The sequence below is a fragment of the Staurois parvus genome, unplaced genomic scaffold, assembly GCF_062004578.1.
Source record: "Staurois parvus isolate SC_StPar_1 unplaced genomic scaffold, SC_StPar_1.0 ptg001051l, whole genome shotgun sequence".
In the NCBI taxonomy this organism is placed as follows: domain Eukaryota; kingdom Metazoa; phylum Chordata; class Amphibia; order Anura; family Ranidae; genus Staurois; species Staurois parvus.
The window spans coordinates 5,970,143-6,031,090 of record NW_028318847.1 but is presented as its reverse complement, the minus strand read 5'-3'; the positions used below and the strand labels follow the sequence as shown (position 1 = coordinate 6,031,090).

Below are 60,948 nucleotides of genomic sequence, written 5' to 3'. Positions count from 1 at the left end.
GCTGTCTCCATATGGGGATGCACCTCGTGTGGGTAGTCCCATCACACTCAATTGTGATGCAGTGGCTGCACAGACACAGCAACTGCTCCCAATGTTACACTTATGTAGGTGCACAGCCCTGAATACACTCAGGGTTTAGTTAGATACCAACTAAAAATACAGAGGGCGCACCAACCTAATGCATTATCCCAGGAGTACTTTACTTACAAATAATGCAGACATTCAAGCATGTAGAGCCACCACTTTGTGGCACAACAGGTAGTTGGACCCAGAAAAACCAACGCCAGATGGACGCTGTCCAGGATCCAAACACGGCTTACACTTTTTGAGGGTAACCCCTCTTCATCAGAGCCCTCACTCTGATGAAGAGGGGTTACCCTCGAAACATGTAAGTCATGTTTAGAGGGCTCTGATAAAGAGGGGTTACCCTCAAAATACGTAAACCATGTTTGGACCCTGGACGGCGTCCATCTGGCGTTGGTTCTTTCTGGGTCCCACTACCTATTGCACCAAGAGGTGGTGGCTCTACATGCTTGAATGTCTTCGTTGTTTGTATGTTTTTCTCATTTATGAATATAGTACTCCTGGGATAATACACTACGCTGGTGTACCCTCTGTCTTTTTAGTTAGTATCGGACTTCCCCAGTCGTTAATAGGAGCAAGGCCTGGCATTCCATAGGATGTCGTTATCAAGAGAAAAACTGTAGCTGCTGACTTTTAAAATAGACACTTACCTGTCCCTTGGTCCAGTGGTGTCCTCACCACCGCTGGTTTCACTGGCCGTCTTCTTTCCCTGGCACCAGCATCTTCAGTGTGGGCACCCAGCTGTGACAGCTTGCGGCTTCCCAGCTGGGTGCCTACTGCACATGCTCAAGAAGTGCTGCGCTTTGTGAATGGCCCCGTAGTCTTCTGGGACCAGTCACTTGTCCCAGAAGACTATGAGACCATGGGGAGGACAACTTCCACTTCCGATCGCCTTAGGCGATCACAGCGGAAGTGGGGGCGTGTACCTGTCAAATCCTCCCCCACACTCCTCAAAGGTGCCCATCCTTTTGGGTGGAGCTCAGCTTTAAGTATCAGACTAAGATCCCACTACATCACTGTTAAGTATCTAGGAAGAGCTAAATGAGCAGTTCCCTGCAAGAAGGCCTTCACCAGGGAGCAAAAGGAGCTAATGGATGTTGGAAATTTGTCCCTTGAAGGTACTTAAGGCAAGATGGTGATCCAGACATGACTGGAGAAATTCCAGGATACTTTCCATGGAGTATGGTCTAAGATGAACCTTTTCTGCTCGCATCATGCAAAATAATCCTTTCAGGTGGGAAGTCTACTACCTACTATTGAGAAGTGTCAGCATAACTTTAGCCAATAAGAATGAATGTCACCTAAACAGGCACTGCACATTTGGCAGTGATTTGGGATTGTGTACATATTCATGGCGATGCCCTTGGCTATTCCAAATCACCAAGTGTGAATGGGGCCAAAGTGATTAGGTCTATTTAGGTTTGGTGGGACCCATGTGATGGACAACCCAAAACACTGGACTGGAGGGGTAGCGACTGGAGGGGTGGACTCAAGGATAGTGAAGGGGCAGAATTTGGGAGGCTCAGTGTCCTCCTGAGCACAGTGCTGTGTACAGGTGAGCGGTATGTACAGTGCAGAGTACAGGAAAGCGGTGTGTATGGTGCTGTATATATGTGAGCGGTATGTAAGGTGCTATATACAGGAGAGCGGTGTGTACAGTGCAGTGTACAGGTGAGCAGTGTATACAGTACTGTGTACAGGAGAGCGGTGTGCACAGTGCTGTGTACAGGAGAGCGGTGTGCACAGTGCTGTGTACAGGAGAGCGGTGTGTACAGTGCTGTGTACAGGTGACTGGTGTGTACAGTGCTGTGTACAGGTGACTGGTGTGTACAGTGCTGTGTACAGGTGACTGGTGTGTACAGTGCTGTGTACAGGTGAGCGGTGTGTACAGGTGAGCAGTGTACAGGTGAGCGGTGTGTACAGTGCAGTGTACAGGTGAGCGGGGTGTACAGTGCAGTATATATGTGAGCGGTATGTAAGGTGCTATATACAGGAGAGTGGTGTGTACAGTGCTGTGTACAGGTGAGCGGTGTGTACAGTGCTGTGTACAGGTGAGCGGTGTGTACAGGTGAGCAGTGTACAGGTGAGCGGGGTGTACAGTGCAGTGTACAGGTGAGCGGGGTGTACAGTGCAGTGTACAGGTGAGCGGTGGGTACAGTGCTGTGTACAGGTGAGCGGTGGGTACAGTGCTGTGTACAGGTGAGCGGTGGGTACAGTGCTGTGTACAGGTGACTGGTGTGTACAGTACAGTGTACAGGTGAGCGGGGTGTACAGTGCAGTGTACAGGTGAGCGGGGTGTACAGTGCTGTGTACAGTGCAGTGTACAGGTGAGCGAGGTGTACAGTGCAGTGTACAGGTGAGTGATGTGTACAGGTGAGCAGTGTGTACAGGTGACTGGTGTGTACAGTGCAGTGTACAGGTGACTGGTGTGTACAGTGCATTGTACAGGTGAGCGGGGTGTACAGTGCAGTGTACAGGTGAGTGGTGAGTACAGCGCTGTGTACAGTGCAGTGTACAGGTGAGCGGTGTGTACAGTGCTGTGTACAGGTGAGCGGTGTGTACAGGTGACTGGTGTGTACAGTGCTGTGTACAGGTGAGCGGTGTGTACAGTGCAGTGTACAGGTGAGCGGTGTGTACAGTGCTGTGTACAGGTGACTGGTGTGTACGGTGCAGTGTACAGGTGAGTGGTGTGTACAGTGCAGTGTACAGGTGAGCGGGGTGTACAGTGCAGTGTACAGGTGAGCGGGGTGTACAGTGCAGTGTACAGGTGAGCGGAGTGTACAGTGCAGTGTACAGGTGAGCGGAGTGTACAGTGCAGTGTACAGGTGAGCAGTGTGTACAGGTGACTGGTGTGTACAGTGCTGTGTACAGTGCAGTGTACAGGTGAGCAGTGTGTACAGGTGAGTGGTGTGTACAGTGCAGTGTACAGGTGAGCAGTGTGTACAGGTGACTGGTGTGTACAGTGCTGTGTACAGTGCAGTGTACAGGTGAGCAGTGTGTACAGGTGACTGGTGTGTACAGTGCAGTGTACAGGTGAGTGGTGTGTACAGTGCAGCGTACAGGTGAGTACAGTGGGGTGTACAGGTGAGTACAGTGGGGTGTACAGTGCAGTGTACAGGTGAGTACAGTGGGGTGTACAGTGCAGTGTACAGGTGAGCGGGGTGTACAGTGCATTGTACAGGTGAGTACAGTGCAGTGTACAGGTGAGCGGGGTGTACAGTGCAGTGTACAGGTGAGCGGTGAGTACAGCGCTGTGTAGATTACAGGATGAATCGCTCTCATCACCGTCGTGTATCAGTGTGGGTGGGAGCCTCTCGCGTTCTCCCGGCCGGTACTACGTAACATATCCCTCCGCGCTGTCCGTCTCAGACACGGCGAATGAGCCGCACTCCCAAGCTAGGCGGAAGTAGCGAATGCCGAACGGCCGTCAAAGAAAACACACCGCGGGGACACGCACTAGCCAACGGTAATGCTTCCAAGCGACGTTCCGACGCCGCTTTCCGTTTCCCTGCCGTAGCTTTCTTTTCATTCCCCCGAGCAGAGAATGGGCGGCGGAAGGACACCAATGCCAGGGACTATTTGTGACGGTAGCTGTGCTGCGGCCTCGGCCCCGTCCGCCATCTTGAATGTTAATGTTTCCTTCCAAAGATATATATTTATATAAATATCCCACATCCCCCCCAGTCGTCACCGGTGCCATTTAACCCCTTGTGTGTCAGGGGCTGGAGTGAAGTTTGTCCTTCGTAGCCCGGACCCCTCCTGCACGTTGTTTCCATAACGACTTCGACAATCTGCTATTTACATTATAAATCCGTTTTCTGCCGTTTAGGGTGGCCGTCCGATCGCCGGATCTGAGGGAGGTGATCGGTCATCCCAGCTCAGCCCAGGTACTCTTTTGATTCTTACAATGTGATGATGATGATGTGGTTTCATGGACTCCTCAGTGTTTTCTATGGCCCAGATGGAGATGTACCGGGACAGGATGTCATTCTCCATCTCTAGCCGTGTGTGTGTGTGAGATCTCCGTCTATTCCTTCCCATCCCCCCATTAGGCCATATTGGCTGTGCTGGGCTCAGGCCTGATTGTCAGCCATAGGTGCTCCTCAGAGGTGGGAGCCATGTTATCTCATCTGTTTGTAAACACACGGCCACACAACGTTTAAATGCCCCTTCATCCATCCTGACGTCGGAGCCCCATGGTCATGGTGGACAACCAATATAAATGAAGAATATGTAGATGTGTGCCGGGCTTTGTACACTATGATCTCGCTTTAGAAATCCCTTCGTGCGACAGATCCCTTTAAAGCCAGCCATATGTGGCTATCAGAACCAAAAAAATGGAACCGATTCCCCCATCCACACGTGTTCGGTGATTGGGGATATCTTCCCAGCTGTGCCATTGTATCCCGACAGAGGGAAGCCTTCCCCACCCTTAGAATACACAGATCAGCACTGCTGGCTATAGTCGGCGCCACCAATCCGGAAATTTTACAGGCTGGTTGATGGCTAGATAGACATCTGTTCAACCAACCTGCCCATACATGGATCAAAATTCAGCCAAACTGGTCAAATATTGATTCATGTATCGCTGGCTTAACGCCGAGCACACGCAACTCTGCGACGCCTTGACACAGAGGGGCTGCATATTTGTCTTCGCAAGGTAAACAAAAGGCGTGCCGAGAGCGCACGCCCTGCCCGCTCCCAGCACAATTACCAGCGCCTAATAGGTCCCAATCGCTACTTGCCATTGGGAGCTTTCCGAATTTGTGACAGCCCATCAAGGCGGTCACATGACCCCAATCCCTGGCCTGCCTACCGGTATCACAGACCCCTTAAAGGGCCAGGAGGCGCCAGCGCCAAGGGGTTAATTTATTGCTTGAAATATCAGAATTTGTTCTTGGATCCGAGTCCCAGAGTATTCCTTTCACAAGAGCAACTCCTAATTCCTCCGATGTTAGAATACACAGATCAGCGCTGCAGCTGTCAATCGACTTTTATCCCACAGGGCGGTTGAAAAGAAGTCGTTTGGTAGATTGACTTTTTGTTCAATTGCTGTTGATCGCAATTGGAGAGTTCAGCAATATCACCAATCAATGGCCACCTTAAGGCCTCGTTCACACTATTCGTGCAAAAAAAAAAGATTTGACTTGCATCAGTTTACATACATGTTTCAGTGAGTTTTATACCTGTTGCAGATTCCTGCGCAGAAAAAAATCTTCACATAATACTAGAGGTGTGGTGTGAACAGGGCACATCGAGAACAATTGATTTTGTTGTGCGCAGAGCGCAAAAAACTGATGTCTCTGCACCATGGTGTGAACAAGACCTCAAGCCGAAATAAACCCTCCTATCGGTTCCAGCCAAGAAAGCTGCCATCTTAGCTGCTGTTTGATCTGCAACTGCCATGGTGCTGCACGTGATCAGTTCTAACACCAGACATTTGATGGTTTGACAGTTTGGTTTAGAGCACAAGCAAATGTGACAGTTAAAATTCTGGCATGTTACTATTTTTTGAAACAGTTACATCAATGGGTTTAGTTCCGCATTAACTGTCAGTACAGTCTATACTCACCCTCACTATGCATATTTTCGCTCCCCCCATACTCTCTTTCCCTCCTATTACACAATTTGTTTCCCTTTTAATACCTTCAGGTGGGTACCAGCCCAACACTTCCTGTTTTTTTGCCTAGGTGAGATGATGTTGTCTCCCTCCCCTTTCTGGATTTGCATAGGGTACTCACATCACCCATTCCAGGAGGCTTTGTGGCAATCCTGCGAACACTTTGCATGCACCAGGCAATTTTGAGCACATTGCACATATGCAGGAATGCAACATCTGGATGGGGGGGGTGACGGGGAAGACCAGGTGCAAGAACCTGGAAGCGACACCCAGCCCCCTGATGATGTCCATAAAGAAGATAGAGATACAGGCATGCAGTGGCAGGTTTCAATAGACAATGCTGGATTCACTGGGCATATGAGTATGTCTTTGTTTTGTTTTTTGGGGGGGGGGGGGGAGTCATACTTGTAGACCATTTTCTCCCCCTGAAGTCTGGCCAAAAAGCTCCTATAGGTAGGTGTGACGCTTGTTGAAAAACCTTTGTCCATCAGCCAGCTGCAGACGCTGATTAGCAGATTCTGACCATCAAGAGGTTCTGTGGCAGAATGGATGGAGCGATCCGTTCAGCTTTTCCCATACAGCCTACTGGCTGGACAAAAAAAAACAACAAATCTCTGACCAGCTTTGGGGTGCACTGACACTGCGCATGGTTGAATTGAACAGTGCTGATGCCCCCCCCCCATCCCACTCCATCACTGGTCTGCACTCACACCATAGCTTCTGTGCTCAGTCATCTATGGAGGATCCTTTTGCTCGGTCATCTATGGAGGATCCTTTTGCTCGGTCATCTATGGAGGATCCTTTTGCTCGGTCATCTATGGAGGATCCTGTGCACGGCACATCTATGGAGGATCCTGTGCACGGCACATCTATGGAGGATCCTGTGCTCGGCACATCTATGGAAGATCCTGTGCTCGGCACATCTATGGAGGATCCTGTGCTCGGCACATCTATGGAGGATCCTGTGCTCGGCACATCTATGGAGGATCCTGTGCTCGGCACATCTATGGAGGATCCTGTGCTCGGCACATCTATGGAGGATCCTGTGCTCGGCACATCTATGGAGGATCCTGTGCTCAGGCACGGTTTGCACTCACACTGTAGTGAACTGTCCTTGGAAGAGGTGGTCTTGGGCACAATACACGTAATGGTTTGGAGCACTCATACTACACAAATGAACCAGCCCAAGGGGGTGACCTGTGCCCGGGCATTACATTTGGTTGATATTTAAACTCAGGCTTACAACAACGCAGTTCAGTTTGGAATCATTAAAATGGCATGTGTGAACAATTCAGACAATGCCTTTATTATGCCAGCCCTATAATAATAATAAAACTGCCTGCATTCACCCTGTTGCCTGTAAACCAGTCTTACAAGAGCTTTGTGGGAGTTTCTCCCTTCCAGATCCTCCATTAAAAGGTTATTTTGTAATGTTCGTTCTGAAGCCGTAACTAAACATACATTGTAGTCCAGCAACAATGTCATCATTCGGTGGTATGAGGAACTGTTTTTCTTGATTCGTAAATTCCTACATGGAGCATGGCTGAACATCTGGGTGTGTGTTTTCAGGACATTTAAATCCTGTGTGTGTTGTTGCGTTTCATTGGCTGCTGACAGAGTGAGGGGGAGGGGTGTTCTCTCCGTGTCATGCCCTGATTATGTGTTTTGCTTCATAAAGGCGAGGGCTTTAAATTGTGACGTACACATTCTTTTGTGTGGTTTAATTGTAAGGCATAACGTGAAATGCGGTTTAGTAATTAAGTAGGAGTTTCTTCTCATGTTTCCTCTTATAATGCATGTCCTCGATATGCAGCTTTCTGTGTCATTGGTATTTTTTGAATGTATAGCGGGGGCTCTCTTTTTAATATACAATCTGTTTCTGGCATCTGATATTGATGTTGGTTTTGAATGAGCTACCCCTGTTATTTTCTTCTCTTCTGTTTAATGAGGTAGGGGTTAGTACAAGTTGTGCGGTTGGCAGGGAAGGGGTTACAATCAACTAGCTGTATGTGTGTACTGCAGAAAGCCACAAGGTGGCAACATTAAAATACATTTACATTTCCTTTTTCAATATTGGCAGCTTTTTCCTCAAATTAAAAGTTTTTATGTAGTCAGTTTTGGATAGACTAGGAGGAAAGGATAAGAATTTCTGCCAGGTTTTTATTGATGTCTGTGACCCCATTGGCTTTATTCATTGTCCGTCCTTGTGGCAGAAAGTGATGGGAAATCAAAAATGTTGCAGTTGTCATCAGAACAAGAGTCGCAGGGAGAAATTTGAATGGGGTTTTCTCTTCTGGGGACAGCTAGACAAGAAATTCCCCTAATTTTTTTTAGAGCGTTAATCTCCATTCCTGTTACCTCTTTGGGTCAAAAAGTGAAGGGACCCTCCCCCAATATGACACAGACAGCAAAAAAAAAAATATCACACAAACACTATATTGACAAAAATATTGGGATACCCCTCCAAATCATTGGATTCAGGTGTTCCAATCACCTCCAGGGCCACAGGTGTTTAAAATCAAGCACCTAGGCATGCAGACTGCTTTTCTGTGAAAGAATAGGTTGCTCTCAGGAGCTCAGTGAATTCAAGTGTGGTACCGTGATGGGTTGTCACCTGTGCAATAAGTCTATCCTTGAAATTTCCTTGCTACTAAATATTCCACGGTCAACTGTTAGTGGTATTAGAACAAAATGGAAGCAAGCTGAGTGGGGTCAGCGCCCACTGTCTGTAAATTCAATAGCTAAAGACCTCCAAATTTCGTGTGGCCTTCAGAGTAGCACAACGACAGTGTGTAGAGAGCTTCATGGAATGGGTTTCCATGGCCAAGCAGCTACATCCAAGTCTTACATCACCAAATTCAATGCAAAAGGTTGGATGCAGTAGTGTAAAGCATGCCGGCACTGGACTCTACAGCAGAGGAGAGGTGTTCTCTGGAGTGACGAATTGTGCTTCTCTATCTGGGAATCCGATGGACGTGTCTGGGTTTGGTGGCTGCCAGGAGAACGGTACTTGCCTGACTGCAATGTGCCAAGTGTAAAGTTTGGTTGAGGGGAGATTTTGGTGTGGGGTTGTTTTTCAGAGGTTCTGCTTGGCCCCTTAGTTCCAGTGAAGGGAACTCTTAAGGTGTCAACATACCAAGACATTTTGGACAATTTCATGCTCCCAACTTTGTGGGAAGAGTTTGGGGATGGCCCCTTCCTGTTCCAACATTACTGCACACCAGTGCACAAAGCGAGGTCCATAAAGACATGGATGAGCAAGTTTGGGGTGGAGGAACTTGACTGGCCTGTCCTGACCTCAACCCGATAGAACACCTTTTGGGATGAATTAGAACGGAGACTGCAAGCCAGGCCTTCTCGTCCGACATCAGTGCCTGACCTCACAAATGCGCTTCTGTAAGAATGGTCAAACATTCCCACAGACACACACCTACACCTTGAGGTCAGTCTTCCCAGCATAGTTGAAGCTGTTACAACTGCAAATGGTGGGCCAACTCAATATTGAACCCTACGGATTAAGACTGGGATGCATTAAAGTTCATTTGCGTGGAAAGGCAGGCATCCCAATACTTTTCGCAATATAGTGTGTGTACACAAGCACACTCACTGGCCACTTTATGAGGCACACCTGTTCAATTGCTTCCTAACACAAATTGCTAATCAGCCAATCACGTGTCAGTATCTCAATGCATTTAGGCATCTAGTTGTGGTGAAGACGACTTGCTGAAATTCTAGCCGAGCATCAGATTGGGGAAGAAAGGGGATTTAAGTGACTTTGAATGTGGCATGGTTGTTGGTGCCAGACAGGCTGGTCTTAATATTTAAAAAACTGCTGATCTCTAGGGTTTTTACAGAGAATGGTCTGAAAAAGAGAAAATATCCAGTGTGCAGCAGTTGTGTGGATGAAAATGCCTTGTAGATGTCAGAGGAGAATGGACAGACTGGTTTGAGATTACAGAAAGGCAACAGTAACTCAAATAACCACTTGTTAAAACCAAGATATGCAGAATACCATCTCTGAATGCACAATGCATCAAGCCATGAATCAGATGGGCCACAGCAGCAGAAGACAACATGAGGTGCCACTCCTGTCAGCTAAGAACAGGAAACGGAAGCTACAGTTTGCGCAGGCTCACCAAAATTGGACAATAGCAGATTGGAGAAACGTTGTGTCTGGTCTGATGAGTCTCGATTTCAGTTGTGACATTCAGAGAGTAGGGTCAGAATTTGGCGTAAACATGAAAGCAAGGATCCATCCTGCCTTGTATCTACGGTTCATGGATGTGCAGCCAACAAATCTGCAGCAACTGCGTAAAGCTATCATGTCAATATGAACCAAAATCTCTGAGGAATGTTTCCATATAACACCTTGTTGAATCTATGCCACAAAGAATTGACAGTTCTGAAGGCAAAAGGGGTTCCAACCCGATACTAGCAAGGTGTACCTAATAAAGTGGCTGGTGGATGTGTGTGTGTGTTCTTTTTTGTTTTAAAAGAAGCTAATCAACATTAAAGAGCATGATCCATAACCTGGTAATATACAATATATGTTTCTTGCACATCCTTCTTCTCCAAAGAGATAACATTGTACTTTAGTACATCCTCATTTAAAAAGGCAGCCTACAAAATTATTTCAAAATATCAAAAGCTTATAGATGGTGGTATCCCCAGCTAAATCTGTTGTACATATCCAAACTCTGCAACCAGTTGGATCTTGATTGTTAGTTGGACAGCTTGGGGTATCCATCACTTTTTAAAGTTCCTTATTAACTTCTTCAGGGATAGAATACCACTATAGCCCATAATTTTGTTGAATATGGATGTCATGTCTCACAGCCTGAGTACAATGGATGATTGCTATGGCCACCCCTTTAGCCAAAGAAGGATCATTAGGCCTTCCTCGCCCAAGTGAGTCACCTATGATGTTAGATTGGATAGTCCCCAGATCACCTACATCAGCTGCTTCTGCCTCCAACAAATGTCTGCCCTTTTTGCTTCAATTAAATTTATGCGGTATTAAACCCCAAAACAAAAATGTACTAAATTGCAGCTCACTGTTTCTTGGATGAGGTGGTTGCATTCGTTTTCATTTAATTTATCTGGTGATTCAGCCAGTAAGTGTTACTTTAAAAGACCGAGCTGTCCAGGCAAAGTAGCAGTTAGAGGGTTGATACAAATCATTTAACACTGACGGGTGCCTACAATGGTCAGCTATTTTTTCATTTCTATAAAACGTTTATAAATGTCTGTACAGAATTTAGAAAAATTGCTGCTCAACCCAATTCAGTCTGTGTGGTTAACATGTGTAAGATGGTCTCAGCCTTGTACCACTCCACAAGCCACGCCCTCTGACATGTTTCACCCCACATACCCCGGGATTTCATAGCGCTAAAGTGCAGAGGCAGGATGGAAAAACGTATGCATCACTGGCCATGAAGATGAGAGGATAAACGTGCAAGTGATTAGGATAAAGATGAGAATGGCTAAGAAATGGGGAAATAGAGTTTGAAACTGAAAGAGGTGGACTATATACATTCTCCTTCTTAGTGTAGAGCGGCAGTATAAGCATTAGCAGGTACCTGCAATAAATAATTTATCCCAAAAGGGAAAAATCGTTACTGTAACAGTTTATAAAGTTCTAGTTGGCGTTTAGCTTCAATTCGTTAGTCAACTCTAAATCTACTAGTCTGCAACCATGCCACCTTGACACAGATATAGCTGGGTCTGTAGTGGTTGCTAGGTGAAGGGTTGTATGAATATGTTGAAAAATTTGTATCATTGTTTCTATTTTGCATTTTGCTTTAGGATTTTATTAAATCTGGTTTTCTTTCCTGTTCATGGTGGGACACAGAATTTAGAGATAATTGAGTTGTACCGCCATCTACAGGAAGATTTAGACACTGATCAGAAACAAAAGCGGTGACCAGCTTGGTATAACCTCTCCCACTCCAGCATGCCTCTGTAAAGGGATTAATGACTTTTCTTTAAAGCAGAGCTCCAGTCTCCTGTGAAAGAAATAAGTCAGCAGCTATAAAAAATATAGCTGCTGACTTTAGAAAAAAAAAAAACCAGCCACTTACCTGTCCCTCAATCCAGCTGTGTGCTCACCCCAGCCAGGTTCACTAGGTGCCCTCTGTCCCTGGCGCAGTCATCTTAACTGTGGGCATCTGGCTGTGACAGCCTCGCAAGCAGTGCTGTGCATTGTGAATGGTCCTGTAGACAGTGTCCCAGAAGGTTAACTGTTCTTACTAGTCTTTTTTTTTCTAGAATACTAAGTTGAGTGTTGCATTACTTGAAGGAGCACTCTTTTTCTGACATTCAGAATGGGGTAACACCTTCCCGTCAGTGCTCCTTATCTGAACAGACAGATTGTTTTCACCTCGGTTGGCCCTTGCTGCCGCCTGTAGTGACCTAATCAACTGCTGGCTTTTGAAACTGCTCTGCGTCTAGCAGTCAGTTTGTAAGTGCTGAAGGTTCTTACCTTTTATTCAAGTTAAGTTATTCCCATTTGAGGTCAAACACAAATCTGAGTCTTTAAAAATGGATAGTCTCACAAATCCTTGCCTGATAAGGTTGGCCCTGAGGAGTGGCAGGCAGCTGCCATAACGCCCAGGCTTAGAGAGACCATTTTGGCTCCAATTGATGTGCCTGCCACCTAAAGAGGGAGGTACAGCCTGTGACTTCTATTAGTGCTGCTACCAGTCTAGGGTCCCGGAAAAGTCTCAAGACTACTAAACGCTTTCACGTGCACATGCTATTTTCAATATTGTTTATGCTGAGTGAAAAATTCTGATAAATGGTTTCTACCTTCCATTTTGCAATCCAATGTCCATTTTAGGAAGCCTTTGTTAAGAAGTGGACAGTTTCCACAGTGGATACAGCAGTGTTTCGTCTTGATTAAGCATTGATTATCTGTGTAGATGATGGCCCAGTATTTAAAGAGTAAATTCACTTCTGTTGAGAAAAAAAATCTACTCTCTAGGTGATCAATGTACACTGCATTGATTTTAACTAACTTTGTTTGCAGATTCCCACCTTTCTCTGCTGTGAAGAAATAGCTGCTTGTTGTGTACAGAGTGAATCTAAATGGGAGTGACTTCTCCATTATAAATTGGCTGGTGCACATGCATTGTTCTAATGAGAAAAGTTGCAGGGTTTGCATTCCTTTGGGTGTATCTCAATACATCTTACATTTCTTTTACAGAGGATGCCTAAAATCTAGCTTGTATCTTAGGGCAGACTTCTGTGAAAACCAGTGTGTCGATCACACAAGCAGGAAATTCCGTTTTCGGGGTAGTTCTGTACACTAACTGTATACAGGAGGCCTCCAGGTTGCCACATTGCATTGTATTTTCCAGCAAATTATAATGCCGAAGTTTGAACATGGCTTGTATAGCAGCTATATTTTCGGTTTTCACGAAAGTGGAGTTGTCCCTAAAGGACTCTATAGATAAATGATTAGAGACACTCTCAAACACGTTGTATTCTCTAGCAGGCCCTGTATTGCAACCTTCTGCAGCCTGTTCCAAAAGCCACTTTTCATTCAAGGTGTTTCCAATGTGGTGTCCCCTGCATGCCCACCGTTGTCCCTTTTTGGGATCTGAATTTGGTTCCCTAAGCATATGAATAAAACTGCCCTTTTGAACCTATTGGGATAGGGATATTTCACTTTCTATACTTTACTTACAAAGTTGTATTCCTTGTTTTGATCATCTCTGCGAAAGCTTTTCTGAATTTGGTGCCTTTGTCCTTCAAAGAACCTTTTTCTTGTCTTGCACAAGGACAAGCCTAGAGTTGAAGCCTGGAGTCTCCTTACTTCTGAAGGTGATTTTGGCCCTCATCTTAACCAGGGCATTGTGCTTCTATTTGTTTTTCCAGCCCCAGTACATCAGAGGGAGATTTCTTGAAAATTTTAAATATAATTTGTGCTGTATGCATTTACTTTGCAGCACTATTCTAATGCTACTGGTCTTCATAAATGTAAACCAGCTTCTCATTCCATTTCTTGGTGGCTCAAATAGATAATCATTTAAAGTTCCACTTTTCTATCAAGGTACACTTTACTAGATCTGTGAGTGCTTTCTGGACTTTTTGGCATCACAACTGCTTCCCATGTTGTTCATTAAAAGACAAGTATGGTTTTTTATTTATTTTCTCCCATTATACTCACCTAGGTGGATGCAGCATCTGTCCCGCTGGCTCTAAGTGTGAGAACTCGGTGATCATATGACCACTGATCTCTTGAGTTCTCACAGCCGCTCTGAGCAATGACTGTCAGTCACCGCTGTCTGCTCTGCATCCCCCCCCCCCTCCCAGCACTCACTGGCAACTGGCTTCGGCTATGGAGGTGGAGGGAGTGGCTCTTTCAGGCTCTGGGTGGATCCCGACTTTGAAGTCGGGATCTTTCCCCAGCTTGGACTGGCTAAGTCGGCTGAAAACAGGTCACAGGAGTGCAGAACAAACTGTGACATGAGAAGTACAGCCAAGAGGTTTGACTGTACTTCTCCTTATTAAGTTTTACCACCCCTTTTGCCCACCCTTCTGTAGGAGTGGTGTTGGATGTCCCAGTTGTCTCCGAATCCTGTGTCTCCCAATGAATGAGAAACAGAAAACTTGATTTATTTGCATACATTGTAAATTCCCTTTATTGGAAGTTAGGGCTCACCACTCAGTGTTATACCTCACTCTTGATACTGCTTTGTTACAGAATAAGGCATGCTGGGTATTGGAGGAGTTTATACCAAGCTGGTGTCTAGTGTTGCTTGTTAGTGTCTAAATGTTCCTGTAGGCAGCAGTATAGCCGAGATGTTTCTGAAACCTGTGTCCCTCAATAAACATCCAAGAAAAGGATTTTACAGTAAGTAAACCAGTTTTTTTTTCATTGGTTATATAAATAAATATAAAATGGACCTTGTTATTGTTTGCAGGTACCATCATTTGACCCATTCTCAGGTCCTATTCAGAGTGAGACTAAATGCAACTAGGCCAGGCTGAATGTTGGCATGAAGTGGTTGGGCGAATCCAAGAACATGGTAGTGAATGGCAGGAGACATGGCAACAGGCTGTCCCATGAACACCATCGGAGTCGGGCCAAGCTGCACAGATCAGGAAGAGGAAATTTAAGAGGCACTAAAAATGTTTCTGATAGAAGATCAAGCAGATGTAAGTCTGCCTTCTATATAAATGTCGCTGTCATTTTGTATTCTTTTGTTTTAGTCTAGTCTCCTAATTTCCTATAGTCTTTGATTACTTTTCTTTTTTTAAATCCAAACTTTTCTTTTTCTAAGAGGTTTTTCCATTCTACGTTTCCTGTGTTAATTAAATTCTTGTGTATTTTTGTAGGTAGTGTTATATCTACACATGTTTTTGAAACTCAGAGCCGTTATGTACCTTCATCGGGAATGACAGCTAAAGAGCTCTGTGAAAATGATGACCTTGCAACAAGTCTGGTGCTGGACCCCTACTTAGGGTTTCAGACTCACAAAATGAATACAAGGTAACAAATTCTTAAGATGTTGCTTCAGGAAAAAAAATTAAAAATAATCACAAATGGCAAGGTGATTGCTGGCTTTGTCTACTTATTATATTATACTGTGTGGCCACGTCTGGTGACAGAGTGGCCTAGTGACACCAGCAATAATGTGGCTGTTTAAAGTGCAATTTCTTTTTCACCTCTGCACTTACTGTTCCACCAAATCCTGATGTTTAGTCATCATATCAGGGTGGTATCCCAGCACCAAAGCTCAGCATGCACGGCTCAGTATACATTCACAAAACCTATTGCTAGCAGGCAAGTTATTTATTTTTTTTAATTTAATTTTATTTTTTATGTGGAGAAGTGACATACCAAGTCTCCTCTCATGTAAAATGTTGCTTGCCGCAGCCTTTAGTAAGCTTGAGTTTAGCGCCATTCTTACACGAAGTACATTAATCTGGGCGTGTTAATGCAGCAAACTAGTTTAAAGGATAAGTTCACTGTTTAAAAAAAATAATGAATGCACATCTTTATATAGGTAAAAAAATGTGCATTTATAATTCTTATTATTATTATTATTATTATTATTATTAATAATAATAATTTTTTTTTTTATCAGGAGCCTGCAAAGCATTGCACCTGTCATACTACCTCGCACAGGCAGTTACACAATGACAGGAACAACCATCAATGAATTACCTAGAGAGCGCTCTCCAGCTCTCTGGTAGTTCATCAAAAACTACAAGCTGTCAGCCGCAAAGGCTGATGGTAGTTTTAGTTTTCCCATTCACAGAACTCCTTTCTCTACTTCTTCCTCCTTCCTTTTTTTTTTTTTTTTTTTTTTCTTGTGACTGTGGGTGCTAGAAGATTCCTGGCTTACTGTCACTAGAGGCGGTGGATTGGGGGGAGAGGCTTCAGCAGTGGGAACATATTACATTACATTACAAAAAAGTGTAAAACATGTAACATGTTCCCAAAGGTGAACTTAAATTTTAATTGGGTCCAAACTCCTGACTGTGTGCTTTTTGTTCTGCTTTTACGTATATTATAATAATAATAATAATTTACGTGATACAGCTAAATTAAAATAAACCTGAGACCCCACATGGAGTCTTTTCACACTGGTTGTAAAGTTAGTAATCAGAAATCATTATATTGTTGGAAACCTTGGATGTAATATTCATGTCAAATGTAATGCATTTATTTATCTATTTCTGCATTAATACATTATAAGACCGGTGAAGAGAACCAGGTGAGTACAGAGCCAATAGATGCCCTACCTCCCACCCTAGCACAGCAGTTTTCTTTTCCTTTTTTATCTTGATTTTTGTCATAAAGAATACCACATGCGTGCATTTGATAGCTGTGCTCGCAAATCCTTAATGGGCAGTTTTACCTAAAACTGTTTATTTTGCCTTGATTGGCCTGTAAACGAGCCAGATCCATCACTATATTGTTAAAGCACCCAATACCTAGTGTAGAGTTCCCTCTGTACACCTGAGGTGGTTGTAACAGTCTTGCTTTTAAGTTGATCAGTTGTTTGAGCTCTGATGATGTTTGGTTAGGTTATTCCAGAGAATCCAACAGTGACACTGCAACAGTCTTACCTTTTTTGATTGGAATTTCTTGAAGAATGTGGAAAATGACCTGGCATAATGCCATATAACTTCTGTCTTGATCACAGGGGGAATAACAAGGGATTTTACCCCTCCCTTTGCCTTCCTTCCTTGCTTTATTATCCTGTATTATTTATTTATTTATTTTGTCTTTTTTGTGTGCTTACTTCCCAGTTATAGTTGAAGTTTCAAAAAAGTACTTGTTGAGCTGAAAAAAAAGATTTTGTGTTCTTGTTTCTTGATCCTTTAATATTATCTTTTATAATTTTATGATCTTTAGCAAAAGAAAATAAAAAAAAATCATATCTTGTCATTTTGAAAACCCACATCACTAAAGACAGTGTTTTTGCATTGGTAAATCTAGTAACATTTTGACAATTCAGTTGAAAATTGTGATATTCATGTATTGTATTCAGTAACTCTGTTGTGGGCCCATTGAACTGCTAGGTGCAGATAATAAAGAAAGCAATGTTTTTTCTTTTTAATGTAGCACTGACACCTGCTGCTTCAATTTTATGTCCATCCTACCAATACTAAAGCTAACAAAATCTAGTTTTGCCAAGAAAAACTATAGCACTTTTTCACGGCAATATTTGTGTGATGTGGCACTATCTATGGAATCCTACAGTGCACATATTTTTCTTCCCAGGTTTCGTCCAATAAAAGGGAGGCAGGAAGAGCTAAAGGAAGTGATTGAAAACTTCAAGAGAACTGAACATTTGGAGAAAACCTTCAAAAATCTAATATCTGGTGACTGGTCACGACACTATTTTCTTAATAAGAATAAAGCACAGGAGAAACATTTCAAGGAACATGTACGTCTATTTTTTTGTCTACAAGGTTCTTTATATAATGGCAAGCATCTTGCCTGGAAATCGTTTCCTGGTTTGTGGAGGGAAGCTGCCTCTGTACCTGCCTGTTATTCTATGTTCTGATAAGCAATGACTTGATAAATCTTAGGGTAGAAACTTTGTTTCTTTGAACTGAGAAAGGTTCGTGAACTGGTTTTGGTCTTTATGAATAAAGGATCCCAGTGGAATTATTCCATGTTTGTCCAGCTAGGGGGTAGGCCCCAGAATGGACTCAAGATCCGTTGAAGGGATTTTATCTTCTAAAATTTTCCATTGCACCTGTCGTAACTAGAAAAGTATAATGCTAATATAACTGGTACATAATAGGTCACAGAGTAGGGGTTGGGAAGGGGACCTGTAAGTGAAAGTTCTGAAGAGAAAACTCAGATCCCCTTTCAGGACTGAATGGCCAGAAATTGTGATTGTGTATAGCCATCCACAGGTATCCTATATTTTTATGTCAAGACCTGTCGACTACGTCAACTGCAAAATGAGTTTCCTTGTCCTTGAAAATGCATTGAAAAGAAAATCTCTTGAGGAAATTATACCAAGTTCATGTCGTTGGCGTTTGAACCAAATGTGTGACAAATTTAAAAAGGACAGGACCCACCGAGCAGAGGAATCTGGCAGTCTTGCTGGGTGAGGGGTTGCCTTGGCACTCCATGGGTTTAACATGGTTCCTTTTAGGGGTTATTTCACACATAGTGTAAAACGCCTGTCACCGCAAGGACAGAAAACAGTTGTTTTCTGCGTGTCCCATTCACACTGCATTGAACCCTGGAGCTGTTCTAAAATGCAGACATGCTGCATTTTATCACAGCGCACTGTACAAAATCACATGGCACTATTCAGCAGCGCACCGCCCTGCTCTACAGCACCATGAGTGAAGTGTGCACTTTACATAAAGTTTGTCCCAAGCCCTGAATCGTGCACCACACTGCCCTGTACTGCAGCTGGGAACGGACAGCTGCTGGACAGGTAAATCCTTACGACAGCTGTCAGTTCCTCTGTAAACCCAGCCTTAAAGTGCTGGTCTAACAATTGTGTTACGTTACATTAGGATTTATCCTTTAAGTCCACATTATGACTGACAAATTGTTTTCTCCTTATAGGTGTTTATCTATTTGAGGATGTTTGCAACCAGCAGTGGGTTTGAAATATTGCCTTGCAATCGTTATTCTTCTGAACGAAATGGAGCCAAAATAGTTGCAACTAAGGAATGGTATGTATATGTGTCTGTGCATATTTTTTTTTTTTCTTTTTCAAGTTATATGCAGTTTTGTGTAGTAAATATACTAGTTGGCAAGAAACCTGCACAATGCTCGGTAATGAAATCCTGTATATTTGATCCTGCAACAGGAAACGTAATGACAAAATAGAACTACTTGTGGGATGTATAGCTGAGCTTTCTGAAGCTGAAGAAAATATGCTTCTGCGTCATGGAGAAAATGACTTTAGTGTCATGTACTCAACAAGAAAAAACTGTGCTCAGCTATGGCTTGGGCCAGCTGCCTTCATCAATCATGGTACGTTCAAACATCATTTTGGGATACAGCAGCTAAAATGCCAGGACTTGCCTTTATCTTATCCAAGATTAATTATCGTGACACCCTCTTACCAGCCAAAACCACTTCTCCAGTCCATTTTGAGCTCCTTGCCTCCAGTTACTCCACTACTTGCCAGTTCCAATGTTCTCATTTGATTAGCTCCTCAGACTGTTTCTAAGCTCCTTTGCAGATTCTGCCCTAAGCACAATCTCCATTGTCCTCTTCGCTCTTTTACCTTCAGGACTTTTCTCACATTCCTCCACTTTGCTGGAAGTGAAATTCAGCATTTAAAAACTTTACATGTCCTGAAACTTGCCACTTCTTACAAGAATACAATGTGATCTAAAATATTCTCTTCTGTGACTGATTTATTAGATCTGAGAAGGCACAGTTTGTCACTCTTTCTATACTTTTAGATTGTAAGCTTCAACACAACTCTTGTCTATTGTACCATACATCTTTCTTTGTTTAAAATGTGTTTGTGATTTTAATCTATATTGCACACATTTTAATAGCACATTCCCTTAGGCGAGATTTGAATAAAGCTATATGGGAAGATCTTTGTACTACATGCAGTCACAGTGTAACCTAGCTACACTTACCTCCTTTCCCTTTCAGCTACATAAGGTTTAATTGTTCTGTTGAGAGAATATGATGATGTGTAATTAAAATATAACTAAAAAGTGAGTAATGGGGATAGCAAATATTTTAGGGCTTGTCTACACTTGCGGTAATGTTCAACAGCCCTCTAAAAAGTAGCCTGCCGTGGGTTGCTTTTCAGAGGGCTGTTGACAGGTGGCTGGGAGGTGGTATGTTGCCCCATGCTGTCTGCTTAAACGCTTGAAAGATGACAGCACTACTCCATAACTGTGCGCATTATACACAGTTGTAGTGCAGCCTCATTCACTTTTTAACAGGTCATGTTTGGTGGAGGTACTACCCACCAAGTGCGTCATGGGGTATAATTGTGGCTGAAGAGCAAAGCAGTGTGGCTGCAGCATGTTTACCATCCTCTCTGGCCACTATGTAAGGTTATGGTTCAATGTAGTGGCTTAAAAATACAGTAGCTTAGCTAGAGTTTATTTTATTGTCTAACATTTCAGATAGAGTGCTAAGGAAAATTTTAGAGTTCTATCTTTTTGGATACTAATTCTTAATGTTTCCTTATCCACCTACAGATTGCAGACCTAACTGCAAGGTAAGTGCTGTACAATAGTGCATACATTTTTATTAGAATTTTTTTTCTTGTTCCTATCTGAGAACGGTAATCAAATATTGGCTTTGGACTTCCAGTTTGTATCGACTGGGCGCGACACTGCATGTGTCAAAGCACTGCGTGATATTGAGCCAGGCGAAGAAATCTCTTGTTATTATGGTGATGGCTTTTTTGGCGAAAACAATGAGTTCTGTGAATGTTACACCTGTGAAAGGTAATGTATTTTTTTTTTTTCCTTAAATTAAGAGATTTATGCTATTTCTGGTCCTCTGCTTTCTTCAGTCGTTGACAATGCAACTATTCCGCATGTGCACAGATGTTACATTGACTCTGACACCCATCTCTAGCTAGAGAGTGCACTGCACATCACGTGCACCATATAGTACACAGAAAATAAAAAAACACCTAGAAGCGAGTAGAAGCAGACTATAGCAGATTTTCTAGGAATGAACTACAAGTACCATCATCCTTTGCGGCTAACAGCTTTTAGTTCTCAATGAACTAACAAGGTGCTGATGAGCGCTCTGGTAGTTCATTGATCTTCCTGTCTTTTCAGTAACTGCCTGCCCGTATTGGAGGTACGAGCAGACAGCCACACAGACAATCGTGTGTGTTTGTGTGTGTGTGTCTTACCGAACCATGCTGGAAAAAGCTGATAACCACAGTAAAAGCTGTTGCATCTGGTACTGCTCCTATCCATTATTGAAGATCTTAATTTAATGTTCTAAAGATGTTGGCTTTTATTAAATAAAAACAAAAGCAATAGGTACTGTTTATCTAGCAGAGCTTTGATTAAGCCTGTTGTCTCTCAGTATCCCTGTACTGGAGATTGATGGGGGGAAAGAGACAAGTGTTTGCCACAAGCCCACTGCAGATAAGTAGGAACTGGGCCCAAAAGAAATGAAGATTTCTCCATCGTTCATTGAGGGACACCGCTTGATGGTAAGAAATGTAGGGTTATACTGCCGACTACCAGATAAATGGATACTAACCACATAGAATACTGAAGGCTTACATCTTTTGTAGCTATAATCCCTCCCACCCCAAACCTGTTCAGTGTGCTTAGAAGAGTGGTTCTCTTACTTTCTGATATATGTTTTGCTTGAACTGATTTTCTTTTTTTTTTTTTTTTTTACCATCAACAGCTACTTGCAGGTTCAGGTTTAATTAGAGATCCTAGAAGTCTCACCGGTTAACCGAGTGCTGGTTTTCTCATTTCGTTAAAAGAGAAGTGTTTGGGGGGAAGAAAAAATATTTATACTCTCCCATATGGCTGCAGCATTGGTCTAAAGATGCAGCTGTCCCCTGCTAGCTCTAAGACTGAGAACTGAGCAATCACATGACTGTTGATCAGTCAGTCACCGCTCTCTGCTCTGCCCCTGGAGCTCTCACTGGCGAGCTTTGCTGTGACAGGGGCAGAAGTAGCTGTCTTAGGCTCTCGGCGCCGTGCAGAGACACTGAGCCAGCTGCCGGCCAGGCATCTGGGTGGATCCCGACCTTTCTCGTTGTGCTGGTCATCTGTGTTTGGGTGCGCCAGACCCACAGGTTGTTCTGCTCCTGGATGTCCCTGGGTTTTTTACTATCACACTGTGTCCCTCAATGGACTTTAAAATAATTTTACAGTGAGTACAAAAATCCTATTTTTTAGTCCATTTGTGAACAGACCGATTTAATCTTCATAAAAGCTGTTGAATAAGAACAAAAACAATATATGGTATATTTTATAATGCAGTGAATGTGACATTCGCCGTAAAGTGAATCAATCACTGTATTTTAAAATACAGGAAAGATATGTCTGCAGTGAATGTTTGGTGACTTTCATCTTCACTGCTGTCATGTTCAAAGACTGTGGTGGTAGTACCTTACTATGAGAACATAGTTGTAAGTAGACAACCTCTGCTACAAAGGCTATATGTGTGGTGATTAGAATGACACTTTAGAGTTGGTGTCTGAATTACGTTAGTAAACAAAAGGATATACAATTGAAGAATGAGAAAAGAACAAACAGGGCGCACAGGCCTAGTGCATTACCATAAATTGTTTAATAAGAAATAAAGTAGGTGTTGTACTCACAAACGACAATAAAGTCAAGGCATGTCATAAAAGAACAGCTTAGTCAACACTGCGCTGAGTAACAGTCCACAATAGGGAGTGTATACATCCAGTAGACTGACGCGTTTCGAGGACTTGCCTCTTTCTCAGTGGCTCTGAGGAAGAGGCAAGTCCTCGAAATGTGTCAGCCTATTGGATGTCTACACTCCCTATTGTGGACTGTTACTCAGCGCGGTGTTGACTAAGCTGTTCTTTTATGACATGCCTTGACTTTATTGTCGTTTGTGAGTTCAACACCTACTTTATTTCTTATTAATCATTTTTTATGGTAATGCACTAGGCCTGTGCGCCCTCTGTTTGTTCTTTTCTCTTTCAGTATATTTGGATTTTCCCGGTCTATTGAGGGCAGCAAGGTGTGCATGTTCCAGGACATTCTTAATGTGGTTGCAGCCTGCATCGAGTCCATCCCAAAGCTCAGGAGCATTTGTGTTTGCTGATACAATTGAAGAGTTGTAATAGTGTTTGTTACTCTTTTTAGGCGTGCAACTGGTGCTTTCAAATCACGCGTAGGTCTTAATGAACCGGGTCCTGTGATCAACAGCAAGTATGGATTACGGGAAACAGACAAACGTTTGAACAGACTCAAAAAGCTTGGTGACGGCAGCAAAAATTCAGATAGTCAGTCTGTCAGCTCCAACACAGATGCAGACACCTCTCAGGAAAAATCTAACTCATGTAAGAATTAGTTGCCTTTATGTAATTTTTTTTTTTTTCACCTTTTTTTTTTTTTTTTTTTCCTTTTGTCTTAATGTGTATATGTGGGGAACAAACCTTTATCGTATATTTTATATATATATATATATATATATATATATATATATATATATATATATCTATATACACACACACCCCTTTCCCATGCTTTGTCTCTTTTTTAAAAATACTTCAAGTACATATAAATACCTGTTGATCTTCCAGAAATCTGAGCTGCACTGCACCACCTCCTCCTCTTAATAACATAAGGAGAAAGTTGATCTGTAGTTCAGAGGGAACAGATGGGCAGAGCTCATAACATTGCTTGGGAGCAAAGGCAAAGTACACATTTGACTGGCTTTGGCTCTCCTATAGGAATGCAGTAGTGTTAATCTGCTTTCTTCTCCCTTTGTACGCATGCACAAAATAAAAAAAGCATTCAGTGAATAGACAGCGGAAGAGTGGCAGATAAACGACACTACTGCTTCCCTATATGGCTAGAAGTACAGCGGGACTGTACCATCTGGCATTAATGAAAGTATGAATTTTACACTAGACAGAAGGGATCTGGACATGGCATAAACATCAGCATAGGTAACGTTTTCCAACAGATATCACCATGCTGTCTGCTTGGAGTTCCACTTTTAAAGTGATTGTGTCATGAGGCAAATTTTGAAGCAGCCACTTCTGTCTTGCTGAAAATGCTAGTTTACAGGCTGTTATGCTGGCTCACTAGATTTAACATTTTGAGTCACTCACCCAGACCAGGTGTGAGTTTCAGGTAAGAGTCATATGATCTTATTTGGAAGCAGTTACTCAAAGTACTGAAACTAGTGAGTCAGGCTATTGACACGGAAAACACACTGATGGCAGCCTGCGTGTCCCACATGACAGGTTCCCTGTTAAAGGATAAGTTTCCCTTTGGTAACATATTTGCAGAGAGCGCCTGCCCACACTCCCTACCCCCAATTCCCACTGTGACAGCAGGCAAGGGGTCTTCTCCCTGCCCCTGCTGTCACAATTCAAAAGCGCACCGCTTTGCCATGTCATACATTCACAGAATTCTGTGCATGAATGATTAAACTACAACTAGCCATTGCGCCAGACATCTTGTAGTTCTCAATGAACTTTGAGGGTACTGATGAGCACACTTATAATTCATTGATCTTCCTTCTCTCCAATGACTGTGTGCCCATACAGGAGGTAATGGCAAACCTCTATACTGAGATTCTGCAGGAGCCTGGCATTGCACCTGTGATCTGCTGATATGCTCATATATATAATCGTAACATATCAGCAGAACGCTGGTGCAATGCCAGGCTCCTGCAAAATCTCAGGATAGATATATATCAATTATGGTGAACTTAACCTTTTTTTTTTTTTTTTTTTTTCATCTCTTGTGCTTTACAGGCAGAAACAGAAAATCTTCAGTTGGTGTGAAGAAGAATGGGAAAAGAAGAACGTTGACAAAACAGCCTATGTCACAAATTCCAGTTTCATCCTCTTCTACCTCATCAAAACTCTCTCATATAAATAATTCCAGGGTACCAAAGAGACTAAGAAAGCCTGTAAAGCCTTTCCATTCTAAAATTAAGATGAGAAATCACTGCAAGCGACCAGAGCAGAGAAATACTTCAAACAGGCTTGAAGTAGGGAACGTAGTACTTAAAGAACCTAAAGTAGTGTTGTATAAAAACATGTCCGTTAAAAGGGATAAAGAGAGCGGGGGACCAGCAAAGTTGAAAGAAAGCACTGGTTGTTTAACAAGACATGCAGCAAGAGAATATAAACTGAATTCTTTGAAAGGTGCTCTTGGTGAATCATCTTGTTCATATATCACTCGAAGCTCTATGAGAACAAGGAACTCTGTGGAAGCGTCTGATGCTAAGCTTCCACCAAATTCTTTGGATGTTCATAGAAGCAATGGTGGAAGTGTTGTACCAGTGCACAGAACTGACTTTGAAGAACAGTCATTAAATAACAATGAACTTGATCTTGACACCTCAAACACACAGGAGAGTAGACATCAGACAAATGGTCTGTGTAAGTCTAAACGGAAGTCTAGACAGACCAAACACTTGAAACAGGCTGCTCACATGGCTGTGTCAAATTGTGATTTTGAATTGTCTGGCGAAGATAACAATTTGCCAAACATAGTAAGTTCACATTGTGAGTTGGATGCTATAAATGCTGTTTCTGATAGTCATGCTGATTATAAAGATCTGAGGACATCTTCAGATGGTTGCCCTGTTGTCAGTTCAGAAATAAGGACAAAAGAAATAATCAGAACTGTGAAAAGTAAAAAAAGCAGGCGAATCACAAGATATGATGCACAATTAATTCTTGAAAATAGCACTGGAATTCCAAAACTAACTCTCCGTAGACGTCATGACAGTAACAGCAGCAAAGGAGAAAAGGAAAATGATGGCATGGGCTCATCCAAAATTAGCATTAAACTGAGTAAGGATCATGAAAAGGACAAGAACAGTTTGTATGTAGCAAAACTTAACAATGGTTTTAACTCAGGATCAGGTAGTAGTTCTACAAAACTAAAGATTCAGCTTAAGAGAGAAGAAGAAACAAGAATGTCCTTTCCAGAGGAACTTCATGAAAATGGTGTGTATTGTAAAGATGCATTGTCTCTGCTGGGAACCAGAATGGAAGTTAACAACTATGATCCTTATGAGGAAGAAAGTATGGAGGATTCTTCATCAGAAGAAGAGGGAGAAGATGAATATGATGATGATTTTGAGGATGACTTTATTCCTCTACCACCAGCAAAACGTTTGAGACTGATTGTTGGAAAGGATTCAATAGACATTGATATATCCTCCAGGCGGAGAGAAGATCAGTCTTTGCGTCTGAATGCGTGAAATATTAATATTTTTTTAGGTTGACCTCAACAGTCATTTTTACTCCATTACCTATAAAATAAACTTATTCCATTGAATTATTCCTTTACTTCAAAAACTGTAAATTTTAGAGACTGCACTTGTTAGTTCACTCTGAAATGTAATTGTAGAAAGTGTACAGCATACCAACTTAAATTTTTAATTTTTACTGTACTTTTTAACAGTCTTCTTATGTGCAATTTTGAGTTAAAAAAAAAAAATTGTCATTTGGGTCGTGTTGTATATGGGAGGACAATGTACATATTAAACTTTCCACACAAGACAATAAAGTATAGTAGTGTGGCTACCCAGTCATATTTGTTTAAACCCCTAGAAGCTTTGTCATTAATATTTTAACAAGAATCACAGTAGTAACATTACACTTTTTCCATATGTTGTTATCACCAGCAATGATTACACCTTTTCAAATTTATTTGCTTATTCAGAAATCTATTTTTACTGTACCTCTATACTAAAAGTTCTGTCTGTGGCATTTTTTTAGCAGCAAATTCTTCATTTGGGCTTGTTTACACTAGGTGCATTGTTGTGCGTTTTTGTTACATTTTTCACAACCGGTAGAATGCATGAACATGAGTAAATCCATTAATTTCAGTAGGGTCCTTTCACACTAACACATTGCATTAAGATGTGTTGGGCAAAAAAGACCTGCATGCTACATTTTTGGTTCCTTGAGCTGCATTTATTTCCTTTCAAGTCAATTGAATGGGATCCTCCTCACAGCATGTAAAATGCATCCAAAAACACATGCATCTGGTGTGAATGAGCCCTGAACCTCTAATTGATTCAAATAAAAATGTCAGAAAATGATATTTGCTTATCTTAGTAGCACATTTATGTACAGGGCCTAGCCATATGCAGAATAAAAGTTTGGACATGGGTGTATTTATTGCTTGTTATATAAATATAAAAAACTTATATTTAACACTTAAAATTTTAGATAAAATTTGTTCTTTTGAAGACTGATTGGTGCTTATTTTTTCATGGAAGAGGCTGTGAAAATAAGGTGACAAGGATGAAATGTATCCACTTAAATGCAGCTGTCATCTACATACACAGAAAATTCTTGTCCTCTCTTGCAGTTTGGCAAAGCTACAACTGACTGAATGTTATGAACATTCTGACAGGGAGCTAAAGGTATGTTACTTTTCCTTTGTGTAAAAGTTAACTGTATATAATGTATATATGAGTGTGGTGAGGAGTTTCATTTCTGCCATAAAAAAATGATTTACCGTAATAGTTAAAACTTAAGTATTCATGACAATAAAATAGGAAATTGTAAACCCAAGTTTATTAATGATTTTGTTTTTAATCATTTTCTTTCATATTTAACTTTTTACATTTTATATGTTTTTTTTAGACTCGAGCACACTAAATTTCACATTGTTATAACATCTTATCCAAATGAGTTGGTGATTTATGTATAGGTAGCATTCAATGCAAATGTGAATAAAAAAGGTCATACCCACGTGTCTCTGTAATAATCCAGTTCTGATTTTAAGTACATTTGAAAAAATTGTTTGAAATATTGTTATATATTTATTGAGGTCTTTGAGTATGTGGAAGTAAACTTTTATGAAAGGTGTCCTGCAGATGGTGCCATATGTATAGTAGTTTTGAAGTAATGATCACACAGACCTACCACCATCCTTGATATATGGTTATATCAACACCAGAACAATGCTGTGTGTAGAGCCACTATAAGGAAGCAAAAAATGTGCATTTGAAAGGCAAAGATTTTTGCGTTTGCACAAAAATACAACAATCATCAGTGGCACCGATCGTTGCAGGACAAAATTAGGGTACACAGAGTAAATTGATTTACAATTGTGCAGCATCAAAATAGGAGACATACAAAATTGCAGGTTGGCTACTACCAGGTTATCACAAGTAACAAGCAAGAAAAGCCTATGCGATCTTCTATCCAGCAGATGGGACTGAAAAAATAAAGGAGGGAAGGCGAAGGAAACGGGGAAAGGGTAGATTTCAGATCTTATTGACCAGTATCCAGACCACTCTGGTACCGGTTCAGGAAGAAGAGGTGGTGGGAGAGTAGGAGAACACAAAGAGCAATAAAGAAGAAGGGGGGGGGGTAGAGAAAGCGGAAAAGAGGTGGATGGTGTGGGCCCAAAATCTCACAGGTTGGCCTAGAAAAGGCACACATACAAGATTGGGGGGAGAATTCCAATTTAGTATACCAGCAGCCAATCCGATCATAATAATGTTAGATCTCTAGCTTCCACCCATGCTGCCCTAATTTAAGTACATTTTGTTGGGGCAGTTACACCTCAAATAGGTGTGTTTATAGAGTGGCAGCACCATGTTTATCATGAATTTCCAGTGCTGTACCGTAGAGGGGTCTGATAGCTCCCTCTTAGTGAGGATAGTTTTCCTGGCATAATGTGCCATATAGAAGAGAAACAATTTGTGATGAGTGGTGTCCAGCATGTCACACACCCCTAACAACAATATTAGCAGATCTGTATGGATTGTTAGCCCACTCACCTCACATATATCAGCTACTACAGCCTGCCAAAAATCTTGTATAAGAGGGCAAGACCAAACCATGTGGAGGAATGGGCCAGGTTCAGCATTTTGGACAATGAGGGGTTTATTTACTAAAGCTGGAGAGTGCAAAATCAGACTCCCTTCTGCATAGAAACCAATCAGATTCTAACCTCAGCTTGTTCAATGAAGCTTTGGCAATGAAACCTGGAAGCTGATTGGTTTCTATGTAGAAGTGAGTCTGATTTTGCACTCTCCAGCTTTAGTAAATAAACCCCTGAGTGTCTACATTACCTTAGATAGTAGAGAGTCACTTTGGAGTAATACACTCTGTAGAAATTTAATTGCACCCATCTGTTTCTTGCCAGTATCATAAGTGGAAGCTAATGTTGAATACTTTCTTCCTAATCACCATCAGTTAGAGCAGAAACATCCTGCTGCCATGTCTGGAAAAGTTGAGTGACCTTGAATGTATCAGTGTGGCCTACGCAAGGATATAAGTAAGAGAGCAGTTAAGCAATTTGTTCAGCTATAAGGATTAGCTCAACTGCATGAAAGGCTAGTGCAACAGTAAACATAAATTGGGCTTGAGATACATGCCAAAGCAGTAGGTCTGACTATTGGCTGAACATGAAGTCAAAAGTATGGATTTACAATTTTGTGGTGCATTACTGCAAGGTATATATTGACCTTCAGGGTCACTTGTACATTATACTTGTAAAAAAAAAAAAAAAAAGGGTGCCAGACTAAATTTGAAGAGTTTTCATTCAGAAGATACTAATTGTCTGGCTGCCTTTCCAGCCTTTGATGCAAAGCTTGGTATTACTGATCCAGAGTAATACTTTTGATATGTGCATGCTAGTTCTAGATCAGTTACTTAGAATGGAAGCCTGATGGTCAACTCAATAGGTTGTTGGTAATAGGAAACAAGGTTTCGGACCTGTAAGTTCTTCCTGTGAAAGTACATGTAGCAAACATGTAACATACAGTTTTTAGCAAAATATTTTACATTCATCTTTACCATGTATACATTATTGAAGAAATTAAATTTTTACCCCTTCACTTGAATCCATCCTGCCATTATACATGCAATTAGACTTTCTACATTCAGATATCAGCTCGCTCTTTAGGTAGATGTTTTACAGTCATTCTGGTATTGTGGTTAACAAACATATATTTGGTAATTGTGCATCAAGAATCACAGGATCAGTAGATTCAGGAACATTGGGTTGTACTGCTTTCCTGTAGAAGGAATTTGGCACTGGCAAACTAAAAAAGGCAATTGGTCAGCCAACTACTTTCACTCCTCATGATGCTTCAGTTTTTTCCTAGTGTCCTGGGAGGGTGGACATCTTTTTTTTTCTTTGGAGAAAGCATACGCATTTGTTCTAAACATTGTTACTTTTAGCAAGGATCAAGGGGCTGGATTGTAATGTGACCTTCTTGCACTGGGCTCTACTTTGACACTTCCTAGGCATCTAGGAGCAGATTTAGGTTTCGCTAGTTCAGTTAAGCGTTTAAGGCTTTATTGTCAAAGCTTAACTGAGCAAGCTGATGTTAGAAGCTGATTGGTCACTATGCACATCTGCCCTAGGTTTAGTAAATCTCTCCCTAATGTACTAGTTTTTTTTAGCCGCACACTGCTTCACAGATCCAACTCTGCTAAACAGTCTCTGATGTAATCCTGAAGACTCCCTAGGCGAGTAAGCCCATGGTAATGGTGAAAATTTTCTGGAACTTGATATGTTCCCTGCGTTCTGCTTCTTACACTCTAGTACATAGTTATTGTGCTGCTTAGTCACAGAAAACTTTCCAGGCCTGCAACTATGGTGAGTCTGGTGCTTGGTCCCATATGAGCATGGTGTGCTATTGCCATTTTCTCCTGTTATTCTCTGAAAGGGTTGAAGTGGTGGTTAATCTCTAGCATGAAAAATAAACAAGGCACATCCTTCTATAGTGTTTGCTAGTCTGAATCTAAAGCACCAAGTGTCATTTCTCTCTGACCTCTCCTCTCTCTGCTATCTGTGTAAGTCACTGATAAGACTCTAAGCTGACACAACAGCCTCCCAGGAGACAGCCTGCCATACCCCACCCAATGAAATATAGAGGAGCTTGATATCACCCTTACCGATCATTCAGTTATGGAACGTTTGCAGCTTACGTCTGCTTTATTGCACTATTGTGTTGATGGGTTAGTGGACATTATCAGTCTCCTTTCCAGAATAAACTCCCTAACTCTAAAATACAGGTCTATGGAACAACAAGGATATAAATCGATTGTTCAGGATACACTGTGATGGAGATTTTTTCAGAATATGAAACTATAAAATTTCTTAGAAAAGCCAGCCCTGAGGTCACATGAAAAAAAACAGCAGGGAAAAACTAAACAGGAGACCTCTCCTTTTTTATACTTCGGTCAATGGTGATAAAAGTACATTTTTACAACCTAAGCCTTCAACTAGCAATTCATTCTACCAATTTGTTTCTGCCAGGCCTCCCAATCCAGGCAAAAATCTGGGACCCAGTTCAGTCATAAATGCTGGGCTCCGAAGTCTTCCAAGTCTGCAGACAAGGCCCAATAATAAGGGTATGTCCCCACTTTCCAAAGTGGTAGGCTTTGTAGACACCTAGTCTGACAGCATTTCAGATGCATGGGTAAAAGATGTGATGTCCAGGGGTTGCAAGCCACTCTTTCTGTTGTAATATCTGCCAATCTCCCAGCAAAGGCCAACAGATTTTCATGCTGCCTTGGTAGACCTCCTGGGTCAAGGAGCCAGTGCTGTTCCTTAAGCAGAAAAGTTTCAAGGTTTGAACTGGTCACTGTTCCCAAAGGAGCTATCTGCCCTATCCTGAATTTCGAAGTACTTAATTTTATTATTTGAGTGCAAACATTTTGCATGCAATTCTACAAGTAAACTATTACCTCCATGTAGGAGACTCTCTGGCCTTTGTGAAAACAAGGGATGTGTACTTGCATGTCCCCATCTTTTCAGCACACCAATGCTTCCTGGATTTAGCTGGGGGCCCACACTACCAGTTTGTTGCTCTTCCTTTTGGTCTGTCTTCTGCACCCCGAGTGTTCATGAAGGTTCTAGTTTTGGTGTTAGCCTTATTACACGCACAGGGCATCACCACAGTGGGATGCCCAGATGAACTCTTCCTGAGAGACCAGTCAGAACAGCTATAAAACCAGGTCAGCTGAACTGTCCAGCACTACAAAGGTTTGGTTGAATGCTGAACCTTCAGAAGCCATTGCTGGAACTAGGGTAGACAGCAAGTTGAACTGAAAAAAAAAATGACCCAGTTCTCTAACCCACACATTCAAGGTGGATCGGGAATCCTTCCCTGCTATCAGAATACACTGATCAGCGCTGACTGCCATAGCCTTCCATGCCAGACTCCTTGACTGCACTGTCATCTGATCCTGATTCAGTTGGACAATGCCATAGCATTGGCATAAATTGATCATTAGGGAGGAATCAGAAGTCTGGCTGTAGAAAGAGAAGTGTGAAAGAGCCTGTCTTTGGCAGAACTTCACGTTCCAACCTTGTCCATTCTCCACATTCCAGGCATAGAATGGTCTCTCTATCCAGAAGCATGCCAGAGCAGGAGCTAAGTGCCGGATGTAGACCTCCTAGCCTCCAAATTCAACAACAAATTGGATAGGTTTGTCTCCAGGTACAGGGATTTTCTGGTGGAAGCAGTGGGTACTCTGGTGGCTTTGTGTAATCATTACAGCTTGATCTGTATCTTTCCTCCTCTAACGTTCCTTCCTTATTTGCTCTGCAGGATTGGGATGGAGGGTGATCTGGTGATTCTCACTGCATGTGGTACTCTAACCTCATCAGATTCCTGGCAGACACCCCTTGTGCCCTTCTAGATCGTCTGGATCTTCTGTTTCAAGGGCAAGTTTACCACCTTGCTTAATGGCTTTTATGTTATGGCTATTGAATCCCAGGTTCTAAGAGATAGGGGTCTGTGTATTGCTAAACACCTAAATGTTAGGAAGTTCAACCATCACACTTAGAAAGCATACTTTGAATGGTACAAGGCCAGAAAATTTCATCCCAGAAAATAAGCCATGAGACAGATCCTAACCTCCAGTCAGGTCTGGATTAGCATTTGACCTTATCATCAAGGGGAAAATACACTATATTGTCAAAAGTGTTGGGATGCCTGCCTTTACACGCACATGAACTTTAATGGCTTCCCAGTCTTAGTCCGTAGGGTTTAATATTGAGTTGGCGCACCCTTTGCAGCTATAACAGCTTCAACTCTTCTGGGAAGGCTGTCCACAAGGTTTAGGAGTGTGTCTATGGGAATGTTTGACTATTCTTCCAGAAGCACATTTGTGAGGTCAGGCACTGATGTCGGATGAGAAGGCCTGGCTCGCAGTCCCTGCCCTAATTCATCCCAAAGGTGTTCTATCGGGTTGAGTTCAGGACTCTATGCAGGCCAGTCAAGTTCCTCCACCCCAAACTCACTCATCCATGTCTTTACGGACCTTGCTTTCTGCACTGCTGCGCAGGCATGTTGGAACAGGAAGGGGCCATCCCCAAACTGTTCCAACATAGTAGGGAGCATGAAATTGTCCAAAATGTCTTGGCATGCTGATGCCTTAAGAGTTGCCTTCACTGGAACTAAGGGGCCAAGCCCAACCCCTGAAAAACAATCCCACACCATAATCTCCACCAAACTTTACACTTGGCACAATGCAGTCAGGCAAGTACCGTTCTGACAACCTCCAAATCCAGACACGTCCAGATTGCCATTCCATGAAGCTCTGTACACACTGTTGCTGTGCTAATCTGAAGGCCACACGAAGTTTGGGGGTTTTTAGATATTGACTCTGCAGACAGTTGGCGACTTCTGCGCACTGTGCGCTGCGGCATGCGCTGAGTTGCTGTTATTCCCAGTTGCTTCCACTTTTTTATAATACCACTAACAGTTGACCGTGGAATATTTAGTAGCAAGGAAATTTCATGGATGGACTTCTTGCACAGGTGGCAACCTATCACGGTACCATGCTTGAATTCACTGAGCTCCTGAAAGCGACCCATTCTTTCACAAATTTTTGTAGAAGCAGTCTGCATGCCTAGTTGATTTTATACACTTGTGGCCATGGAGGTGATAAGAACACTTGAATCCAATGATTTGGTGGGGTGTCCCAATACTTTTGGCAGTATAGTGTATGTTGCTCATGTGGTTCCACCTGTACAATTTCAACTGACTCTGTGGGATTTCATTCTGATTCTCTTGAGTCTTCATACAGCCCTTTGATCCTCTTCGAGAACCGTTTTACCTATAAATCAAATTGTAGTTTTCCTTATTGCTATCACATCTTCTAGGTGAGTATCCAAGTTGACAGCCTTACCTTGCAAAGAATCTTGTCCTTCAAATAGACTGACTGCCTTTTTTTAATTCCTGAAGTGAAAGCATATGCATTCTATTCAGCAGTAAAGCTACTTACCCTGCCTGTAATTTGGAATGCACTGCTTGGAAAGACTTTGTAAAGAAAACAACTGATTTATGTCTTCATGCATTTGTTCCAGCAAGTTAAACGGGGTGCCAGGATTTCATAAAGACCCACAGGGGTGAAACACGTTCGAGCTGGAATGCAGTTTATCGATAATGCTAAGTATTGTTTTTGAAAGTAAAAAAAAATGTGTTGTACTCATATACAGTGAGCTAATCAGGTTTTCCTTTACAACTGTTTGCTAAGAACCTAATGGTTCAATCCCAAAAACTTGCTGTGTATTTTTTTTTATTTTTTTTTCTCTATATCAAGAGCAAGTTTTATTGAAAATGAGGAATAATGGTACAGCAATACCAGAACAGATTATCAGCCATATCAGAGACGTTTTGTGTACAGAGTCAAAATTAGTCATTGATATAAACTGGGCACAACATAGCAAGACCATAAAGCCAACAGGTGACACAGCAAATGAAAGACAGACATTTTACAACTTAAGTGACATCCCCAGCTAACCAGACACATGACTAAGACGATTAGTCAGATGGGTATTAATTCGTCAACAAGGAGTCTATCCATGACTAGATCAAGTGAGCTCAGGCTTGGTGTATCCAACCACCAGCCATAAAGGTTTTCATATTGACAGGGGCTACCTCTTTGTTCTCCAATTTTGATCAATCGCTGCCTGCAACTATGGATTTCAAAATAAGGTGACTACTGAAAAAGTGTAATAAAATCATTGTTTTGGAACCTTTTTTTGCAATTCTGAGAGTTGCTTTTTAAAGGGTCAGTGCCCTGGATATATTATCATTCAGAAGCACATTATTTGCTGTTTAGGAACTTGCAATGACCAAACTGAAAATGTGGAATTTACTACTGAAGTTAGGATACACGGTGCATTTTCATTATCTAATTGATCTTCTTTAACCAAGAATTCTGTGTATTTGCTTATTTGGCAGTGCAGAAAGGAAAATGAAGATTTGGCTGTACAGGATTATAAATACTTTCGCATGTAAAACAGTTCTGACTTAAAGTGGTATTAAACCTAGAAATTGTTATAAGTGATTTAGCCAGCAAGTCTGTTTTTCAGCAGAATAAGCTGTCCTGCAGCTTTAGTGGTTATAGGGTTGAGACAAACTGTTTAACACTGATAGGTGTTTTTAATGATCAGTTTTAATTTATTTTTGTAAAAGTTTTTTATCTTAGAAGGAACAAAACTGTTGGCTATAACTGCTTATAAAGTGTTAGCTGGAGTTTTTGGCTTCAGTTGATGTATTTAAATCTGGTACTACATCACAAGCCTTGTTCACACTGGGCATACAATACTGTATGCCTGTGCAGGGCCATGTTTACCCACATGGGGACGCACAGGTGTCCTGTGCATCCCCATGCAGGCAATCCCATTGATATCTATTTAGAAACAGCAGCTACACGGATACAGCCACTGTGTTCCAACATGACATCCATGTGAGTCCCCAAACTCACACTATTTGCATTTGGAGACATGCACCCACATGGATATCCTATTAGGACACAGTGGCTCTGTCTCTGCAGTCGCTGTGTCCCAATAGATACCAATAGGACTGTTTGCAGGGGGATGCATGGAACACCTATGCATCCCCATGCAGGTAAACACGGCCCTGCACGGGCATACGATTTTGTATGCCTAGTGTGAATGAGGACTAAAATTACTATCCCCTCCAAATGTTTTTTATAGCGCAAAGAATAAAAACTGCACAGGTGATCAAATACAACCAAAAGAAAGGATGTAAATTTCATTTGGGTGCAGCGCTGCATGACTGTTCAATTGCCAGTTACAATAACGCAGCGCCGTAATGCAAAATGCTTCTTTAACTGCTTTCTGACTGCCCTATAGCAGAAATACTGCTACAGGGCGGCACTGGTGCACAAAATCGTGTGTGTGTGTATATGTGTATATATATATATATATATATATATATATGTGATTCGCGCTCCCGTGGTTTTCACGCCCATCCAGATAGTGTCTGACTGCCCATCAGTACACCAGTAATCACATTTAACCCCTTGATTGCCAGGAACACGCTCATACACAATGAACCTCCATTGCTAGTATAGTGTCTGAACGGATCAATATCTTTGATCAGATCAGCACTATACCAGCGCTCACATTAGTATAGCGTCCCCAAAAATGCAGTGTTACGGGATCAGCCGCGGCACCTAAGAGTATCTGCGTCTAGCCCCTATGCTTACCCCCCCCCTCTCCCCCAGCAAGTGCAGTGTCAGGTCACTGTCACTTGATACATTGCACACAAAACCGCAGTGTTTGCAGAATCAGGCCTGATCTCTGCTAGCACTTGCCAGTAAATTTTGATGACTCTCATATGTAGCAGAGTGCCAGTACTAGTGCACCTCTACCTTTTGGTGAACTGGCGAGCACAGCGGCCTAGTACATCCTGGTGTTTCACATACCAGCACTGCAGTATCAATTGTATGACGGGGCGAGTCCCATAAGTGCAGTATAAACTGGTGCGGTTGCGAGCACAAGTATTGTCCTGCAGCCACCAAGAATTCACACACAGGCCCTTAGAGCCCTTAGTATCCTTCCAGGTGTGCTTGCAAATCCCGATTGGCAGCCCACAAATTCTGCAGCACCCGTACTTCCCCCATTCACTGTCCAACCCGGAATTCAGGTGGAAACAGCAAATTTAACTTCTCCCTTTGATTTTTTTGAAGCTGTTTTTCATGGTCGATCTGTATGCATTAATTGTGGATCAAAGCAATTTATATGCACAGCAATTTATCGCTGCCAACCCAAATTCAAACCTTGCCAGACCATTCGCATGAAAACCCATTACGGTTTCCGAATTTAATTTTTTTTTTTTGTGGTTGTATTGGTCCACAGATCCGATTCATCATATGCCCATGTTCTCTGCTGCCATGGCCAGGTATAGATATGAGAATATAATGTGTTTTATGCATTTCAATGACAATACACTCTGTTGTCCTCAGGGTGACCCTGAATTTGACCGACTCCACAAAATTCGGCCCCTCGTAAATCACCTTAATCACAAATTTGAAGATGTCTATACTCCCTAGCAAAAAATCTGCGTTGATGAGTCCCTCATTAATTTTTCTGGCCGCCTTGCATTCAAACATTGTCTCCCCAGCAAGCGTGCCAGATATGGGGTCAAGATGTATAAGACCTGTGAGAGGGCAACAGGCTATACTTATATTGTAATAAACCTTTTTAGTGTCCATCAAATTATGTGAAACAAAATCCAAAATAAGTTCATAAATCTTTCTCCAATTTCTGTAAAAAATAATTCCAATAATTGCCATGTACCTCAAAACAAAGAAAACTCAATAATGCATTATCCTCAAAAAATTGTTAAATACATAAATTATTACCTAAGAAATTCCTCATTATTTCCGTGCACCAAAACACACAAACAGTGAAAACATTTATGATAGTGAAACACTCCATGTAGTATTTATATATTCACTTCTCCGTGAACACTCAGTGTACACATCTAAGTGGCTGAATCGCATACCCTTACCCTAATAAAATAATAAAAATAAAATAAGCAAGCCTTATATGAATATAGAAATCCAGAGAGGGATATACATCAACTGGAACCACATGGATGCCTTCAGATCCCTCAAATGCTCACTCCAATACTTCCACCTTCTTATGCTCCATAGTATTCATAGAGGGAAAAATAAAGCCATATACTGCAATATGTATGAAGGTATAAAGATCCGCGCTTTAATAATATATGCTTACATATAAACCATTAAAATTTGCATTTAAAATCCCATGACTCCACCTCAAACAGCTTCCAAGAATGCCAGACTGTGCTTACCACACTAAAGATGGCCACTCCGCTACTTCCGGTTTTTCGGGCAACGTCCAACGTTACTTCCCTTGACGCATTTCATCACTTCCTTGACTTCCTCATAAGGGGTGGCTTGTGTGAGAAATATATCATTTAATTGACAACTTTTGTGTAAAAAAACAAAAATAAATAAATCTTCCATGGATTCAATATGCCTCTCAACGGATAGCTTAGGGTGTCTACTTTCCGAAAAAGGGGCATTTGGGGGTGTTTGTACTGTCCTGGTATTTTAGCACCTCAAGAAATGTGATAAGCAGTCAGAAGTGATCAAATACCACCAAAAGAAAGCTCTATTTGCGTGAAAAAAAGGACGTAAATTTCATCTATGTACGTTATTGCATGACAACGCAATTGTCAGTTAAACTAGTGCAGCGCTGTATAGCAAAGAAATGGTGTAAATTGCAGTATCTATACCATAGTTTGTAGACGTTATAATTTTCACACAAAATATACACTTATTGGGATTTCTTTTACCAAAATCATGTAGCAGAATACATTTTGGCCTAAATGTATGACTAACTTTGAGTTTACTATATATTTTTTATAGCCGAAAGTAAAAAACATAGTTTTTCTTCAAAATTTTCAGTATTTGTTTATAGCATGAAAAATAAAAAGCGCACAGGTGATCAAATACCACCAAAAGAAAGCTCTATTTGTGTGAAAAAAAGGACGTAAATTCCATTTGGGTATAGCATTGCACGACCAATTCAGTTGAAATAGTGCAGCACCGAATAGCAAAAAGAAGCCTGGTCATTAAGGGGGGGGTAAATCTTGAGGATGGCAAGTGGTTAATACTGGTGTGATGGACATAACTGACTTACAGCTCTGCACTGACAACCATTAAGATCTCTGGAGATGGACTTGTAACCTTGAGATTGTCAATGCTTTTCCACAATTTTTTTTCTCAAATCCTCAGACAATTCTCTGCTGTTCTTTCTCTTCTCCATGGGAGACACACAACAGAAAGGTTGAGTAAATTCTTCACCATTTTAACTGGTTGCCGGTGTGATTTCTATATTGTCAACATCTGTTAATTGATACATGTGAGTTTAATTAGAAATTACAGGAGCATCACAAACTTGGAATGCAATTATTTCTTACAATTTTGAGAAGACAAAAATGTCCAGTCCATTTTTGAATGGAATGTGTCAGATTTGGCTTTTTGTTTCTCCACTTTTTTGTGTCATACCAATACAAACAAAAGAAATAAACATGAAAATGCCTAAACATTTGTAATTGCAACACTTTTCTGGTGCATTATCTGACAGAAATGCAGGGGTGTCAATATTTTTGGCCATGACTAACCAGTTATATTCTGTGCATCCAAGAAAGAATCCAGGCCTTTTTTTAAAGCAATCCACTGAGCTGGCCAGAAGCAACTCTTGAGGAAGTCTATTCCACATTCTCACAGCTCTCACTGTGAAGAAACCTTTCCGTGTTTGGAGATTACATTTCTTTTCCTCTAGACCAGTGGTTCTCAACCTTTCTAACGCCGCGACCCCTTAATACAGTTCCTCATGTTGTGGTGACCTCCAACCATAAAATTATTTTCGTTGCTACTTCAGAACTGTAATTTTGCAGTGGGAGGAATAGTGCCCCATCATTGGTATCAGTGGGAGGAATAGTGCCCCATCATTGGTATCAGTGGGGGGAATAGTGCCCCATTGTTGGTGTCAGTGGGAGGAATAGTGTCCCGCCATTGGTGTCAGTGGGAGGAATAGTGCCCCATCATTGGTGTCAGTGGGAGGAATAGTGCCCCATCATTGGTATCAGTGGGAGGAATAGTGCCCCATCATTGGTGTCAGTGGGAGGAATAGTGCCCCATCATTGGTATCAGTGGGAGGAATAGTGCCCCATCATTGGTGTCAGTGGGAGGAATAGTGCCTATCATTGGTGTCAGTGGGGGGAGGAATAGTGCCCCATCGTTGGTGTCAGTGGGGGGAGGAATAGTGCCCCATCGTTGGTGTCAGTGGGGGGAGGAATAGTGCCCCATCGTTGGTGTCAGTGGGGGGAGGAATAGTGCCCCATCGTTGGTGTCAGTGGGGGGAGGAATAGTGCCCCATCGTTGGTGTCAGTGGGGGGAGGAATAGTGCCCCATCGTTGGTGTCAGCGGGGGGAGGAATAGTGCCCCATCGTTGGTGTCAGTGGGGGGAGGAATAGTGCCTATCATTGGTGTCAGTGGGGGGGAGGAATAGTGCCTATCATTGGTGCCAGTGGGAGGAATAGTGCCCCATCGTTGGTGTCAGTGGGAGGAATAGTGCTGCATCGTTGGTGTCAGTGGGGGGAGGAATAGTGCCTATCATTGGTGTCAGTGGGGGGAGGAATAGTGCCCCATCGTTGGTGTCAGTGGAGGGAGGAATAGTGCCCCATCGTTGGTGTCAGTGGGGGGAGGAATAGTGCCCCATCGTTGGTGTCAGTGGGGGGAGGAATAGTGCCCCATCGTTGGTGTCAGTGGGGGGAGGAATAGTGCCCCATCGTTGGTGTCAGTGGGGGGAGGAATAGTGCCCCATCATTGGTATCAGTGGGAGGAATAGTGCCCCATCGTTGGTGTCAGTGGGGGGAGGAATAGTGCCCCATCGTTGGTGTCAGTGGGAGGAATAGTGCCCCATCGTTGGTGTCAGTAGGAGGAATAGTGCCCCATCGTTGGTGTCAGTGGGAGGAATAGTGCCCCATCGTTGGTGTCAGTGGGAGGAATAGTGCCCCATCATTGGTATCAGTGGGGGGAGGAATAGTGCCTATCATTGGTGTCAGTGGGGGGAGGAATAGTGCCCCATCGTTGGTGTCAGTGGGAGGAATAGTGCCCCATCGTTGGTGTCAGTGGGGGGAGGAATAGTGCCCCATCATTGGTGTCAGTGGGGGGAGGAATAGTGCCCCATCATTGGTGTCAGTGGGGGGAGGAATAGTGCCCCATCGTTGGTATTAGTGACACAAATGATGGGGCACTATTCCTCCCACTGACACCAATGATACTTACCTTGCTGACCCCTGCTCCAGCCTGGGCTCGCTCTCTCCCTCTCCCATCTACAGCCTGCAGAAGCAAAATTTGCACTTACCTGTCAGCTGTCTTCCTTCTCTGGCCTCTCTCCTCTTCACTCGGTCCTGCAGCTCCCTCGATCTTCTTCGATCTGCGCGCTCTGCCGCTCGGCTCCTCCTCTCCAAGCTCCACCTCCTCGCCGGTGATTAGCCGCCTGTGTGCCTCTCCTGAGCTACAGTTCCGGTGGCCAATCAGCGGCGAGGAGGCGGAGCTGTTGAGTGATCCCGGAGGTGTGGCCAGGTTACAGGGGCAGCATATCATCCCGCCCACAGATCGCGAGACGGAGCAGCGGTGTCTCGGTTCCTAAGACCATCGGAAATATGTGTTTTCCGATGGTCTTAGGCGACCCCTGGGAAATGGTCGTTCGACCCCCAAAGGGGTCGCGACCCCCAGGTTGAGAACCGCTGCTCTAGACGTAAAGAGTGTCCTCTGTGATTACCTCAAGAGAGAATAAATTCAGTTCCTCTAATCTTTCCTCATAGCTGAGCCCCTCCATGCCTCTTATCAGTTTGGTTGCCCTTCTTTGTAAAGAGTGCCCCCTTGTCCTCTGTGATTACCTCACGGTGAATAGCTCTACACAGTGTTCACTATATGAACCACTGATGTATTTATACATGTTGATCATATCCCCCCTTAATCTCCTCTTCTCAAGAGAGAATAAATTCAGTTCCTCTTATCTTTCCTCATAGCTGAGCTCCTCCATGCCTTGTATAAGTTTGGTTTGCTACTTTGCTTAATTACTTTGCTATAAGCAAGCATTTACCTGAATGAAATCAATTCATTCAGGATTTTTTTTTTCTTAACTGTGATTTGGCCACAGCTAATCACATGACACAGCTGGGCTGTGATTGGCCCAGCTTGTGCATGTGATTGCTGTGACCATTCACAGCTAGCCACACTTGTGTACAATGGATGGCATGATAGGAAGCCATCCATTGTATACAACTGTCATGTGACCTGCTGTGATTGGTCACAGCAGGTCACATGGTACTGGCAACGGGGCCTGTACACAGATCTGTCATCGGCCGTGTCTGAGGTACACGGCCGGTGACAGATCGCGCCTCTGTGCGGCTCCCCTGGCATGCAAACTGCGCATGCCTGAAAGGACGCCATATGGCGTCCACCTGGAGGGATGAGGGTTTTTGCCGGCCGCCATTCGAACATAGGCCGGACGGGAACCGGTTAAGTTTTAAGAACAGTAAACTGGCACTTTCTTTAGAACGTTTGGAGACCCTAGAATAACACACTCAAAGAGACTTTTAGACTTGCAAGTGTAGTCCAATGAAGGAAAACTTCAAACAAGCTAAACAGCTCTGGAGAGGCTACTCCCACACAGCAAGGCTTGCTTCGATGGGCACCCAACAGTAGCTCAAACCATAGAAATAAAGAAAGGACTGCCAGACCAGCATCAGATAAAAGGGTCTGTTGTTGATTAAAAAAAGTAATCTAAAAACAACCAAAACATTCAACTCGGCATGCGGGAGCATATTTGAGCATCTGGAAAGCCACCTTTACAAACGTTTTTTTTTTATTTTTGAATGGCCTCCTTTTTACAAATTAGCCATGGCCAGTATTGAAAAAGAGCTGAGTTCACTGGGAAAATGTAGTTTCCCATGACATGTCCTATTTCTAGTTTTGAATGTGCACCCGCAGCTCTAGTGTTATTTACAAGATTTTGCTCAATAACAAGTTGTACAAATGTGCACAAAGTTAAGTATATAAAATGTATTTAATATATTAAACAGCATTTTTGAAAAAAATACTTATTTTGTTCCACTGTAGGGGAAATTTGTATACACATTACTGAGTTTATTAACATTCTTTAGCTCTACTTCAAAGAATTCATATGGTGCTTCTGATTCAGACAACTGCCCATCTTCGAGAACTTTTTCCCCAACTACTGTATATCAAATGCCTTATATGTGCAATAAAAGGAAAATTGCTTTTACTGTATCCAGGTTGGAGTATCTTCATGATCTGAATATAGGAAAATACAGTATTTAGCTGGTGTAGATTACAGAGATATTTCTTTTGGAACATATTGCTTAGTTATTTAAAACAATGACAGGAAGCACTGCATTGTAAATACTTTTGTTGCTGTAGGCGTAGGGGGAAACCATGACCTGAGAGGTCAGCAACTGAACATTTACTTTTGGGTTGATAAATCAGGAAAAGTTTCAAGTAAGGCAGAAGGAAAATTACTAAGAAATTACCATTTACTGTAACTTTATTAATAAGATCAGACAAAGTGGGGTTCGTAAGATTCAAAAATAAGGGCAGTCACGGATAAAAAAAAAAAAACAAGTGATGTAAAAGTAGCAATTATTCCAACAATGTAACAAGCTATTTTTTAGGGGAAATGTTACATCAGACCAGTGCCTAATTGTAAAAAATCAGTAACCATTGTTGTTCACAGGGGCGGACTGACCATTTGGAAACTCGGGCACTGCCCGAGGGCCCGGGGTCAGTAGGGGGCCTCATGAGATGCCCCTGGTACCTTTTTCATAGGCTTTTTTGAGTTTGGGCAAGGACACAGGGGCCCCATGATCCCTTATTGCCCCGGGGCCCCATGAGTTGTCAGTCCACCCCTGGTTGTTCAGAACATATCATACTATTGAGAAAATTCAGTATTAAGTACCTGAGAACATGACCACACCAGCAGTCAGGTACTAGTTTTAAGTACATCAAGGAAGAAAAATTAGGTTAGAAAACAAAAGGAATAATCAAAAAGAGAAAAGAAAAAGAATAAGAGAACTAGAAAAGGAAGTAGAAGGACAACCGAGGCTCCGCTAGGGGACATATAAGTATTGAAATCAAGGGTCCCATGTTCAAATTTTGTCATATTGTTATGAAGCATTCAGGTAAGTTTGTCATTAACCATGATCCAATTCAATTACCTTTTAACGTAGTTAATGTTTAGCAATAGTTTAGCAATAGTAATCCTCTCAGGAATGTACAGAGGGTCAGTTTTTTGGGTACCTCCATAGGCAATTTCTGAAAAAGGGCTGCTTCAGGGGATCTATGAATATTCACTCCTGTCACTGAAAGAATGATATTGAACATCTGAATCCAAAATCTAGACACTATGGATCATTGCCACTAGATATGGTACATGGTTTCTAGTTGCCACAACGCCGAAAACAAGTAGGCAATGAGGTAGAATGCTTCTTTGCAAGTCGCATGGAAACCAGGTACCACCTGAGGAGTGTCTTATACTTGGACTCTATCAATTTATAATAATGTGTACTTGTGAGCTACTATAGTGGTATGAAAAAATGCTTATAAATAGCTAACTCCTAAAAATGTGATGGTGCATCAACACAAAAACACATACTCATGATGCTGTGTAAAAATAGACAAATAAAATATTAAATGTGTCGCGCTCCACTACTCAGAAGTGTTTCCAATACTCTCCCCTTCAAACGTGCATAATATGGACATCTATACTAGTTGATAATAAATAATATAAATAAATAAAATAAATAAATAAATCTAAATAAATATTAATCCATAGTGGTATAAATAATCTTAAAATTAAAACACCTCTTGTGCTGTAATTAATTATAATACAATTCTGCTAAATTGATAAAATTGATGATGTGAAAAAAGCTAATACATCTATACAAATTCCATGTGCGTGATATTGAAATTATTCAAATCAGATAAACAAGAAACCTCCATGCACAGTGATATATATGTGCAAAACATATATGTGCAAAAATACAAAATACACAAAACAATTTTATGAAAAAAATGATAATAAAAAATAAATAATAAACAGTAATAAACAAATTAATATAAAAAATAAAAAATAAATAATAATAAAGTTCTCCCGCAAGACCTATGTATGAGCCTGCTCCAAAGAAACAACCAAAAAGCTCCTGTGGGAGCCAGGTGTCTTGGAGAGTGGTGATCATCAAAGGAGAAGGCTAATTGCAAGGTGTTGGACTAAGAAGGGGACCTGACCAGATCTGACCAGACCCTGGATGAGGGATTGGAGGTCTTATATGTTAGAGAAAAGGGCATAAATGTTGCGCATTTGGTGAGTGCGCAATTTGGACCCCCATTTTTTCACCGTATACACAGTTGGTGGTGCCTGGAAAGCATCAGCGTGTTTGAGAATTTATTCACATCCTCACATTGAACTTTCGTTTGGATATAATAATCCTTTCCTCACGTTCTACCAGACACAAAGTATTCAAGAATTGATCCAGGAGCATTGAAGTTTTCCAAATGTTGAACACATTAACTATCGCAGCAGTATAGTTAGATAACATCAGTGCACGAGATACTGTCATGGGAGAAATATCAGGATAACTCTACAAAAAGGGTGACCATACATTAGTGAATGAAAGTCTAATGAAAAAAGCTTACAATAGATAGTGCTGGACTGCATGGACTAGCAAGTATTTGTTTCAGCTACAGTACTATGAAATCAGGTGAAATCCCTCTTTAAAGACATCTCCCAAGCATGTTATCTTAAAGAGGAGTTCCAGGCTCCCCCCAAAAAAATAAAAGTCAGCAGCTACAAAAACTGTTTGCCGCAGCAAACTGAGCTGGAAGTGGGAGTGGGTACCTGTCAAAACCAGGTACCCGCACCCCCCTCCCCCCAAAAAAGTGCCAAATGTGTCAGTGGACAGGAGAAGGGTGCAGACAAGCAGAACTTCCCTTTTTGGGTGGAGCTCCACTTTAAGAATTTATGTTTTTCTAAAGTGGCATAAAATGGAGGACCCTCTCTCTGCTGAACAGTATTTCTTAAAAAAATGTTTTTTTTTCATTGGTGCCTGTCCTACATGAGAATGCCCACCTCCCTATGTCCTTTGTTTAAAAATCCCTTGCCTAATAGCCTTGAAAATGGGAAAAATTGATTTTCAAGGCTCACCCCGACTGTTATCAATGGGGTTCAGATTAAAGTGTCACAAAACCCATTAAGAAAAACCTTAGTGGGAAGCCATCTTTGTCCTTTTACTGGCATTTTATGGTAGCACATTAATAAAGTAACCTTTAATCCTCCACAGATGCAACTTCCTTTCTGAGGGTCCTCTCTAAATGGTCCCACTATATGTGGGAATGTAGCCATCCTCCTTTGCTCTCTCCTGTCATGACTGCAATAACACGCATGGAGGCATCCAGCACCGGCATATAAAAATGCAGAAATGCCCGCTGATGAAATCACAGCCCACCACTGCCCATCAGGCTATAAAGATAGACAGAGGGAACAGGAAATCATCAATGGGAGTGCAAGCACAATAAAATGCACCAGGTGCACTGAAAGTTTGGAAATGTAGTTTTAACAGAATGGTGTACATGACCACATAGATGTGCACTGCTTGCAACCCCTGAGCAGAAGTAAGGGAAAAAGAAGCTCTGTCAGGGGTGCACATTTAATCATTTAAGGTTAACAATGATAATTCCTGTAGCCCTGCAGAAAGCCTTGCCTCCAATTTATGACCATGTGTTAAATGTGCTATCCAATATGGTGCATTTATCAGGCAAATAGCTGTGTGTGACTGTTAATTCAAGTAGAACATTACTTGCATACAAATGGAAGCCATGCTGAATACAATGTTGGTAACAGAAGACTGCAACTAGGTGACTTGCTCTCTTCGGTGAATAAGTGTCAGTACTCATAGACATTAATTACAAACAATTAGGTCCATATAAATTTGGACACAGGCACAATTTTCATACTTTTGGCTCTGTATGCCACCAGAATAAATTAAAACGAAACAATCCAAATGAATTTGAAGTGCAGACATTCAGCTTTAATTCAAGGGGTTGAACATAAATATTAAGTACAAATTTTAGGAACTACAACCATTTTTATACACAATCCCTCCATTTTCAGGGGCTCAAATGTAATTGGACAAATGAATATAATCATAAATAAAATGTTCATTTTTAATATTGTTTTGAGAATCCTTTACTGGCAATGACTGTCTGAAGTCTGGAACCCATGGACATTACCAAAGACTGGGTTTCCTCCTTTCTGATGCTTTGCCAGGCAGCAACTGCAGCTGTCTTCAGTTGTTCTTTGTTTGTGGGTCTTTCTGCTTTTCGTTTTTCAGCAAGTGAAATGCATACTCAATTGGGTTGAGATCAGGTGATTGACTTGGTCATTGCAGAATATTCCACTTATTTTCCTGCAAAATCACCTGGGTTGCTTTTGCAGTGTGTTTTGTAACATTGTCCATCTGTACTGTGAAGCACTGTCCAATCAACTTTGCTACATTTGGCTGAATCTGGGCTGACAGTATATCTCCAGACACTGCAGAATTCATCCAGCTACTTCTGTCTTCTGTCCCATCATCAATAAACACCAATGACCCAGTGCCACTGGAAGCCATGCATGCCCATGCCATCACACTGCCTCCACCATGTTTTACAGATGACATTGTATGCTGTGGATCATGAGCTGTTCCAAGCCTTCTCCACACTTTTTTCTTTCCATCATTCTGGCATAGATTAACCTTAGTTTCATCTGTCCAAAGAATGCTTTTCCAGAACTGGTCTTGCTTTTTTAGATGTTTTTTGGCAAAATCTAATCTGGCTTTTCTATTCTTCAGGCTTATGAATGGTTTTCACCTTGTGGTGAACCCTCTGTATTTGCTCTCGTGAAGTCTTCTCTTGATTGTAGACTTTGACAATGATATGCCTACCTCCTGGAGAGTGTCCTTCACTTATCTGGATGTTGTGAATGGGTTTTTCTTTACCATAGAGATGATCCTGCGATCATCCACCACTGTTGTCTTCTGTGGACATCCTTGCCTTTTTATGTTTCTGAGCTCACCAGTGTGTTCCTCTTTCCTCAAAATGTACCAAACTGTTGCTGCTATCTCTATGATGGATTTGTTTAGATTTTGATGCCTTACAATGGCCTGTTTCACTTGCATGGACAGCTCCTTTGAACGCATGATGTAGTTCACAGTAATAGATTCCAAATGCAAATACCACACTTAGAATCAACTCCAGACTGTTTACTTGCTTAATTGATGAAGAAATAACAAAGGAGTAGCCCACACCTGGCCATGAAACAGCTTTTGATACAATTGTCCAATTAATTTTGTCCCTTAAAAAAGGGGGGGTGGCTACTCTTAAGAGCTGAAATTCCTAAACCCTTCCTCCAATTTGGATGTACATACCCTCAAATTAAACCCGAAAGTGTGAACTTTCGGGCAGCACAGTGGCTAAATGGTTAGCACTGCCGCCTGGCAGTACTAGGGTTGTTGGTTCGAATCCCAGCCACGGCACCTCCTGCCTGGAGTTTGCATGTTCTCCCTGTGCCTGCGTTTGTTTCCTCCGGGTACTCCAGTTTCCTCCCACACTCCATAGACATGCTGGTAGGTGAATTGGCTCCTGTCTAAATTGGCCCTAGTATGTGTATGTATGAATGTGAGTTAGGGACCTTAGATTGTACGCCCCTTGAGGGTTAGGGACTGATGTGAATGTACAATATATATGTAAAGCGCTACGTAAATTGACGGCGCTATATAAGTACCTGAAATAAATAAATAAATATCTATTATATAACTATAGCTTGAATATGTTTTGGGAAATACATGAAAAAAACTAAAATTGTGCTTGTGTCCAAATATATATGGACCTAACTGTAGATCGAAGATACTGAAGATAATTATGTACAGAGAAAAAAGTACTTTATTTTTCAGTAACAACTTCTGAGTCCAGTAGCTTGTTAATTCACTAAAAATCAAATAAGGTAAAGTAAAAGACGTGGCAACAGTGATGTGTCTACTCAAAGTACATGGACAAATAAAGATATCAGTTTCATAACATCACTTGCTGGATCAACCTTTAGACCCATACACCTAAAAATATTTTCATATATATAGGACAGTTGCTTCATATGGACTGTTGGACTATTGACTGGTATATTTTTGTGACTAAGTCATCCAAACACCTCAGTGTAACAGTATGACAACAGTAGGAAAAAGGAGAAATGTGAACTACGTGCATTGCAGATTAGGTGTGGACTTTATTTCTGTATAATGCATTGGCTTTCAGCTCTTTACACTACGTCTGTGTACTACTATAGTTGATTAAAATAATGTAGATGAGTATGCAGACTAATGCCCCGTACACTCGATCAGAAAATCAGATGCCAAAAATCATTTTCGGAGGGATCGTGCGATAATCTAATCGTTAGTACACAGCTTTCAACAACCGATCACAACAGTTCATGCAACAATATCCAAAGGAACAAGCATGAACATTTTTCTCATACGATACCAGCACAAACGATTTTCTTGTAACAAGTACAGTATTCGTTAAGAGACCAACACCGCGCACGTTCAGAAACAAAAGAATGCATTACCAGGGCCGTCTTTAATATTGATTGGGCCCCGGGAAAACATTTTCTTGCTCTCCCCCACACACACTCTAAGACATACAAAAAAAATCACCAGGTAGACTCAAAATCAGTTTACTGCAGCAAATTACGCAGCAACTGCAATTGGTTGCTAGAGGTTGCAACACATAATTTCTGCTTGCTGATTGGTTGCAAGAGGTCACTGTACATTATTACTGCTCACTGATTGGTTGCTATAGATTATTGCTTATGATTACTGCTCACTGATTGGTTGCTAGAAGTTACAGCACATCATTACACTGATTGCTTGCTAGAGGTTACAGTGCATCATTACTGCTTACTGATTGGTTGCTAGAGGTTACTGCACATCATCAATGCTAACTGATTGGTTGCTAGAGGTTACATCTGCTCACTACTGTTCACTAACTGGTTGCTACAGGTTACTGCTCTATATTATTGCTCACAGAGCATTGGAGCAATCCCAAATAATTGAGCAGGTAAAGCAGTACATTAATACACATTCTAAAAGAGATAGTCAGAGACTACAGGAGATGACTAGAGACTGCGAATGTACTACAGTTGGTGACCAGAGACTGCGGAGATACTACAGCAGATGACTAGAGACTGCGGATGTACTACATGAGATGACCAGAGACTGCGGATTTACTACAGAAGATGACCAGAGACTGCAGACATAATGCAGAAGATGACCAGAGACTTCGTATGTACTGCAGGAGATGATCAGAGACTGCGGATGTACTACGGGAGATGAAAAGAGACTGCGGATGTACTACAGGAGATGACCATAGACTGCGGATGTACTACAGGAGATAATCAGAGACTGCAAATATGCTACATTTTTAGATGCGTGGACCATGCATATAAAAACACAGTGCATTTTGCGAGTATGGGAACCACATGGAAATCGCATGGTGCAAAAGACACTGTGCTTTTAAATCGCTATATGCACCTTTTTTCTGCGGATAATGCAGGCACAGCAGCCCATTCAAATGAATGGGCTGCTGTGACTGCACAAACCGCATAGATGTGAACCAGGCCTAAAAAAAATCCATCAAGCCCAAGCAGTGTTGTGTAATTTACTATGGGTGCCTGTGTGGAAGATGTCATGTGTGCCAGTGCCACCATGGTCCTCACTCTCTATTTACAGAACAGCAATTGCCAAGTCAGGGTTTAGGAAGGTTTAGGAATAACAAGGGGAGAAGGACATACCCGGTCCTGGCCAGCCGAGTTCCACTCACCATCCAAGGGTTCACCTTTCAGTACTGACAATTGCACGGGCATGCAACGCTGCACCCAAATGAAATTTAAGTCCTTTTTTCCCCAGAAATAGAGCTTTCTTTCGGTGGTATTTGATTGCCTCTGCGGTTTTTATTGTTTGCGCTATAAACATACAAAAAATTTTGAAAAAATAAAATATTTTTTACTTTTTGCTATTATAAAACATATCCTTTAAAAATCAAATGTCATCATATATTTAAGCCAAAATGTATTCTGCTACTTGTCTTTGCTAAAAAAAATCCCAATACATGTAAATTAATTGGTTTATGTGAAATGTATAGCGTCTACAAATGGTAGTTTATTTACTGGAATTTTTGTTTATGCTAGTAATGGCGTCGATCAGCGACTTATAGCAGGACTGCAGCGAGCATTCTGACAATGGGGGGAACTTACTGCCACTGACATCTCAATGACACTAATGCAATGATCAGTGCTAATAAAAAGTACTGGCACTGTACTAATGGCACTGGGCAGGAAGGGGTTAACATCTGGGGCAATCAAAGGGTTAACTGTGTGCTGTGCTGTGTTTTACTATGTAAACATGCTACTGTGTATTTCTGTGCTGTTCAGAGAAGTACACAGCAGCATGTTACTGCTGGCAGGAGAGAGACCTGTGTTGTTTACACACAGGTCTCTCCCCTGTCACTGTTCCTCTGCGGTTGCTGGGTGCTGGTGGGGAATCTCCAGTCGGGACCTGGTGATCGACATCTGTAGCTGCCGCCGACGCAGGCAGGGAGGCCACGCTGTAGCAGTAGTTCTGCTATAGGGTGGTAGGGAAGTGGTTAATGTTGCTGCAAATGTCTTGCTACCAGCTTATCTACCACCAAAGAACAACCCAAAATAAAATGTCCTGTTCTTGATGAGTGCATTGATATCACATATGTGTATGCCATTTGTTTTTGTACCTGTAGTCAGGCTCAGAAACAATAGTATGCATTTGGCTTTTCTATCTTACCTAAAACACACTGACACCAAATGAAAAATGTTTTTTTTTTAAACCTACCTAAAATACACCAACCCTAACCTTTGACTCTGGCCATGACCTTTGACCCTAACCTTAACCCTAACTCTAACCTTAACACTTACCTGGATCAAACCCTAAACTATTTTATCTTTTTTTTTTTTTTTTTTACACCCATTTTTTTTATTTACGATTTTCTCCTCTAGCAAGGAGAAAAAGGTACAATGCAACCCAGTGGGCTGTATGTGACTAATCAAGGTGATTGCCATTCAGGGGCTATTGCAGCAATCAAGTGATCAGGAATGACCAGGAATCAGGGATTGTTTCCTATCATTAGGATGAGACCCAGAGCCTTAACTGACAGCTCAGTCTCTGTGCTGGGAGAACGCGTTGCAGTGCCCTCTCAGCACAAACACAGCAGCACATATATGAAGCCCCAGGGATAAAAACCTGCTTCCATGGGGCCTCAGAGTATATGTGTTCCATCATTGGGAAGGGGTTAAAGAAGAACTTTATCTGAAGAATACTGCTGTCCCCTAGCTCCTCCTGTGCTGCTCCACTTTGCTGAGCTGTTTCCTGTGGACATTGCAGATGTCTGTGGTCTGTTTATCGAAGCTCATGGCTTTTTCTAGTCTTCTATTACATGTTTGACAATTTGGCTCACTAATTCTTTTGTGTGGCCCCTGTTTTGTGGTCTCCTGCCCTCTCTACAGCTTCCGGATGGGGCATGTCCCACGCCACCTCTCCATTACAGTCCAATGCTTTTTGCCAGAAAAAGGATGTTTGATTTTGATTCATATAGTCTGTATACTATCTGATATCCTATGGGATATTACTATCTCCGGAGGAAGTGAATGTTGCTTCACGAAGTGTTGTGTCAGGTTATCAATTGTCTAGTTAGAAATGAGGATATCCTTATGGTATTTTATTATGACTATAACCTCTATTTTGTATGTGAATAAAAATCAGATCTTTTTAAGAACTTTTTTTTTATTTGTTGATTGTTTAAAGGTACAACCTTTTTAAAGTCCCTTTTTCTTTGATTGACAAGTCTCATAAATTTAGGGATTGAGCTGCACCTCCTTCAATGTACCCAGGGATTTCTGTTCTCTGTACTGCTCTATATTTAGATATTCTGCATGTGCGCAGATGTGCTGCAGGTCTGCGCACGTGCAGGGGTATTCCTGTGCAAGTACACACACGCCACCAGGGGCGGACTAACAACTCATGGGGCTCCCGGGCAATACGGGATCATGGAGCCCCTGTGTCCTCATCCACACTCAAACCACACCCAAAAAAAGCCTATGAAAGGTACCAGGGGCATCTCATGGGGCCCCCTACTGACCCAGGGCAGTGTCCCAGTGCTTGAATGGTCAGTCCGCCCCTGCATGCCGCTGATTTTTAATGTCAGACCTTGCAGAAACCTGTGGCATGTGTGCATATGTGTAGGGATACCCCTGGACTTCCAGAGATGTGCCTCAGGTCCCTGTCAAGTCCCATCTGCTCATTCATGGAATGTCACGGAGTGCCTGCGTCCCTTAGCAAAACACTGCTGATATGTGACATGCTAAGAGGCTGCAGGGGGTCCGACATCATTCTCACCTAGGGGAAGAAACAGAAAGTGCTGTGACACAGCACAAAGATTGAGCCTTTTTTGCAGCCTATTATGTTAATATTCCCATAGCACACGTTCCTGGATCAGGATCAAAAGTAACAGGTGCTGCAGTAACATCCAGCTGGACACTGGAACAATCATAGGTCAATGTTCATATTTGCCAACACACCACCTGAATAGCTATTTTTATTGAAAAATTATGACATCACAAAAAGAAAGGAATTTCACATAGGGCCAGGCAGGCAATGTAGTAAAAATGTAAAAATAGTGTTGAATAATTATTTTTGTCCCAACTGTGCAAAGTGCAAAGTCTTATTGTAAAAAAAAACTGACCACGCTTGTTCTCCTTCTTCCCCAGTGCCCAGCTCACTCACCGGAAGAATATGACTCTTTAAATTTCTAAGTTTGTTCCTTTAACTAATACATTCCTATTTTCAGGGTTCCTATGTTGTTCCTAACTCCAACCTTGGATATACCGGATCTATGTCAGCCTCAATGGGGATTAGACTTCCAATTTTACATCTCCTCTCCAATAGCCAGTAACCAAGGAGTTAAAAAACAGGGAAAGTGCCAGATGATAGTGTATGTCCAATTTTTTACTTGATATTATAAGAACTTGTAGGGAACTTACAATAAATCTGGGTTCACACTGATGCAGTGCGGCACATCGCATGTGATTCGCACAGGAACAGCACCACATTGCTGTGCAAATCACATGCTATTTGTATGCAGTGCGATTTGAGCCATACATTTTGTATGGCTCAAATTGCAGCCCATCCCCACCAAAAAAGTGCAGGACTCTTTTTTAGTCTGCACCAGAATCTGCACATCGCACCACATTTTTCAAACTGATTTTGGGGTGTCGTTAACTTAAAATACACACCCACAGTTGTTCGTATGAACAGGGTGCGATTATGATGCGGTACGGAAATCGCACAATCTCAAACTCCACACCACATCAGTGTGAGCCCAGGCTAAATGTAGGATTGATAACCTTTTTATACAAGGAAGTACTTTAGTAGTCTGTGGAGTGCAACCATCCTACATTCGATACACCGGTTGTTTAACCCTTTTATGCCTCTATTCTTACTATTAGCCCAGCTGGCTATGGATCACTTTCTATATGAGTGTCCTATAATTAACACCTCTATAAAAGCTCTGTCTATTACACTTATAAAACTTTATTAAGTAGAAGTTAATGAGGTTAAAAAATGTTTTATTAATAATAAATAATGGAAATAATAAATATTATATACAAATATAAAAATGTATGACATTTATAAAAAAGATAGAAATTATTTAAAATTATTAATAATTTGATCTGTGTCAATATTTAAACATCCTGGTTACAGAGTCTCCAGCTCATAAATCCATTTTGTTTTGTGACACTTTTTCTCTTAAATTTAATCCTCTCCAATCTCCACCAATTTTATTAATCCCAAAAAATATTAAACCTCTAGGGTCACAGTTATGGTAACCCATGAAATGTTTTGTTTTTTAAAACCTTTTTTCTTTTGAATAATGTGTTCACCAACTTTAGTAGACAGTTTTCTAGTGGTTCAATCAATGTACTGTAGCCCACATGGACATTCCAGTACATAGGTCACATAAGTACTGTCACATAAGATCAATTACTTTATTTTATACTCTATCAGAGTAACCCTAGAGGCAAATTGAGTTAATTTCCTTTCTTGATGAGTAATGGTTTTACAGGAACAAACCTCTTGCGTGATAAAAAAAAACGTTTTGGTCTAAAAAGGTTACCTTCTTTATGGGTGGTGTCACAATCGCAAGATCGCCGCCACCAACATGCGACAATCTCACACCCGCTGCCACCAATATGTTACGATCGTGGCGTCAGACCCCAGACCTTCTCACCAAACTCGTGACCGAAGGACCGGCCAATCTAAAACCTTGATGTGACGTACGTAACATTGCCACACCCAGCTGCACCCTACACAGCGATTTTCCAGCTAATGGTCAACCGATTGATGTGCCGTCAGCCTGAGCGATTGTTACTGGGTCGGGTTAATTACACAAATAACCCTTCACTGCCACCACCCCTTTTTGTACAGAGAAAGGGGAAACTCTTTTTATCAAATATACACTGTAATGGTTGAAAAGTCGTCTGTCCAATACGGTCACCGCAGGCCGATTGGGCAGAGGATTAAACAAACACAGTAGCGTCTCTTCAGAGGTAGGAATTCGTAAATTGCAATTAAGCGCTTTAGAAACAGTTTAACACTTTCAGAAAGAAAGATTTATTACTAAAAGAGTCAAACAGGTGCAATAAAATATTTACAGAAAAAGATGTAACTAAGATATATATATATATATATATATATATATATATATATATATATATATATATACACACAAAGAACCATAGCACAGCAGAGAGATAATAGGAAGGAAGTTAAAGTTACTTGCCATTTAAGCCTTTGATGTAAGCAGATCCAAGTTGCAGAGCAGAATGGTGCTTTGATCTCCCGCTGTTAGGATGGAAAAATGGGAGAAGTCTTCAACTTAACTTTTTAGGCCTGCTAGCCTGTGTTTTAAAGTCCCCCAGCAGAGGGGTGGCTCTGAGTAACTGACCAATACTCTGTTTAGGGAGGGATCGTTGGGCAGACTCTGAATTAGAACCAACATCTTCATAATCCATGATATGAAACATAGGGAACAAACTGACTTGAGGAATGTTCATTTAATTCTGTCACCTAAACTGCCAGGTTTTATTAGGTTACAATCTCTTTCAATTCCTGGGAAAAGCTGCCTTATCTCTGTTATGAGGTGAGAGATTACACATGTTCTGGGGCAGCCAGGCTCTGTCTCTCTTGGGGGGCTTTGTAGCTCTGGACCCCCTGCTGCTCTACCTGCCAATGACACTTTTAACACACACACACTGTCACTGTGCCTCTCAGGAAGGGAGGGGGAAGGAGAATGAGAAATGAGAGACACAGTATATACTCCGTACCAAGATGGAGGTGCCTACAAAATGGCTGAACTGCGTACTTCACTGTGTTTTGTGCAGTTTTTGCGACAGGTGGCTCTGTTGCATTATGTGCCAATTTATTTCTTAAAGCTATAGCTTTCCTATAAATAAACCTAGCTTACTGGACAATATTTTAGTTAATATTTTACCCTTTAATACAATTGCCCAATGTCTTTTTATTATACCTTCTACCTTCTATACCTATATTGTCTGTTAAAACCTGGAGTAAAGCCTTTATCAAGTCCCTTTATTTTTGCTCCTCTTCAACATATGATGTTCATACTCTTAACATTTCATTTTAAATTCTCCAACAATTTTCTATCATACCCCCTTTCTTTAAATATATTAACCAGAATATTGGCCTGTTCTTCATAGTCACTCTCAATGTTGCAATTTCTGCATATCCAAAAAATACTTGGTCTTTTATTCCACAGTAAATGAGATATTATATCCATTGCTGGTTATCTCCTCAAAAAATACTTTTAAAGATTCATGCGTTCTGTCACATACAATGATGATATCATCTCTTAAATCTTTGAAAGACTTCAATTGTGGCCATGTTCTTCCATAAATTGTGTCCTCCTCCCAGTTACTCTTAAACAATACTTAGCTCCCATTGCTAAACCATTAGTTTGCAGGTATTAATTATTTTTGTACCAGAAATAGGTGCACTCTATGGCTTCAACAAATGGCAAAAAGTGACATAAATAATATACAAGTGGATAGTCTAAGAAGAACAGGAAAGCTATAAAAAAAAGACAGAGAGTAGAAAAAAATTTGTAATCTGCCTAGCGGACAAAAGAGGGGGACTAGTTATATTGAAAAGGACAAATTATGATGAGAAAATGGAAAGACTCCTGGGTTTAGAGGGCACCTATAAAGTATTACCTGGAAACCCCACAAAAGTATACCAGAGGAAATCTCTGATTGAAATCTCTAATAAAAAAGGGTAAGGAAAAATGGACTTTAAACAAGAATGAGGCTAGGTATCTTATACTAGAGGCACTAAAAATACCTGTAATATATTATGTACTGAAGGTACACAAAAATAAACAAAAGCCTCTGGGTAGAGCTATTATAAATGGGGTAGACTCGGTATTTACAAACTGAGAATATATAGACGGCTATTTACAACCATTAGTATCTGACAGTAAATTCTATTTAGGGGACAGTAAAGAGCTGATTTCCTTGATTAGGGACTGTTATGTACCTCGTCAGTGAGCCTGACGTGCAGAGGAAGGCCTCTTGTACAGTTCCAGCTCAGGGGCCACTGAAGGTGGAATAGCACCCATGAGAATACGACGGGGTATGAGTGCCTGATCAGTTCAGTAGTCTGCATAGGAGTAGCTGACGCCTTGCTGGATGGATGCCTGGAGTGGAGCAGCTGGCTATAGGCAGACGTCCTTGCAGAGAAGGCTGGCAGCAGGTGGCACAGTAGAGCAGGCCGGTAGTAGGCTGGCTGGCAACACCCAGAGGACACAGCAGAGCAGGCTGGTAATAGGCAGGCTGCAGCAGACAGATGACGCAGCAGAGCAGGCTGGTAGCGGGCTGGCTGGCGGCAGGCAGATAGCACAGCAGGGCAGGCTGGCAAAGCTGGATGCAGGGTCAGACGGGCCGGATCAGTAACAGGCGGGCAGATCAGGCATAGGATGGCAGGCAGAAGTGAAGTCAGGTCACAGGCCAAATGTCAGCAAAAGTAAGGCAGATTAGGCAGACTCAGATGGCAAGGGCAGAATCCAAAAAGTAAGCCGAGGTCAGTGCAGGTAGCGTTCAAGCGAGGTCAGGACAAGCCGGGTCAATCACAGGTATCAACACAAGAACAGGTACGGGAAAACTGAGTGAGCTGCAGATCAGACAGCACTGGCTCACAGAACTGCTGGGTTCCAATAGTCCCACTGGCACCAACATTAGCGGACAGCCACGGGTGTGCAATTGTGCATGCACAAACGCAACTGCGCATGATTATGCACAGAAAGACAAGCACCCACACATCTGCGCCTGCACAACCATGTATGTCTAGCAGCTTCAGCAGTACTATGGCTAGTACCTTCCTGACAGGGACATCCCGGACAGTAAGAATTACATCCTGGAGACAGTTGATGTAAATTCTTTATATACTAACATAGTGCAGAAGGATGGTTTAGAAGGAGTAATTGGCCACTTTAATAATAAGTCAGATCAGAAGAAAGAACAAATAGACTTCATCCTGGAAGGCCTAAAGTTAGCCATGGAGAGCACCTATTTCTTTTTTTAACAATAAGAATTTTATTAGAACATATGCAATGATGTACAGTCATGGCCGAAATTGTTGGCACCCTTGATATTTCTCCAGGAAATCATGTATTTCTCACGAAACGTATTGCATTAACACATGTTTTGCTATACACATGTTTATTCCCTTTGTGTGTATTGGGACAAAACAAAAAAAGGGAGGAAAGAAAGCAAATTCGACATAATGTCACACAAACCTCCAAAAATGGGCTGGACAAAAGTATTGGCACCCTTTCACAACTGCGGATAAATAAGAATGTTACAAGCATGTGATGCTCCTGTAAACTCACCTGGGGCAAGTAACAGGTGTGGGCAACATAGAAATCACACCTGAAAGCAGATAAAAAGGAGAGACGTTCACTTAACCTTTGCATTGTGTGTCTGTCTGTGCCACACTAAGCATGGACAACAGAAAGAGGAGACGAGAACTGTCTGAGGACCTGAGAACCAAAATTGTGGCAAAATATCAACAATCTCAAGGTTACAAGTCCATCTCCAGAGAACTAGATTTGCCTTTGTCCACAGTGCGCAACATTATCAAGAAGTTTGCAACCCATGGCACTGTAGCTAATCTCCCTGGTCGTGGACGGATGAGGAAAATTGATGAAAGATTGCAACGCAGAATAGTCTGGATGGTGGATAAGCAGCCCCAAACATGTTCCAAAGACATTCAAGCTGTCCTGCAGGCTCAGGGAGCATCAGTGTCAGCGCGAACTATCCGTCGACATTTAAATGAAATGAAACGCTATGGCAGGAGACCCAGGAGGACCCCACTGCTGACACAGAGACATAAAAAAGCAAGACTACAGTTTGCCAAAATGTACTTGAGTAAGCCAAAAGCCTTCTGGGAAAACGTCTTGTGGACAGATGAGACCAAGATAGAGCTTTTCGGTAAAGCACATCATTCTACTGTTTACCGAAAACGGAATGAGGCCTACAAAGAACAAAACACAGTACCTACGGTAAAATATGGTGGAGGTTCAATGATGTTTTGGGGTTGTTTTGCTGCCTCTGGCACTGGGTGCCTTGACTGTGTGCAAGGCATCATGAAATCTGAGGATTACCAAAGGATTTTGGGTCGCACTGTAGGGCCCAGTGTCAGAAAGCTGGGTTTGCGTCCAAGATCCTGGGTCTTCCAGCAGGACAATGACCCCAAACATACGTCAAAAAGCACTCAGAAATGGATGGCAAAGAAGCGCTGGAGAGTTCTGAAGTGGCCAGCAATGAGCCCAGATCTAAATCCCATTGAACACCTGTGGAGAGATCTTAAAATTGCTGTTGGGAAAAGGTGTCCTTCCAATAAGAGAGACCTGGAGCTGTTTGCAAAGGAAGAGTGGTCCAAAATTCCGGGTGAGAGGTGTCAGAAGCTTATTGATGGTTATAGGAAGCGACTGATTTCAGTTATGTTTTCCAAAGGGTGTGCAACCAAATATTAAGTTAAGGGTGCCAATACTTTTGTCCAGCCCATTTTTGGGGTTTTGTGTGACATTATGTCATATTTGCTTTTCTGCCTCTGTTTTATATTTGTTCCAATACATACAAAGGGAATAAACATGTGTATAGCAAAACATGTGTTAATGCAATACCTTTTTTGTGTGAAATACTTGATTTTCAGGAAAAATATCAAGGGTGCCAACAATTTCGGCCATGACTGTATATACAGTTGTGTCCAAAATTATTCAACCCCCAATGCTGTAAAGGGGTTTAGGGACTATAGTGTACATTTGGAATTGTATTCAGAATCAAATCCTACAAGGACGTTGTAACTACCCAAATGCAACTAAAATGACATCAATTGTTTATGTAATACAGTAGTAAATGGTTCTTATGTGGTTTCTTCATTGCCACAATTATTCAACCCCTTAAAGACTACCACTCTGAAGAACAGAGGTTCATACAGGTGCTTTCCATCAGGTATTGAAAACACCTGTGGATGTCACCGAGCAGCAATCAAGCATAATAAGCACCAATTAGGCAGCTTTAAAATGACTGTGATACTCAGCTCCTTCTAGACATTTACTGGTGTGGTTACAAACATGGTGAAGGCAAGAGAATGGTCCAGGAAGACAAGAGAAGAGGTGATTTCTCTTCACAGGAAGGGCAATGGCTATAAGAAGATTGCAAAGATGTTAAACATACCAAGAGACACCTTAGGAAGCATCATTCGCAAATTCAAGGCAAAGGGCACTGTTGAAACGCTACCTGGTCGTGGCAGAAAGAAGATGCTGACTTCGACTGCTGTGCGCTACCTGAAGCGTAGAGTGGAGAGAAGTCCCCGTGTGACTGCTGAGGAACTGAGAAAAGATTTGTCAGATGTGGGTACAGAAGTTTCAGCCCAGACAATAAGACGCACACTGCGTAATGAAGGCCTCCGTGCCAGAACTCCCAGGCGTACCCCCTTGCTGTCTCCAAAGAATAAGAAGAGTCGACTGCAGTATGCCAAAAGCCATGTGGACAAACCACAAAAGTTG

At 41.9% G+C, this 60,948-nt stretch overlaps 1 protein-coding gene across 1 annotated transcript; it reads left to right on the top strand.

Annotated features, from left to right (window-relative positions):
• Window positions 1-3,414: 3,414 nt before the first annotated feature.
• Window positions 3,415-27,591, top strand: KMT5B (lysine methyltransferase 5B). Its single transcript, XM_089658107.1, has 11 exons — window positions 3,415-3,550; window positions 3,914-3,971; window positions 14,632-14,866; window positions 15,047-15,200; window positions 17,445-17,610; window positions 18,759-18,868; window positions 19,006-19,172; window positions 20,372-20,391; window positions 20,487-20,623; window positions 23,000-23,196; window positions 24,625-27,591. The coding sequence occupies exons 3-11, from the start codon at window positions 14,707-14,709 to the stop codon at window positions 26,085-26,087; spliced, it is 2,574 nt and encodes an 857-aa protein (XP_089514233.1). The 5' UTR covers window positions 3,415-3,550; window positions 3,914-3,971; window positions 14,632-14,706; the 3' UTR covers window positions 26,088-27,591.
• Window positions 27,592-60,948: the final 33,357 nt, after the last annotated feature.

Coding starts and splice junctions, on each gene's coding strand:
- KMT5B (XM_089658107.1), top strand. CDS start 14,707: ATGAAGTGGTTGGGCGAATCCAAGAACATGGTAGTGAATGGCAGGAGA. Junction 14,867..15,046: donor TGATAGAAGATCAAGCAGAT/GTAAGTCTGCCT, acceptor GTATTTTTGTAG/GTAGTGTTATATCTACACAT. Junction 20,624..22,999: donor GAATGTTACACCTGTGAAAG/GTAATGTATTTT, acceptor TACTCTTTTTAG/GCGTGCAACTGGTGCTTTCA.